At 44.1% G+C, this 72,089-nt stretch overlaps 1 protein-coding gene and 1 pseudogene across 1 annotated transcript; both read left to right on the forward strand.

Moving 5' to 3' along the window:
* The first annotated feature begins 27,383 nt into the window (after positions 1-27,383).
* LOC144375640 (olfactory receptor 2T3-like) lies at positions 27,384-28,351 on the forward strand (annotated as a pseudogene).
* Positions 28,352-35,851: 7,500 nt separating this feature from the next.
* On the forward strand, positions 35,852-36,992 carry LOC101971548 (olfactory receptor 2T29). The gene has a single exon (XM_078041265.1). It carries the CDS (start codon positions 35,951-35,953, stop codon positions 36,911-36,913), a length of 963 nt encoding a protein of 320 aa, XP_077897391.1. The 5' UTR covers positions 35,852-35,950; the 3' UTR covers positions 36,914-36,992.
* The last annotated feature ends 35,097 nt before the right edge of the window (positions 36,993-72,089 follow it).

Here is a 72,089-nt window from a genome sequence, read left to right on the forward strand (position 1 = left end):
CCCAGGAGATCCCCACAGGCCTTGGAAATTGGCCCCGCATCCACTGGTGCCAGGGACCTCCGCCGTCCCGGGCAGGTGGGGGTCATGCACAGGAGCGCAGCCCAAAGCACAGAAAATGGTGTGTCCGGCGGGATGGATCCGGGTCCTGGGTGCCCTTGCAGTTGAGGTCCCCTAACAGCGTTCCTGGGGTCGCAGGTTTCCAGCACAAGCCTGCCTGCAGGGCCGCACCAGAGGCCAAAAGCCAGCTGTTTGCCAGGAGGAGCTCTCCACCTTGCTCCAAGTCTCCAGGGTGGCGTCCTCCACAGGGACTCTTCACCCCTCAGGCCAAAGAGGGTGTCCCAGCCTGGGAGAGGAAGACCCCAGCCACACAGTTCACTCCCCAGGCGCCAGGTGGCCTTAGGGCTCAGAGGAGACTGGGCCCTGGCGGGCAAGGGGAACTCCCCCACAGGCCCAGAGGACACTGAGCCCTGGTGGGCGAGGGGCGCTCACCCGCAGGGCCCAGGGCAGACTGAGCACTGGCGAGGGAGGGGCAGCACCCACGGGCCCCAGAGGAGACCCACTGGGCACTGCTGGGCGAGGGGCGCTCACCCCTCAGGACCCAGAGGGGACTGAGCCAGGGGCGCTCAGCCTGGGGACACAGAGGACACTGGGGACCAGCGGGCGAGGGGCGCTCACCCGCGGGCCCCAGAGGCCACTGCTCCCTGGCGCGCCTGGGGGGCTAACCCCAGAGGCCCCCGGCACACCGAGGACCCGCGGGCGAGGGGCGCTCACCCGCAGGCCCCGGAGGACAAGGAAGCCTGCTGGGCCCCCCCCACCCCCCTCAAGGCAGGCGGCTCACCCACAGGACCCTGAGGACACTGGCCCCTGGCGGGCGAGGGGCGCTCACCCGCAGGACGCAGTGCAGAATGAATGCCAGGGACCCAGGGGCCCTCCCAAGCAGGACCCTGGGGAAAGGGAACAGGGCTGGGACCCCCGGCAGCTGGGGCGGAGGCCGCCACGCGTGCGTGCGCGCTCTGCCCACCAGCAGCACCCCAGAGCACACTGAGCAAGGCAGGGCGAGGGGCGCTCACCAGCAGGGCCCAGAGCGCCCTGGGTGACTGCAGGCCGCCTGGGGCGCTCACCCACAGCCAGCAGGCCAGCCCCAGCACTGCACTGCGGAAGGGAAGGGAGGGGTGCTCACCCCCAGCAACCAAGGAAGCCTGAGCCCGCCCCCCAGGGCCAGGCCGGCTCCCCTCCACACTCAGGGCCGCCCGGAGCACTGCTGGGTGAGGGGCGCTCACCCCCAGAACCCCGAGCAGCCTGAGCGCTGGGGGGCTGAGGGAGCTCACCCGCAGCAACCCTGGAGAATGAGTGCCAGTGGGCGAGGGGCGCTCACCCACAGGGCTCAGAGTCCTGGGCCCCTTTTGCGGAGATGCCCTCAGCCCCAAGTCTCCCTTACCTGGGCCAGGGCGGGACAGTGGTGCCCTTTTCAGAAACGGGTCTCCGCAGGTCCTCCATGACGGTGGGGAGTTGTCCTCTGCCAAATCTCCCCCCTTGCTCCTGCCCAGGTGGGCGTTGCTCCGGATCCAGGGCTCCCACAGGGTTCTTCCCTGGGGCCCAGACAGCGCCTGGTGGCGCGTCCCAGGAGATCCCCACAGGCCTTGGAAATTGGCCCCGCATCCACTGGTGCCAGGGACCTCCGCCGTCCCGGGCAGGTGGGGGTCATGCACAGGAGCGCAGCCCAAAGCACAGAAAATGGTGTGTCCCGCGGGATGGATCCGGGTCCTGGGTGCCCTTGCAGTTGAGGTCCCCTAACAGCGTTCCTGGGGTCGCAGGTTTCCAGCACAAGCCTGCCTGCAGGGCCGCACCAGAGGCCAAAAGCCAGCTGTTTGCCAGTTGGAGCTCTCCACCTTGCTCCAAGTCTCCAGGGTGGCGTCCTCCACAGGGACTCTTCACCCCTCAGGCCAAAGAGGGTGTCCCAGCCTGGGAGAGGAAGACCCCAGCCACACAGTTCACTCCCCAGGCGCCAGGTGGCCTTAGGGCTCAGAGGAGACTGGGCCCTGGCGGGCAAGGGGAACTCCCCCACAGGCCCAGAGGACACTGAGCCCTGGCGGGCGAGGGGCGCTCACCCGCAGGGCCCAGGGCAGACTGAGCACTGGCGAGGGAGGGGCAGCACCCACGGGCCCCTGAGGAGACCCACTGGGCACTGCTGGGCGAGGGGCGCTCACCCCTCAGGACCCAGAGGGGACTGAGCCAGGGGCGCTCAGCCTGGGGACACAGAGGACACTGGGGACCAGCGGGCGAGGGGCGCTCACCCGCGGGCCCCAGAGGCCACTGCTCCCTGGCGCGCCTGGGGGGCTAACCCCAGAGGCCCCTGGCACACCGAGGACCCGCGGGCGAGGGGCGCTCACCCGCAGGCCCCGGAGGACAAGGAAGCCTGCTGGGCCCCCCCCACCCCCCTCAAGGCAGGCGGCTCACCCACAGGACTCTGAGGACACTGGCCCCTGGCGGGCGAGGGGCGCTCACCCGCAGGACGCAGTGCAGAATGAATGCCAGGGACCCAGGGGCCCTCCCAAGCAGGACCCTGGGGAAAGGGAACAGGGCTGGGACCCCCGGCAGCTGGGGCGGAGGCCGCCACGCGTGCATGCGCGCTCTGCCCACCAGCAGCACCCCAGAGCACACTGAGCAAGGCAGGGCGAGGGGCGCTCACCAGCAGGGCCCAGAGCGCCCTGGGTGACTGCAGGCCGCCTGGGGTGCTCACCCACAGCCAGCAGGCCAGCCCCAGCACTGCACTGCGGAAGGGAAGGGAGGGGTGCTCACCCCCAGCAACCAAGGAAGCCTGAGCCCGCCCCCCAGGGCCAGGCCGGCTCCCCTCCACACTCAGGGCCGCCCGGAGCACTGCTGGGTGAGGGGCGCTCACCCCCAGAACCCCGAGCAGCCTGAGCGCTGGGGGGCTGAGGGAGCTCACCCGCAGCAACCCTGGAGAATGAGTGCCAGTGGGCGAGGGGCGCTCACCCACAGGGCTCAGAGTCCTGGGCCCCTTTTGCGGAGATGCCCTCAGCCCCAAGTCTCCCTTACCTGGGCCAGGGCGGGACAGTGGTGCCCTTTTCAGAAACGGGTCTCCGCAGGTCCTCCATGACGGTGGGGAGTTGTCCTCTGCCAAATCTCCCCCCCTTGCTCCTGCCCAGGTGGGCGTTGCTCCGGATCCAGGGCTCCCACAGGGTTCTTCCCTGGGGCCCAGACAGCGCCTGGTGGCGCGTCCCAGGAGATCCCCACAGGCCTTGGAAATTGGCCCCGCATCCACTGGTGCCAGGGACCTCCGCCGTCCCGGGCAGGTGGGGGTCATGCACAGGAGCGCAGCCCAAAGCACAGAAAATGGTGTGTCCCGCGGGATGGATCCGGGTCCTGGGTGCCCTTGCAGTTGAGGTCCCCTAACAGCGTTCCTGGGGTCGCAGGTTTCCAGCACAAGCCTGCCTGCAGGGCCGCACCAGAGGCCAAAAGCCAGCTGTTTGCCAGGAGGAGCTCTCCACCTTGCTCCAAGTCTCCAGGGTGGCGTCCTCCACAGGGACTCTTCACCCCTCAGGCCAAAGAGGGTGTCCCAGCCTGGGAGAGGAAGACCCCAGCCACACAGTTCACTCCCCAGGCGCCAGGTGGCCTTAGGGCTCAGAGGAGACTGGGCCCTGGCGGGCAAGGGGAACTCCCCCACAGGCCCAGAGGACACTGAGCCCTGGCGGGCGAGGGGCGCTCACCCGCAGGGCCCAGGGCAGACTGAGCACTGGCGAGGGAGGGGCAGCACCCACGGGCCCCAGAGGAGACCCACTGGGCACTGCTGGGCGAGGGGCGCTCACCCCTCAGGACCCAGAGGGGACTGAGCCAGGGGCGCTCAGCCTGGGGACACAGAGGACACTGGGGACCAGCGGGCGAGGGGCGCTCACCCGCGGGCCCCAGAGGCCACTGCTCCCTGGCGCGCCTGGGGGGCTAACCCCAGAGGCCCCTGGCACACCGAGGACCCGCGGGCGAGGGGCGCTCACCCGCAGGCCCCGGAGGACAAGGAAGCCTGCTGGCCCCCCCTTGTCCCCGCCCCACAAGGCAGGCTCCTCACCTGCAGGCCCTGGAGGACAAGGAAGCCTGCTGGGCCTCCCCACCTCCCTCAAGTCAGGCAGCTCACCCACAGGACCCTGAGGACACTGTCCACTGGCGGGCGAGGTGCGCTCACCTGCAGGACGCAGTGCAGAATGAATGCCAGGTACCCAGGGGCCCTCCCAAGCAGGACCCTTGGGAAAGGGAACAGGGCTGGGACCCCTGGCAGCTGGGGCGGAGGCCGCCACGTGTGCGCGCTCTGCGCACCAGCAGCACCCCAGAGCACACTGAGCAAGGCAGGGCGAGTGGCGCTCACCAGCAGGGCCCAGAGCGCCCTGGGTGACTGCAGGCCGCCTGGGGCGCTCACCACAGCCAGCAGGCTAGCCCCAGCACTGCGGAAGGGAGGGGTGCTCACCCCCAGATAGTAAGGAAGCCTGAGCGGGTCCCCCAGTGCCAGTTCCGCTCCCCTCCACACTCAGAGCTGTCAGGAGCACTGCTGGGTGAGGAGTGGTGACTCCCAGAACCCCTAGACCCCAGCGTGAGCACTGGGGTGCTCAGGGTCCTCACCAGCAGGAACCCTGGTGAAAGAGTGATTGTGGGTAGGAGAGCTCACTCACAGGGCTCAGAGTTGCAGACCTGTTTTGCAGAGCATCCCTCAGCCCCATGTCTGTCCTTCCTGGGCCAGGGTTGGAGAGGAGGAAATAGCACTTGTGATGGGAATGCACCTCCATGTGTCAGAAGGATCCTGAGCACTGCTTGGCAAAGATCTGTATCACTCAGATCCCAGGGATATTGATTACTCCTGTGCTTAAGGCACTATTTGCAAGACCCTGAGTACTGCTGGGGAAGTTCCTTTGTCAGCAGTTAATAATATCTTATTCCTCATTTGAATTCAGCACTCACTGTTCTCAGATGTCTCCTGTTCTGGTGTGACATTGGCCCAGATCTCCTCGTTTCTTGGGTTCTTCTCTGTTCATGGAAACAGGGCCCGTGTCCTGTGCCTCACTGTGTCCTCTCCCTGGTGGTCTGAGAAGTGTCTCCAGGTAGTCTGTTGGAGCTCCGCCCACCCTCTCTCCTTTGTATCCAGGATGTTATTGATGTCATAATGGGTGGGGGAGGGGCAGGCACAGCTCATTGGAGAGGTGTCAGTGCCCTCAAGGCTGACTGTCCTCTAGTTTGACGTTTCATTGGACCTAATAACCTCTGCTTTACTGGTTCAAGTCAGAGACCTGAACAGCCCTGGCCAAATTCAGTTTCTGATACTTGTCCCTTGAATTGAATGATTCCATTGGGGGTGCTGTCCTGGGCATCAGGGGTTTGGGGTCACAGTGTAACTGTGGAGTTTGAGAGCCCCAGTTTCTTATCTAGTTTCTGCTAGTGCCAGGGGCATCTCTGCCTGCTGCTTTCTAAATAGGGACCCCACACCTGGTCTCTAAACCTTGTTTCCTCTGTGCTCAGCCCCGGGAAGCCTGGGTGTCCCCTTTCTCTTCTCCCCTTCTCCAGCCCTCCCCAGGCACATGCAAACTGCCATGCTGTAAGTAATCTAGAAAATGTAAGTATCTAGAAAAAAAACTTTAATTAGAAAGCAATCTCATATGGAAACATAGTTTACTGAACTTTGAGCAATGAAGTTTTAAGATATTTAAGGATCATTTTTGTCATCCATTTTAAAATATCTGGAAGTTAATAATTTGTATAAGGACAACTCTTTCAATACTTAAGCTTTAAAATAGCCACCTTCTATTTTAGGTAGCAGTCAGTTTGAAGGAAACATATTTTGCTTTGTGGTTGATGGGCTAACGAAGGCTATTCTAATAGAGGCAGCAGCTCTGGCCCTTCCTGCTTGTTGAGAACCCTTTTCTATGTGGCCCAATGCCACAGGGACAGCAGGGACTTCTCTGCAAAATGTCAACTGCTGCTCTATTTCTATCACTCTTTTGCTTACATTAGATTCTTAAAAATGTACTTTTAAAAATCCGTTTGGTGTTTCACTAACGTCTTGCAGGATTCAAAAATAAAAATCTTAAGCTAGGCCAGGTGCCATCCGCCTGTGATCCCAGCAACTCGGGAGGCTGAGGCAGGAGGATTATGAATTTAAGGACAACCTCAGCAACTTAGTGAGACCCTGTATCAAAATAAAAATGAAAAGGATTGGGGATGCAGCTCAATCTCCAGGACCAACAAAAAACAAAACTCTGGAGCTTTTCATACCCACATCTGTTGTGTGCTGTTGCTGGTGACGGTGAGTGACCAGCATTTGCACCTGCACATGGCACTGGTCTATCTGGAGTGTGCACATGGTAGGCATTAGAGGGTTTGCAACTGAACTGTCCCCTCAAAGTCCTGTGTTGAAGTCTTGGTCCTCAGGGCAGCAGTGTTCAGAGTGGGGCTTGGGGGAAATGATCAGATCAAGACAACTCTGACCTCGCTGATGGATCAGTCCTTTACTGGGTCATCTTGGAGGAGAATACTGGAAGGTGGGGAGGAAGGATGAGGGGCATAGGGAGAGGAAGGGTGTTCTCATCCCCAGGCCCTCCCTCTCCCTCTCCTTCCCAGCCCCCAAGAAGCCAGCAGCTCTCCTCTGCCAGGAGCTTCCCCTCATGATGTTCTACCTGGGGCCCAGAGTCAATAGAGCCAGTGACCATGGTCTGAAATTCTGGAACCATGAGCCAAAATAACCCTTCCTCTTGTAAGTCGATTTCTCTGGTGTTGTGTCACAGGGACAAAACTCTGAGTCATAGTATCTGCATTGCCTTACAGGACCATGGACAGCTCCTGTAATGTAACTTGATGATGGGTTCCAGGTAGGTTCAGCCTAAGAACCACACCTTCTAACTCTCTCTGTCACCCAAGTTAGACCCAAAGGGCCTTTCCACACTGACTTCCCCTCTGATATGGGACCATATCAGACTAAGGATGAGGCAAATCCACCTCGGCATTGAGGGACAAAACCACCTGGTGGAAGATCAGCAAAGTCTTCAGGGAAAGCCCCTTAAGAGGAGGAAATTGTCAGAGTCAAAATGGAGTCACTGGTGTCAGCCCAGAGTCCTGAGGCATCCTGCACCAGGCACAGTCACTGGGCTTCCTAGGCACCTCTGCTCCTGGGCTCCTTCTTGCCTCCTGCTCTGCAGTTGGTGACAGTGCTCTGTGTTCAGGAAGAAACATCTGCTCTGCCCCAGGAGCCTTGATAGGGTTCCCACTCAGCCCAGCAGCAAATGGCCAGTCAGATGATGGCACTCCAGAGCCCTCAAGACTGAGGAACAGATGGGAATGGGGAGCGGGGTGGACTGTAATGGTGCCCATTTAAAGTTAGAAAATTTCTAAGACTTTTTTTTTCCCTCAGTCCCCAGCCATTTCCTGAAAACCTGTTCATCTTAAATTGGTGTTTGGGGCTACTGGAAGAGAACAAATGAATTCTACATGTTCGAGAAGGATGTGTACTTTGGGAGGAACTACATGGCCTTAATGCTTGCTGACCTCCTCCCCCAATTGAATGTTGAAATTTGTGGAGCACTGGAGAGAGGATTCAGTCAGGGGGGGCAGAGGCTCTATGGGTGGCATTAGTGCTCTCCTGAAAGAGGCCCAAGGAGCACAGCTTCTGCCATGTGAGAGCACAGCCAGAGGTGATGTCTGCCAACCAGAAAGTGGCCCTCTCCAGACACCAAGTCTTCCAGTGCCATGATCTTGGACTATGAGCCTGCGGAACTGAGCATGAATGTCGGCTGCGTGTTAGTCAGACTTGGATCACTGCACAAAATGCCCAGTGCAGCTAACTTTATGAAAAGAAGAGGCCAATTAGCTCAGTTTTGAAGGTGGAAAACCATAGCACCTGCCTCAGCTCAGTTCTTCTGAAGGCCTCATGATGATGGCGATGGGGACCTCAACAGCAGGGGTATGTTGGAGCAAGCATCACATCTCAAGTGGGGGGCAGGCAGGCTCTGGCCACTGACCCAGGGACTTCCCTAGCGTTACACCTGGGAACCTTGTTTAGAGCAACTTATTCTTTTATGTCTCCAGATTCCTAAAGCTGTCCACATGTCATCCCTCTCCAGGGCTCTAACTCTAGTCCTGTGGGCCAGCTCTGCTATTCTGTGCCTGTCACATCTGGCTCCCTGGGGATTGCTTCCTGACAAGCAACCAAGAAAGAGCCTTCTGTCACCCCAGGGATTCCTCACCCCCAATCCCATTCTCACCTTCTTCCTCCTGGCACCCCAGGAGCACCCCTAGCACAAGACCACACTTTGGTGTAACTGGTCTGGCAATTCTGCCAGCAGGTAGGGACTGCACACAGCCCCCGAGTGTGCATCCCAGGGGCTGCTGCTTTCAGTCCAGAACCCCGAAACACAGGTCCAGGCAGCCTCTGGCCTCCAGCCTAGGGTAACCCCAGGTTCTGGTGAAGCTGGGCCTGCCCAGAGGCCTGGGCTTCCTATCTCAAGTGTCCTGCGCCCTCAGGGGTCCTGCAGCCACTTGTGGAGCTCAATATCCTCTTTGTTCTGGCAGCACTGCCACCAACTCAGCTCCAGAAGATTTTTCCCCTTTATTTATTTTTATTTAATCAATTTAGTTTTAGTTCTGAGGATTGAACCCAGGGGCACTGACTGCTGGGTTACAGACCTATTTTTATTTTATTTTAAGACAGGGTCTTGAAGTTGCCCAGGCTACTCTAAAACTTGTGATCCTCCTCCTCAGCCATCCAAGGTGCAGGGATTACAGGCCAGTGCCACTCAACGACTGATGGATTTTTAAAGGATCCTCAGCATCTTGTCCTGACCAGTAGTGTAAGGGTTTGTCAAAAATGACAGAAGGGCAGGGGTCTGGGGGTAGGAAGGACAGTAGAATGAATCGACATTATTACCCTATGTACATATATGACTATAATACCTGTGGGATTCTACATCATGTGCAAACAGAAGAATGTGAAATCAGACTCCATTTATGTATGATACATCAAAGTACATTCTGTCATGCATAACTAATTAGAAAAAAATAAAAATTATATTTTTAAAATAAAAAAACAGGACGTTCTCTTAAAATTCTCTTATTTTCCATTTCAACTTAATAATAAATAAATAAATAGTAGTAAAGATAAACCCACAACTTGCCTTGGCGTCGCCCACCTGGCCTGGGAGGTTTCCTTCCTGAGCCCTCTGTCCTCTGGCCTGCGAGGTTTCCTTCTCGACGGTTGGGGGCGCGCGCGAGGTTTCCTTCGGAACCTTTAGGGGGCGCTAGGCAGCGGGCACGCGGCGACCCACCTTCCTGCTCCCCTCTGGACGCCGCAGAGGGCTTTCTGGCGCCCGCTCAGGCTTCACAATGAGACTGGGGTGCAAAAGGTCCGGCGCCACCCACAAGGGATGAAGACAGGGCGGCTTGCAGCTCCCTGCCCCAGGCTTCGGACCCTGACCAGCAGGGCGCTAGCTTGAGGGAATGCCTCTGCTCTTGAGCCTCTTCCTCCTGGCCACGCTTCTGATCCCAGCCACCAGGGAGGCTGAGGCAGAAAGATCTCAAGTTCTGGCCAGCCTGTGCAACCAATCGAGACCCTCTCTCAAAATAAAAAAGGCTGGGGATGCGACTCAATAGTTGGACAGCCCTGTAAGATGGACGCTCTCCAAGCCTGTGGCACACCCGGCCAGCCCATTTCCATCCAGGAACCAGCCTCATCCAGGGCCAATGTGGGTGGTAAATGGGGTTTGAGTTTGCCAGCCCCCATGCCTGCACCAGCCAGAGGAACAGGAACTGTCCCCGCCAGGAGGCGCTGGTGATTGCTATGGTAACATTGGGAGTGACCCCAGTAACTGTCCCAAAAGGGGTCACCTTTGCTCAAGCAGAAGTTCAGAAACTTGGAAAGTGGGGGGCAATGCCTGCGAGGACAACCACCCAGCCAGTGGGCCAGTCTCACTAAGTCGCACTACCCTTCAAAGGGACAATGAGACTGTGCAGGGGTTGACAGGCAGGGAGGATGAGTGTGAAGGTGGGAGAAACATAAAGTCCTGAGGCCCATTTTCAGAATTGAGTATTTAGCTAGCCTGGTGTAAGAGCCAGTTGCAACCATTTTAACTACAGCCCTTCCCTTTTTCCACAGTTTTAAACTGAGCCAATCACATAGATGGTAGGCCCTGAGGGCTTCTTATCAGAGCAAGGGGCAGTGCTGCCTTAGGGATAAAAAGAGGCAGCCTGCCCACCTCAGGGTGCTTTCTCACTGAACTGTTGCACAGCACATCCTTCTGCAGAAGTAATGTTTGCCTTGCTGAGTAACTTGAGCAGTGCCTGATTTCTTGCAGCACAGGGTATTTCCAACAAGGGGCTCACCAGCCTGAAGGCCCAATGCAGTTGCAAGGCAGGCACTGCAGGGAGACTGGACATGGGGTGGAGACACTGTGACTGAGGGAACCTGGAACCTTTCCAGCTCAGACTCTTGCCCCTCTGGCTGCAGGTGCATCTGAATGTCAGCTGCCTGACCCTCACCATCACCATGCACTCAGCACCCAGGACTGAGTAGGGAATCAGAGCTAGGTTTTTATTATTGTTTATTCGTTGTCTGGGTCTAATCTTGAGACTCCAGTGTGGTCTTTGAGCAGCAGTTAAGTTCAGTCCCCAACCACTTTCCTCCTCCTGTTAACACGAAGCTCTGCCCTAATAGCCCCAGGGCCCAGTACAGGACAACTAGGGGCAGTCCTATGCCCCTTTGTCCACCCAAATTGTTCAAATTAACCAATCAACAGAGAGCAGGAAAAACCTAGCTACCCCTACCCTGTGAGCCATTGTCAGCCCCCATAGCTCCAGAGGGCTGTCATCCAGCCCCAGGGACACCCCCTGTGGCCCTACCTGGCAGCTTCCTCTTGGTTAGAGCTCTGCCTTCCATCTCCCCAGGGTCACTGTGGGAGTCCACATTGAAAGACCCTTTAAACCTTCTGTAACAGGGCTCTGGGCAGCCTCTGGCCCCAGCCCCAGGAGGATGAGGCAGGGTGATCCTCAGGAAGATGCCCTGAGTGTGAGAAATAGAATGTCTGGTGGCTCTTTTTCACAGTTTGGTATTCAGCCCTTATTGGATCCAATCGCAGCCCTTTCCTTTTGCCCACCCTAATTCTAAAATTAGCCAATCATGTAGATTACATCCCGGACTCCTCTGAAGGGAGTGAAGGGTGGGTACAAGTAAGAACAATGGAAAAAACCCATATGGACAAATCTTCTTTTCCTTTAAAGAGTTCTGAGCAAGCAAATGAACAGTGGCAACACGGTGTAAGAATATGTAGTTAGTCTTTTTCAGTCACAGGAAGCACACCTGGAGGCTAAGGGTAGACATTAATGAACACCATCAAGGCCTAATTCAAATGTAAAAGATCTGAGGCTCCCCTGTGGGCTGGACTGTCCTATGGAACAGTCCAGCCAACTCCTTTATCCCAGAGGTGGAAAACCAGAAGGTGGGGGTGAACCCAGATGGAAGTTGTAGGAGGACCTGTGGGGGTGAACCTGGATGGAAAGGAAGACAGTGGCTTTGATTCTGAGTGTTTAACATAGCTTTTGCTCCATGTTCTACCCAGAACCATGTATAAACTCCTAAGTTGGCACACCAAAATGGGTTTTTCTGCTATCAGGCCTCCTCCCACATAGCGGGATCTGTCCCTTCTCCCTTAAGTAAATCCTGATCCTTTTACTCTTCCCTTTTATCATTGTCTGTTGATCTTATTCTTCACAATTCAGGAGACAAGAACCAAGAGGAAAATGGCAAAGTCCTCCATGAGGCCACTGGAAGCCACAATCTTGCTGAGCACTGGCCCCACCAACCGATTGCCATGGAATCCTGTGATGGACACTTGGGCCTTGCCTTATATGTCAGTCTCAGGGGCATTTCTTGTCTGCCACATGATGTCCTGTGGACACAGGATCATTGCCATCACCATAACTGCCATTCGCCAGCAGGATGGGTGGCACCAGCTCTGTTCACCTCTATCCTGAGGTTCTGGCTCTGCAAAGGCATAATCTCCCTGGAATTGATGAACAAAACACAGAGACACACATCAGGCAAACACACACCTCCTTACACATCATACAACCCAATACACACGTCACACACCCACTCAACATACAGTACTACAACTCACATGCCACAAAGCACACCATCCTGTCCAAACTGTGCTGTACAAACAACACACAACATGCACAGCACCCAACTATCCACACACAAACACAGCACACACACATCATGCACACCACACACACACACTGCACACACACCACATACATAAACATAATACTACACACCTACACCATTCTTTGAACATTATTAAAGCTTTTTTTGGCTCACTATATGATCAATGTTTGGAAAGGTCTGTGCATGTGTGTCTCTGTGTCCTGCAGCTGCACATCAGGTTCCGGGGCCATGTGGTGTGACCATGGGGGGCCTTGGGTCCTAGAGGAGGGGCTCATGCGCCTCTGGGGCTCACCCTCCTGGGCCCTGCTGAGCCCCTCCCATCCCAGCTGCTTCTGGTGATACACAGGTAGCTCTCATGCTACCTATCAGCCAAGGACACCCCTGGGCACCCGCAGGACCGAAGCCACACCACACAACTCTGTATCCCCATGCTCTAGAGCTGTGGGCTCCCTCCACCCATCACCCAAGTGGCCTTTCCTTCTGCTGGTCCAGACTCCAGGGACTTCCCTCCCAAGGACTTTGCCTGGTGTCCTTCACATTTCTCCAATGCTTATGTCTCCCCCCTGAATGCAGAACTGGTGAGGGGAATATTGACCATGGGGTGGGCCTCCAGGGTGAGCTCAGAGGCCCTCCTCTCTGGACTCTCTCTCCAACTCTAACTGTGCCTCAGTGACCTTCCCCAAAGCCCAGGAGCTGCTTGGGGTGGTCTGGGCAAATGGGGGATCCATGTCCTTAGAGGGACATGCTTTGGGGGCCTGTTATAGGGGGAGAAGGGATGAAAGGCAGGGAGTTCAGGAGGGGACTAAGGAGACCCTGGAAGCTGGGACATCGCAGGCCTAGGCTGCACATAGCCACACCTGCTGTGCAGGGGACATGGACAGCACCTCAGTGAGGGGCCCAGGGTCTATAGACTGGGGACCCTTGGGAGCCCTAGAAGTGGAGCAGGCACTGGGGAGGAACTTTTGTACTTCTGGACCCAAGAATCTGGAGTCCCTGCTGACTGATTGGGGCGTTCCCCAGTGTCAGAGAAGACAATATAAAACAGAAAAATGAACTGAATCACAATTTGGCCAAAATGGAGCATGAAGCTGATCTGCCTCTGCCTGTCCTTCCATCTGCAGGAAGGAAGCCAGGAGACAGAGGGAGAATCTGACCTTCCTCTTCTGTCCTACAGAAGCACTGCCATCCACAGGAACAAAGCTGGGAGATGCAGTTGTGTAGGCCCAGGGGACCCTGCTGGGGACATGACCAGTTCCCTCCAGCCCTACATTCCTTCCTGGGTTAGGGCTTTGGCCTGGCCAAAGCTTCCATCCTGGGCATGGGATAGTTGACTGCAGGGAGCTGGGATGTTGGTAGGAAATGGCAGGGATTGAGAAAAGGGCAATATGGAATTTCTTTGAAATGTTCTGATTTTTATTGGGCCTTGTCTCAGTCTCTCTGTCTTGTCCATCCTGCAGTCTTGAGGGATGTGGAGCTCCCTGTCTTCTGGCCCTTTATTGAGATCCCCTCAAGGGCACCCTGAGCTTGTGAGTGAAAAGCACCAACCTGCAAAGATGCTCACTGCTTCCACCTAGTGGAAAACTTGGGAAACCTGCTCTGAAGCCTTGGCAATGCCTGCTTTGGGTAGGGTTGGCACCTGCCCATCTTCATTCTGACAATTCCCCTGTCTCCGAATAACATTTTCTGATTGTCCATCAAGTAGTCTGGGCCCGTGTCGCTGGAACAGACTTGTCCTGTCCTTTGGTCTGATCTGGTCCCTCATTAGAGGAGAAGTGACAGACTGTTAAGAGTCAGTGTCAAAAGACCCTTTCTGAGCCAAATCTGAGCAACAAAACAGGCTTAAAAAGAGTGGTTCCCAGGTGAAGCTTTTACCTGAAGTCATGAAGAACTTGCTTGGGGTCCATCAAGAGCAGCACCAGGAGGGCTTGCAGTGGAGAAGGGGCCCTGGTCAGCATCTGCCCCCTTGCCCAGCCCCAGATTCCAGGTTCCCCGGATGCAGTCACTGTCATGTCCAAGTTACCAGGACCCCCTTTCACCTGATGGGCCTCCACTTCTCTCCAGAGCTCTGGGGCTGTCCACCATGAAGGTCAGTGGGGACATCTGTGAGGATGTGGGGCTCAAAACAGGTGCTCAGATCTACCTTATTCCCCACCCTCCTGATGCTGCATGCATGGAGAACTTTGCTATCTGAGCCCTGAACCTCTCCTTATTTACCCTTGGGGTACATGCACCCAAGTGTGGTCCCAAAATCCAGACCCTTCCTCCAATGGTAGAGCTAAGGGATTCCGCATCTCCTCTGCCTCATCCTCTCCCCATCAAAAGTGTGGATCCTGCAGTTCTTGCTGGGAGAGTGTCTGAGATCAGGGGCAGGTTCCTGGAGGCCCCAGCTGTGGGGTCAATGAGGCATCACAACCGTGACCAGGTGACCCTGGCTGCTAACTCACACTCAGGATCTTTGGGAAAACATTCTATCTACAATTAAATTCTATCTTTATTGTGTTACAAAACAGCACACGTCACTGTGGAAACCTTGGGGAAGGTGGAGAAGGTGAGAGCAGGAGAAGCGGTGGCCTGCATAGAGACACACAGGAGAACTCAGCCCTGGCGCCAGGCAGGCATCTCTGGGGTCTGCCAGCAGGGAGATGGAGGCCTTACACATTCCGCTCCTGAAGCTGACCTGGAAGGAACTTAGCAGATGCCTCCACTCCACCTCTGACCAGGGCTGGACGAGGCCTTCACCTTCTTTTTACTCTGCAGGGCTGAGCAAGGCCATTGTCGCAGATGGCAGTGGACATCTGTAGTCTGGATTTTCCAAAGAGCCAACACTGCCTTTGCATTTGGGGGATGACATATGTTTTTATTTATCTTTCCGTACAACCTATTCTTCCCTGCAGGGGCAGAAAGTCTCACTTTTCAGGTCTGTGTCATTCCTCAAACCATGTGGGTCAGATTCTCTTTTCTAGTTAAGGTCCCCGTCAATCTGTCCCTTTCATTCATGGACTGGGCCCATCATATCAGCCCTAGTCAGGGGCATATCTGCAGCCGCGTTCCCTGCCAAAGATTAGAATTACCCCATCCTTGACTGTCCTCTAGAAACTAAGAAGACTCCCAGAATCTTCCAGAAGGTCACTTGAGAAGAGATGTGGGAACTCACCCTGCTGTGTGCACAAGTCTTCGATTGAGTGTGGTCACCGGGTCAAAACATTCATAGAGCCTGGTGCAGTGGCCACGCCTTAATGCCAGCTACCAGGAGGCTGAGGCAGGAGGATCACATATTTGAGGCCTTTCTGGATGACTTTGTGAAATCCTGTGTTGAAATTAAAAAGAAAAAAATTCTGGCAGAGTGCCCCTGGGTTCCCTACCAGGTATCACACATCAACAAATATATATATATTAAAGATCCACACACTGATGTGCCAAGAGCCAGCATCAGGGTCCAGGATGACCCAGACTTGCCTGTGGAGGGAGCAAGTACACAGCACCACCACACCTGGCCCTGCCTCAGCACACTTGGTCCTGCTGCCTGTCCGCTGTCAGCTGAGCTCGGCTCAGGTGTGTCTAGAACAGGGTTGCCCTGGCCTTTATCTTGGCATTTGGTTTTGTCTTGACATGGCTCAGCTAAGCCCTGGACTTGGTCTAGGCTTTGGTTTTGATCTTGACAACCTTGGCCTTGTGCTTTACCCTGCTCTGTAGAAAGAGGCTTCTATATGCTCCTAGATTTGACTTAAATCTAGGTATGTCCAAGTCTCTGAATGAGCCCACTAACTCATGGTGCTCCCTCGGGGACAACTGCTTGGTAGACAGCACCTGTCATCTCACTGGAACACCCAGGCAGAACATCCACACAGGCAACAGGACAGGTCCCAGTCCCTCCTTGAGCAGCTACTGTCTGTGTCCTCCCCTGGAGGGTGCGTCTAGTAGCACACAACGTATAGGCCCAGGAGCAGATGGGCCTGGGTTCTGGTACATGCCCTGCCCCTTGTTGCTTAGGTACCACTGGCAAAGTCACATAAAACCCCTGAGCATCCTTTGCCATTTAGAAACTGAGGCAATCATGGCTCTCTTACAGACTGGAGGCAGACGATCCATGACTTCAGGTGTGTGGAGCATCCTGCCAGACTCAGGGCAGAAAAGGTGCTGTCACCATATGAAAGTTGTGCCCTCCCCAGTCTTACCAGCAGGGTGGAGCCGGGAGCTCCTCCTACCTTCACCCTCAAGTCAGCACCCTAACTGGGAGCCTCCTCCCCAGCAGCCTGCAGTTCCTTTCCCCCTATCCCCCACTTGCTCTGTGCTCACATTATCTCCCCTCCCCTCTAACTTCCACTGTCTGGCTCCCCCTTTAGCATCTAGAATACCCACAAGGAGGCTCAGTCCCACTCCTTGAGCTGGGAGCTGGTGCAGAAGCACATCAATATATCAACGTTTATCAGAAGTCTCACTGAAGATGATTACAAAATTATAAAGTTAAGCTCTCTAATTAATGAAATATATATATATTAATATACCAATTAAAATGAAAAATGGTAAAATCTAGTAGATAAAAAGTAAAACTCTAAGTTCTATTTCTGAAAGAATTTCCTGAATTCACTCAGATTTCTTTTTACATATGGCTACTTATTTTTTTTTTAGTTCAGAAGGAAAAAGAATACAATTGCATATGTAATTCGTAACCAACTATGAAAAAAACGTATAGTAACACACAAGAGTTGTGGAAAGGGAGGAGTCTATCAGGAGGTGTCATGGATCAAGAGACCTTTGGGTTTTAGGCAGGGGGATTGAGGCAGGAGCTCGGGGAGTGACAGGTGATAGTGGACATGGATAGGACAGTTTAAATTAGAAGCACCATTGAGGCGCTGGATCTAGACTAGCACACCAGTTCTTCCTTGGTGACCCAATACATTAGAGCTGAAGAGGAGCCAAGAGCATTTGCCCTTGTGCAGACGTCACCACCAGAATCCATGTAATTTCCCCAGAGCTGGTTGGTAGCTGTCATCAAGGTTGTGCTCAACTAAAACCACCACATGGAACTGAGAGCAACAGACAAATGTCCACATGAATCCTGGAAAGGACTTTCCTAAGAATGTGAGTTGAATGTGGCTCCTCTGAAAGTTGAGGATAGAACATTCCTAGAGCAGCACTGGAGAGGCGGGGAGCTTTGACAGCCACAGCCCCTCCCCAGGCACTTCCTCAGAGCCCCCGCCTCCTCTTTTTCCTCAGGTTGTAGATGAGGATGTCAAGCGTAGGGATCACTGTGGTGCCCAGCACAGCTCCTATCTGGGATTGCTCTGGTGTGTGGGCAGAGCTGGGTGTCATGTAGATGGCGGGAGGAGCAAGTGTCCAGGCTTTGTTCCTACCCTTTAGAGAGTTTATCCTGAGGACAGTGAGGAAGATGACAGTGTAGAAGGCCAGAATGAGAGGAAATAAGACCAGCAGGAACACAATGGTTGACACAAATTCCACCATCTTGGAAACTGATGGTCAAACATTATTTTCACAAGACATTCTCAGAATGGCGAGCATCTCACAGAATAATGGTCAATCTCCCTGGAGCCACAGATAAGGAAGTGCATGGGGTAGATGGCATGCACAAGCACTGCAAGAGCTCCTCCAGCCCAAGGCAAGACAACTATCTGTAGACAGACCTTGCACGATTGTTTGGGGCATATATATTTATCATTGTTATGGCTTGTTGGTATATGGTTCCATTGAGTAGTATGTAATGTCCACCTTAATCCCTTTTGACTAACTTTGGCTTGAAGTCTATTATTATTTGATACAAGGATGGAAACCCCTGCTTGCTTCCAAAGTCCATGTGAGTGGTATGATTTGTCCCAACCTTTCACCTTCAGTCTGTGTATGTCTTTTTCTATCAGAAGAGTCTCCTGGAGGCAGCATATTGTTGGGTCTTTTTTAAAAATCCAATCTGCTAATCTATGTCTTTTGATTGGTGAGTTTATGCCATTAACATTCAGGGTTATTATTGAGACATGATTTGTATTCCCAGCCATATTTGTTTAAGTTTGTTATTTAACTTGACTTGATTTCTTTCTTTGATTCTTTTTTCCTTTAGGGTACTCCCTCCCTGTGCTGATTTTTATTGTTGTTTTTTGTTTCCTCTTCATTGAATATTTTGCCAAGGATGTTTTGTGGTGTTGGTTTTCTAGCTATAAATTATATTCACTTTTGTTTATCATGGAAGGATTTTATTTCATCTTCAAATCAAAAGCTTAATTTTGCTGGATACAAGATTCTTGGTTGGCACACATTTTCTTTCAGAGCTTGAAATATGTTGTTCCAGGATCTTCTAGGTTTCAGGGTCTGTGTTGAAAAATCTGCCATTATCCTAATTGGTTTTCCCCTTTATGCAATCTGATTCCTTTCTCTTGTGGCTTTTAAAATTCTCTCCTTATTCATTATCATGTGCCTTGGTGTGGATCTGTTGTGATTTTGTACACTTGGCATCCTGTAGGCTTCTTGAATTTGGATTTCCAATTCATTCTTCATGTTTGGAAAATTTTCTGATATTCTTTCATTGAAAAAATTGTTCATTCCTTTATTTTGGATCTCTATGCCTTCCTCTATCCCCATAACTCTTAAATTTGCTCTTTTTATGTTATCCCATATTTCTTGAATGTTCGGCTTGTGGTTTCTTACCATAATCACTGTGTGGTCTATATATTTTTTTTCATTGTATGAGGCCAACTCTGTTGGTGATGCTTTTGTTTGAGCTTTTTATTTGGTTTATTATTTTTTTCATTTCAAGTATTTCTGTTTTTTTTTTTAAATTTATTTTTAGAACCTCTATCTCCCTGTTGAGGTGATCTTTTGCTTCTTGGACTTTTTATGTAGCTCCTTGTAGAAGTGATCTTTCACTGCCTGTGTTTGCTGTCTTGTATCTTCATTGAGTTCACAGAACATTTTAACCATGTACATCCTGAATTCCTTCTCTGTCATTCCCCTTGCTGTGGCTGGCAACGATTCTAATGATGTGGTGTCTTCATTTGTTTGGGGCACCTTATTCCCTTATCTCTTCCTGTTGCTTGGGTGTCTTCCTTTCCAGTTCTGTGGGTCTAGATTGTTAGTGTTTTTACCCTATAAGTTTGTAGTGCTCTTGTAGGGTTCCAAGACTTCTCCTTTGTGGGGAAGAACAATGTTAACAGATCTTAATATCAAAAATATACCACCTATGAACAATTTGTTATTATTAAGACATTTACAGTTTAGTCTCAATGTCCGGAAATGTTGGATTCAATTATTATCTAAATATAATCAGTAGTTTTGTAAAAAGGTTTACAGTTTCTGAAAGTGGACAATAAACTGGGGGTAGGGCTTAGGACAATATGCTGAGGAGGTAGGATGTGAGGATATAGAGTTAATATATCAGAGGAAGTATGAAGGAGAAACCTAGTAAAGAGGATTAGTAGCAAGAGAATAGATAGGAAGTAATTTAGGGTACGCAAGTACATGATGTAGTGGTTTTTAGCCCTAGTTCCCTCCTGACCTGCGGGAGAGATGGGGAGAGCACGCCCCAACAGGACAAGCCAAGAAAGGAGAGGGCTGACTGACCACCTGCACCCAGCACTCCCTCACCAGAGGACAATCAGACACGTCAGGGAGACCAGTCAAAGCAGGATCTCAGTTTATTGAGAAAACACATATATATGTTTATATAATGTACAGTAGCCAATCAGGATAAAGGTCAGCAGGGTGGGGAGAGTTCACGTGTATACCCATCCTATAGGTAGTAATGGGTGACAGGAGCTGTCCATGAGGGCAGAAAGGTTCTGAGCCTATCCTAGAGGTGGTCTGATTTTTCGACACAACCCATGATAATGCCTTCTGGCTGATCGCCAGGCACCATCCTAGCCATGTGAGGCCCCAGGACCAGGGAGTGGGTAGCAGCCTGCAAGTTAGGTTTCCTCTTTTCTGATGCAACATGCCCCACATGTTACTTCATGCCTTACACATGGGATGACAGTGGAGTACATAAAACAAACACACATATGTATTTACAAAATACAGATGTTAAAACAGTAAAATTTGGAGGAGGAAAGAAAAATGAAAGAATAAAAAGAAAAAGAAAAAAGGGGCATATACAACACCTCTATATTATATTATTCAGATGCCTTAGTCTTCAAAGTCATATTTCATACAAAGTTCTTGGTTTCACATATTTTGGGGATGTGAGGACCTGAGGATAGAGAGTTAGAAGAGAAAAAACCAACCAACCAACCAACCAACCAACCAACCAACCAACCAAAAAACCAAAGAAGCCAGGGTTCTGGCTGGATTTAGAGATCGGTATCTTTCTTCTCTTCTCATCCAGTAGGTGGCATTGTCTGTTGTAAGCTGGTGTCTCTGCCCTCTGGATGGTGGAGGTAACCAGAGTGGGAAGAATATTCTTGGTGCAGGCTCCTGGATGTGGGGAGTGGCACCCACCAGTCTCTGCAGAAAGATTGCACCTCTCGGGTCTCTTTTTGGAACAGCTCGATTGTATGATGTGAGCACCTGGTACTATCTCCCTCTCTTGCTTGGAGATTTCCCAGTTCCTGGTCTCTCCCTCTCCCCCAGCAGTTCCCAATTGAGGAAACTCTCACCCCGGGGCTCTGGCGGGCGGCTCTCTGGTGGCACTGCACACCTGTGTTGGGCAACTACTATGTTGGGTTACCACCGCTGGGGAAGGGGGGCAGTTGGAAATGGTACCTGGCCCCTGGAGATCCAATCTAGGCACTGCCCCCAGCCAAATGGCGAGAATGTTGAGTCAAGATGGCAGCGGCCTGCTTTCAGTGCCAGGGTGTCTGGTGAGGTGAGGGAACCTGGTGAGATGGGGAGAGCCAGTCCATGGTATTGTGCTATGGGTAGGTAGCAGCTGAGTGACTTGTGTGGGAGTGAAGTCTTGGCGATCTGCAGATGTGTTGATAGGTGATTCTCCTAAGGTGCTCACCCAGTTTTGCCTGGACTGGAACTTCGGGTTTTGGGTCTTGCTCTAATGCCAGGCTTTCTACTCGAACGCTGAGGCCTGGAGCTCTGCATGGGGTAACAGCTCTGGTGATTTCTACAGAGAGCAGATAGATAGGGGTCCTCTTAGAGATGTAGTATTCCGACTAGGCGAGATCTGAGGATCTGGCGGCGCAGGGCACAGGGTGGCTCACTCCTTTCCTGCCGCCATGTTGTTTCCACCTTCCTCCCTTTCTATTATTTGTATTCTGGATGACTGGCATTCTGACTGGAATGAGACAAAATCTCAATCTGAAGGAAAAAAATTCCATATTGCAAATGTGATAACTAACTGTTTGGGTTATTTTTAAAGAATGGAGAGGAAAAATAATTTTTTAAAAAGTTTAGCCAAACAAACATAGCCCTTTCCTTGAAGCAGAATCCAGGGTGAGAAATCCTGCAAGTGTCACAAGACAATCTGCTGCAGCCATTCCAACATCACCTGTGCTTGAGTATCAGTTCATCTCACACTCACTTCACCCTAGAGAAGGTGAAGGAAACTGAGCTGGTGGTTTCAAGTGTGACTGTTGCTCAGATAGAGAATTAGCAAAACATCTTATCTAAAGAAAAGCATTTGGCAAATCAAGTCATTTTATCTCCTAGAAATAATTCTTAAGGTTATTATTTTAAGTGTGACTAAGTGAGATGGGAGCTCCTGGGAGGGGAAAAGTTGTTCAGAAGACCATTTTGCTCACAAGGCAGGACACATAGGGGCCAGAAAAGCTGTGTCAGAGAGCTGGACCAGACCCAGAGTCCAAGGAGTGCTCCCCAAAGACATTAGGGTCACTCTCAGCCTAGGCTAACTCCTCACCCAGCAGGGACAGGATGAATTCCCCTTAAGGTGCTCTATGATGGAGGCCATCACTACCTGTAGATCAGAGACCTCACCTGGGAGTCACCCAGCTTCTTTTGTGAGGGTTGTGGTTGCTGCTTTCCCTCTGTGGGCATCTGGAGTAAAGGGTGGATCAAGGACCTACAGTGAGTATCCTCGGTTCCACATCCAGCCGGATCATTTCCCATGCTTTCCAGATTTTCCTGTAAAACAACAGGAGACAGAATTGTCAGGTGACTTCATATCCTTTAAAAAGTACTCCAGGAGTACTGCTTACAAGAATCTTGTGACAAGTTTTTACACCTTATCACAACATATTTTTGCACATCATGTTTGAAACAGATCCACTTTTATGATGTATGGTTGGTTCTTGTCATATGTTGTGTTTATGTTCAATACAGTCATTGAGCACACTGAATTAGTTAATGAAGAGTCATCACCCCAAGGCAAACACAGGCTTAAGTGCCTGGCTGCCTCTGGTCACGGCATCTCCATCTGTTTCCTGTGTTCCCCTTTATGGACTTACACATTTGATATACTCATGATGACAGAGCACCGTGACCTCACTGAGTCAGTTAGCACTAAACTTGTTGAGCTCAGCACCACACCTGAGGGAGGCTGAGCTAGCTCACACTAGGTCCACAAGCTGCACACAGTTTCCTTGTTTCCAGTCACATGAGACAAACTCAGGCCTATGCCTGGAGACCACTTTGAACAGAAAACTTATCCACTAACAAATCTCAGAAACATGAAAAGAATCACACAGGAGCACCACAGGAAACACTTCTTTATAGCATGACAGCTGATTGGGAAGGCAGAGTACAATTTCCTACACAGCTGGGGACATGCACATCTGGTGACAAAGTTTCTACAGCGCAGTGCATGTCTGTGGACAGCCACAGAAATGTTGTGATCTCAAGGTGACAAATTCTGATGAATAGGCAAAGTCAAAAAAAAAAAGAGGATGGAACAAGTATAATTGATCAATCACTTCAGCTCTCCGTTTTCATTAAGACATTTTCTCAAACAAAATCCATGTACAAATAATGCTATATTTTAAAACAATTTTCTTCGTACATCCAAAATTGAATTACAATCCTTTTAAAATTCTGGAAGCATGTAACTTCACTTTATTTGGGCATTTTTGAATATGAAATCCACCCCAATTATCTTAGTAAGTAGATAATGCTTAAAATTTTACTCTTGTGAAATTATGCCACTTCCAGATTTCTTATATTTTTGTTTGTTTGTATATTTGCCAATCTTTTAATTTGTATACATTTTCTATTAATTTTGTGTGTTCTATAAAGTAGCATGCTTGTGGATTCTGTTTCTTAATTTTTAAAAATATATGTATTCAGGAATTATGATTATACTTCATTCCCCCGTGCTTCCCCTTTCCCTCTTTCCCTCCTCCAATCCCCATCCTCTATGGTACTGGTCTCCCTTCTGCTTTCATTTTTCCCACTTTTTCTCTCTAACTTCAACATATGAGAGAAAATATGCAATTCTGGACTTTCTGAGTCTAGCTTATTCCCTTAGCATCAAAGGATCAAAAACCTAGGAATTGTTCTCCTGTCCATCTACTTCCTTGTTGCTGGGTAGAACTCAAGTGTGTGTGTTTGTGTGTGTGTGTGTGTGTGTATATATATATATATATATATATTCACACAATTTCTTTATCCATTCATCTTTTGGCAAGCATCTGAGCTGGTTCCATAACTTATTGTGAATTGTGCTGCTATACACAGGGCTATGCATATATTGCTGCAGTATGCTGACTTTAATTCTTTAGAATAAGTACCAAGGAGTGGTATAGCTGGGTCAGACCACTGCTCATTTCCATGATGGTTGTACTAGTTAATGTACAATCCTACCAACAGTGTAGAAGTGATCATTTTTTTCACATCCCTATTAGCATTTATATTATTTGTATTCTTGATGATTGCCATTGTAACTGGAATGAGATGAAATCTCAATGTAGTTTTGATCTGCAATACTCTGACTACTAAAAATAGTGCTTCATATATTTGCTTGACATTTGTATTTCTTCTTTTGACAAGTGTCTGTTTAGTTCATTTGCCAAGTTATTGATCTGATTATCTGTATTTTGGTGTTAAATTGTTTGAGCTCTTTATATATATTGGATATTAGTCCCCTATATGTAGTTGGCAAATATTTCTTCCCCTCTGTAGGTTCTTGCTTCTCTCTTGATTCCTTTATAGTGCAGAAGCTTTTCTAATTTGATGCCATCCCATTTTAAACTCTTGGCATTATTTCCTGAACTTTAGGGGTGCTGTTGAGGAAGTTGGTATCTGAGTTAGTATACAGAGTGTTGCTTCTATGTTTTCTCCTGGCAGTTGCAGAGTTTCTGGTCTAATTCCTAGGTCTTTGATCCACTTTGAGTTGACTTTTGTGCCTGCTGAGAGACAGAGATCTAGTTTCATTCTTCCACCCTTGCATCTCCAGTTTCCCCAGCACTGTTTACTAAGAAGCCTGTCTCTTCTCCCAGACATGCCTTTGGCATTGAGGTCTCCACAGTTCAGCAAGCTCACCTTGCCATGCCACTACTGCTCTGCTGCTCCTCTATGCTGTTGGGCACTTGCCATTTCCTGCAACTTAGGCTCAGGCTTAGTTTTCATCTTTGAAATGCAAGCCCAGTGTCAGTACCTCACCATGCTGGGAAGTGCACACATCCCGCCCACTGTGGGCACCAAGAGCGGCCTCCCACCCCTCTCCATTTGAAGTTAGGTAACAAGGAGACAGATCTTGAAGGGAGGACTCTAATCCCAGAGGCTGGAGGGCGATGGGGAAGGAGGTTCACCCCATCCAGAAAGAAGGCTTAGACCAAGTTTGGATGTGGGAATAGAATGTGTCTTGAGATTCACAAACACAGAGTACCCAGGCTGCTTGACTGGATTCTGAGAAAGGACAGTGATGTTAGCGTCTCCCCTGAGATCACACAGTCAGAAGCAAGGAGGGCAGCTGGGCTGCAGCTGTGGCCCGATGCCCTTTGCAGTTGTGGTCTACACCTGTCCCTGGTCTTCTCCATACAGCCGGGTATCTGTGTGGTTGGCCACTCACGCAGAATCAGAAGGGACGATTTGGAAGCTGTTTTGATTTTAACATGTCAGGCAAAAGTTCCTTTGAACTTTGGGGCTTATGGAGTGAAGTTGGACATAATTAGGAGACTGTTACAAACGGTGAATGGGTTTCATGTGACCCTACTATGGGATTACAAGTCTGCCAGGTGGCATGGAGAAGGCATGTGGAGTCCCTCCCCTTGCTTGATTAGGGTACTGAAGGGAATGCTTGATTGTTTTGAAGAGTACTTGAAGCAACTTTGGGGTGGTACACAGAAGCGGTTACAGACTAAGAAGGAGAGAAAAGATAGGACCTTTAATCCTGTCTGGGTTCCTACTCTGATTATGTTCTGAGTATATTCTGCATGATCTTGCCTTTCTTAAATTCAGATTTAGTTTATAGAGTGAGGCTTCATAAATATCAAATATGAAAACATTATTTTAAACTGGAAAAAATTGCTTTTAAAAAATGTGCCATATCCTCCTGAAAAAGATGGAGATTTGTTGTTTATTTTTCTTTTTAATATTTTTTAGTTGTAGATGGACACAATAACTTTATTTTGTTTATTTAGTTTCATGTAGAGCTGGGTTTTGAACCCAGGGCCTCACATATGCTAGGCAAGTACTCTATCACTGAACTACAACCCCAGCCCCAAGATGGAGTATTTTATAGCTTCACCTCAAAAACGGCAAATATGTGCAACTCCCATGTTTCTTGTGAGTGGAAAGTTACAAAAACAAATCAAAAGCACAACAGCAACAAAAGTCAGAAAGATGAACCTCTGGAGAAGCTTAGGATTGCAGGTGCCTGGTCATAGTGCAGGCCAAGCATGGGGTAGATGGATAGATGACAAGTGGTGGCTGCAGGTTCCTCGGTTCCCCCAGGGAGCTGGTCCACGCTTGCTCAGCAGGTGAAGGTCACACAGCAGGTGCTCACCTCAGCTCCCTCAGGTGAAGAAGCTGCTTGCTGATGTAACTCCCTACTTGAATCCTAAATGTACCCAGTTGCCTGGCTTTAGGATAGGGACAGCTTCACTGGATTGCTGTGGTGTAGATTCACTCACTGGAGAGCTGAGGAGTGAAGCACAGGCTTGCCCTGCCCAAGTTTTCTGAACTCTGCATTGGGAACGTGACCAGGGAACACTGTGGATGCTGATCCTTGCTTCTGTCTCCTGCATGATTCCCACTTGAACTTTCCTAAATGCTCACTTTTTCTGCCTGCCCACCGTTCACTGTGTTTTGCTTTGTGTGTACCTGCATCTTGGCTGCTGTGTGACTTTTATCTGTGTGCTGCTCTGCCCTGGCATTGCAGCAGCCCTGGGCTGACTAGCCTGGGCCAGTCATGGAACTCCCACCCCTCAGTGGTCTGCAGCCTGACATCTCCTTAACTCAGAGTGCAGGACAATTGTCCACATGCCCAGCGTGTTTTCAGCCAGTCAGCTGAACACCTGCAGGTGCACCTCAGGTGAAGCTGTTCCTGAGCAAAGCTGTGGATACCAGGGGAGGACTCTACTGGTTTTCTGAGTGGAATGCAGGGCTAGAGGGTTCCCTGGGACAGGTTGAAGCTGCAGAGATGAGTTTTAGAACAACTGCTTCCCCTGGTCCTTCAACTACATTCACTCACAGAGTCATTGCACATGGAATGTTGGGCTCTATTTTAGGGGACAAATGGCATCCTAAGAAGGAAAAAGAAGTGCTTAGTTCGTTTTCAAACTAAATAGTGGGTATTTAGGGCATCTCCAACTTTTATTTCTGCCATTTCTTATGCATATCATGTCCCTGCAGGGTGGTTAGTGGATTAAAACCCTTAGACTTCATGTGGGTTTTGAGGGTGGCCAGCCGTTTCTGCTCCCTGCCCTGCCATGATGGAGACATATGAGGAGAGAATACTGAAGGAGACTACAAGTTTTCAGAAGGTTTGGGGTATGATTTTAGCTCCATTTATATTATTAATGTTGACAGATGCCTCCCTGTAACTTCCAGCACTGAGTCCTGGATGAGCCAGCAGGTCCCAAGATTCAGGAGCAGCTTCATCCAGCTTGCTTAATCCAGTTACTTGGGGCTGCACACAGCTTCAGTTCCCTAAGATTTAAACTTAGGATTCCACCTCAGTTTAACCCAGTGTTTGGAGAAATAGCTCAAGGTACATGTCTTACCCAAGCACACTAGGACAGTCACGCAGGTGTGATGGAGGTAAAGTCACAGCCCTCATTGTTCTTAGGTGAAACTAGCTGATAGATATGCATGCAGGGAAGGAAATTTCATGGAATCAAACTTGAGCACCAGTTTCATCCTTGTGGGGCTCTTTGGGGACACCCCAAATGCCACGCTCCTTTATATTATGACCTTCATCATTTTCTTGATGGCCCTAGTTGGGAACGCCCTCCTCATTCTTCTCATCCACTCAGAGCCCCGCCTCTGGACCCCCATGTACTCCTTCATCAGCCAGCTGTCTCTCATGGATCTCATGTACATCTCTGTGACCGTGCCCAAGATGCTGGTGGGACAGGTCACAGGAGACCATATCATCTCCTCCACAGGCTGTGGGATCCAGATGTTCTTCTACCTGACCCTGGCAGGAGCTGAATGTTTTCTTCTGTCGGCCATGGCTACGACCGATATGCTGCCATCTGTAGACCTCTGCATTACCCACTGTTGATGAACCACAGGGTCTGCCGGCTGATGGTGTCCGGATGCTGGTTCCTGGGAACACTGGATGGCTTGCTGCTTACCCCCATCACCATGAGCTTCTCCTTCTGCAAGTCCAGAAAGATCCTGAGCTTCTTCTGTGAGATCCCTGCCCTGCTGAGGCTCTCCTGCTCTGACGTCTCCCTCTACAAGATGCTCATATACCTGTGCTGCATCCTCATGCTCCTCGTGCCCACCCTGGTCATCTCCAGCTCCTACACCCTCATCCTGCTCCTCATCCACAGGACAAGCTCAGCCAAGGGCCACAGGAAGGCGCTGGCCACCTGCTCCTCCCACATGACCGTGGTGTTGCTCTTCTTTGGTGCCACTGTCTACACCTACATGCTCCCCGGCTCCTATCACACAGTGCAGCAGGATATGATGGTGTCAGCCATCTACACCATCCTCACTCCCTTGCTGAACCCCCTCATCTACAGCCTCCGCAACAAAGACATCACGTTGACTCTGAGGAGCCTGGTTCAGTCAAGGTGGTGCCACCGAAGGGTCGTGAGAGGAAACCTAAGAGGGAGTGCCTGGGAGTGAGCCTGCTTCTCTCCTCTGTCCCTTCTCCTCTCCTGATCTCTCCTGTCTGTTGTCCTTGGGACCCAGGGCCCAATGTGGATCCCTCCCTCAGTCCCACTCCCCTGCCTGGAGCTTCTCCTCCACTCTACTTATTTATCCTGTTTATCTCAGTGTATTTTACTTCTTGAAATCCATTGAAAACTGTCACTTTAGTTGACCTAGCATCTTTTTCTAACCTCCCTCCATCCTGGGTTCACAGGTAATATCCGTGAGACCTAAGTGCCAGCCTTAGCCTTAACAGAGACTCACTGTGCAGACCTCAGACCTTGTAGAGCCCTGGAGGGGCCATTGGCTGCTCCCTCACTCTCAGCTGCTCTGTAAGACATCACTGATCTGTGATAATCATGTGCTCCCAGCAGTGTGATACCATGCCTCAATAAGTACAGAGGGACATAGTTTTCTCAATGTTAAAAGAGCTTTGATTCTTCACATCATGTACAACCACAAGAATGAGCCCTAATTAGAATAAGTTATACTCTGTATATGTATGATATGTCAGAATACACTCTACTGTCATGTATATCTAAAAAGAACAAACTTTTAAAAAGTGAGCTTTATGGTGTAAACACCAGTGGTTTTAATACTACTGAAAAAAAGTAATTAATATTAAAGTCCAGGGAGATAATAGGTTCATCTAATTTTACAGGATGTAAATAAAAGTGGCTTCATATATAATTCTTTGGAATTCACACTACTGTAGACAGTGGTGTACTGTATTTACATTGACTACAAAAACTGTCTTGGAGGATGGGAATTTAGGAAATGCATACGTCTAAGCAATTTTCTTTTGAATTTATTTATTTATTTATTTTGATACCAGGGATTGAACCCAGGAGTGCTTAACCACAAAACCACATCCTCAACCCTTTTTTATTTTAAATTATGGGAGAGGATCTCACTAAGTTATATAGAACCTTGCTTAGATTGTTCTGCTTCAGCCTAGCAAGCCAAGCTTTTTTCTTTGAAACTAGGGAAGCCAGTAAAATGATTTTGGACTGGTGACTAGTCTGTGCCCTCCCTGCCAAGTATCATGCTGCCAAGGATATGTCTGTGTGTCTACCGCACCAGATCACGGTTGCTTTCAAGACCAATACAACCTGTGTGTCGAGTGCTTCTGGAATGTAAGGAGGTGGGAAAACATACATCATCTCTGACTAAGAGGCAAGAAAGTGACAGGAGTCCTGAGGTCATCAGTCATGCCAGGTGGCACCCTGATCTCACCTTATTTACCACCAAGGAAGGGAAGCTGGGTGCTTTGGGGCCAGAGCACCATCATCAGGGCTGAAAAGCAGCCTCTGCCAGCCATGGCAGCTCCATACTATGTTTCTAGCTGACCATCACTCCTGCAGGTTTTATTAGGGGAATTTGCCTGAATTGGGTCAAAAGGGTCATCTATGAAGAAAAAGGAGATTGTCTAAAGGTAGTACAGGTGTACAGACTGATGTGATTAAACTAAATACATAAAAGGAACAAAGCTGATCAAGTGAACACCAGCACTGTAAGTCATCCTAACCCCATCAGGGCCTGGTTGGTATCATTGCACTTATTATTTTTTTGTTGGTGTCATTGGGAAGTCCTGTGCAATCTTCCATCAAGTTTATGGGATTTTACTTGGCTTTTGTTTTCTTGGTTTTTAACAAGTGCTTTGCTTATCTGTTTACCACTCTGGAGAACAATGTGCAAGGGGAAATGGAAGTCTTTGTTGAAGTTGCAGATGGACTCTGAGGTTTAGATAGAGATGTGAAAGGGGAGGCTTCCCAGCTGCCCTCTGAGTTCTAGCCACTGCCACTCAACTAATGAAGAGCCATGTGACCTCTGACAGCCTTTGGAAGCCTGTGACATTTCTCATGTCATTTTTAAGATGAGGAAGAGAAACTTCTTAATCAAATTTCCTGAGGAGGAGGTGCCCTGGGCTGCCTTGAACTTAATGTAACAATTAGTTTTTGGAATTATTACAGTTATTATTATGCCCTGGAACACCTGACCATAGGTGCCTACCCCACGCCAATCAAGTGTGTGGGCACCCACAGTGACTGTGCGTGGTTTCTGGAGATCTGCTTTCCCTGGCTTTATACTATTGTGTTTTATGCAGTTGATCCCTGTTGTAAGTACCATGGATTTATTGATTTTTATGTGTAGGATTAAATTGCCTAACTATACCATTATTTATTAATACCTTCTATTGTTGATGAATGTATATGTTGTCTTCAGTTTTTAGCAATTTCAAATAATGCTCCTATCTACATTTTTGTACTTGTGTCCTATTAGCATGATTTTTAAAAATGATTGTTATTAATAATATACTGTCCATTAAAAAAAACTGGAAGAAAGGATTTTGAAAGTTTTTACCATGAGGAAACAATTAGTTTAAGGGAATAAATTTTTGGCTGAATATGAATATTGCATAATGTATACATGTGTCCAACATTACATAGCACCCCATTAATATGCACATTTTTACATTTTTTGTAACAGTGCAAGTTAAATTGAAATTTTAAAATCATTGTTATTAAGTACATTACACTAATTCAGATAGAACACTATAGTTTATGATATGTTTTACTATTTTTTAAAAATTTATTTGGTACTGGAGGTTGAACCTAAGGACACTTAACCACTGAGCCTCATATCCAGAACTCTATATATTTTATTTCGAAACAGGATCTCACTGAGTTGTTTAGGATCTTGCTAAGTTGAGGCTGGCTTTGAACTCACAGTACTCCTGTGAGTACTCAGCCTCCCAAGCCCCTGAGATTACAGGCCTGTGCCACCATACCTGGCCTATTTATTTTATTTTTAATTAACTAATTATAATTCTATAACTTGAAGTACAATGTGGGTTTCAATATTGATTTGTTGTATATCCTAAGATTAATAAGTGAATCCTCATCCAGTGAGAATGGCTATCTTAAAAAAAAAAAAATAGAAGTAACAAGCCCTGGCAAGGGTGTGAATCACTCCCCTGTTGTAAATTACCTGAAGAAAAATATATTAGGAGTGATTTCTATATAAGCATTTTTATTTTTTATAAATGAGGGATTTGAGCACAGACTAACTCTTTCTCTTTAGGCAAGGAATGCATTGGAGTCTAAATCATTCGATACACAGTGACCACACTGGGTTAGCACAGTAACAAACACCATCTATTTCATTCTGAAGATATTTGCTGCAGGGGCTAGGCTACAAAGTAACCAGGACCTAGAGTGAGGATGGTGGAGTAGAAGTGAGTGTGTCAGCCAGGAACCCAGAGTGTTCCCTCTGCATCTGCTATCTGCTGTGTGCTCCCTGCTGAGTTGGGGAGGAGACTCTGCACTTCCAGGCCTCAGGGAGGTCACCATAGCAACCCTGGGAGCTCATGTCCTGCAGTGCTGCCAGAACTGCAAAAACTGTTTTTTGGGTGTGGGAACCAAGGGAAATCCCTGTTGCCTCCAGTTGCCACAGACTATCTTCAGAAAGGAAGAAAACATGCAGCTTCTTTCTTCCTCCCACCCTAGAGAATACTCCCTGGGCTGGGACTCACAGTCTTATAGGAAACCAGGTGGCCAAGGAGACAGGATAAGCCATCTGCAGGCTGAAGCCCTGCAGGTCAGGTGGCTGCAGCTCAGGAGGCAGCCTGACCAACAGACATTGTGGACCAAGGCTGTCACAAGACCTCCATGTCAGGGGAAATGATCAGCATTGTTCCAGAACATATACAGGAAAAATGTTAAGAAGGATTTGGCTGCAAAATGCAAGAGACTGGGCTTGCTTCTTTCTGCCTGTTTCATCCCAGCTGCTATGATGTAGTGTACACTCAATAGTTTGTAGTTTGAAGGCAAAGTATAATGTGAGTCTGGTGGTGGGGAGGGGGAAGGCAGAGGTTGGGTAATTGATTAAAAATTTTCCACTAAATCGGTCATATTTTCAGTATTCTACAATCTGCATGACCTTATTGAAAATAAAAGCAAAAACATCAAAATTCAATGCAACACTAAAGCAAACAAGATGATCACTGAATGACAGGAAACAAGGAGCACAAACAGGGATTAAGAGAGTCAGGTGGAGCTGCTAGAAGGACCACCCTCCGGGTCCCCACAGCACTGACAGGGGTGATGCTTTTGACACATCCATTGAACTCTGAGTATTAGTTTCCATATATGGGGAGATAACAATATATCACACAATTTTCTGGGAGATTAAATGAAGATACACACACTTAGGACAGTTTTTTTATACACTGAACAAGGACTAAGGCTGTGTCTTAACTGACTTAATACATTTCATCAATCAGACCTTATAGACAATGTGGGATTTGAGACGATTTAACATTGGTAAAGGTTTTGAGTTTAACAAATACAGATATAGAATATAGATATTGAACAGTATGAGAATGATCCAGAACTGTGCCAGAGAGCTCTGTTGCTTCCTTAGATCTAACTGCAATGTCCTCCATGTCCCAGAGGGATTTGTCAACAGGCAACTCCCATCCAATCTCTTGTGACTACCTACACCAGGGGTAATGTCACTCTCCTCTTCCTGGTGACTTAGCCAGGCCACACTCCCTGGCCATCTGAGTGAGGTACATCATTCTCTCAGGTGAGTAGAGATAAGCAGGTGGCACTGGGAACTCAGGGCCATTGCTGTGAGGGTCTTGCTCACCTGCTGTTGAAGTATGCTATTAGGTCCTGACAGCATTTCCTCATTTTTCTCTATCATCTGTTTTTCTAAAGAAAAGAAATGTGTTTGCATCTTAAAACTTTCGTGTAGTATGTTTTTTAATTGTAACATCTTAAGAAATAAATGTATTTTTATTTCCAATTATTTAGGGACATAAGAGTATGTATTTATTTTTAATGTTTTGGATGGCAGCAGGATGCTGAATTAATTGTCCCAAGACTGAAATTTTGCAGAGGGAGAAGGATTATCTTTACTTCAAGTGGGGGTGACTCCGGGGGGAGGGGGTGTCACAGTAATGCTGGAAGCAATTCTCCTGAGCATGTTCATGTTTCTCCAAGCACAAGGATGGTGGAGTGGACCAGATCTGGGATGTGGATGGCAGAGGGAACATGGTGCTTTCCTAGGGTGCTGAGGCAGCAGAGCACCCTAGGGTGGGACGTGGCCCTCTCTCAGGTCACTTGTGTGATGTTAGGCAGATGCCCTGAGATGCTGGATTGTCAGTCTGCAATAAGATGAGCAGGACCTCAGAGGCTCTGGAGAAGGTGAAGCACAGTCAGAAATCCCTGGATGCTGCTGGCTTGTAATGATGGCTGGGTGTTTTTCTACCAGTACTGTTAACAGTCCCCCAAGTTGAGCAGGCACCAGGTTGTTCCCATGAAACTTAAGCAATTGCCTAGAGAAGAGTAAAAGTGAGCAGGCAAGACAGGCCCCATGTGTGCTGCACACCACGTTCCCTGGTCCCCCTGGTGACCTTGGGGGTTGTTACATGAGGCTCCAAGACAGTGGCAGAGATTGTCCCAGTGTGCCTCCCTCCCCTCACTGCCTCCTCTCTCCCTCCATCTTTTCAGCAAATGCTGTCCAGGACTTCACACCGACTGATGCACTCCAGTCCTTGATTCACTTTGTCCACAGAGGTAAACGGGACAGCAACTCTGTTTCCTCCACAGCGCTCAGACTTCATCTGCCAGCAGGGTGGGATTTGACAGAGAGGAAATCTACACTCGTCTGTCATCGATCTTCTGCAGTGTACTTCAGGTTTGTTGGATATTTATATTAAGCAACAAGTTCATTTGCAGTATTGCTTATTCCACGAGCATTTCAGAACTTTGGACTATGGGTGAGCTGAATGTAACAGTTAGTTTGGGGAATTATTACAAGATAATGAAATGTTCTTGAAACTTGTCATTGTTTTCCTGAAATGCCCCCATGCTAAAGTCTCCCCAGAATGAGGAGAGGTTAGTTTCTTCATGTTGGTAAGGGCATCAAAATATAATACACACCATGTAGAAATTGAAAATTTGAGAAGGTTTAATCTCTTTAATAAAAAAAAATGTGGAAGAAGCCATTATTGATTTCCTCGAGAAAGGCCAGGTATATTTTATGTCCACCGCTGTTCCTAACTTTATTTTGTCACTATTTAAAAATCCCACCTCGAATCTCGTTTAGGTATTTTCCCTGCTTGGACTGATAGTGACCTTCTGAAGTGCAGGCCAGGTTTACAAGCCCTTGATCTTCATCCAGCATCTACACGGAGGCAGCTGAGCATCAAGACAGAGTGGACAACAGTGAGCTGCCCCTGAGGCTTCCCCATTGTTCTGCTAACTCTCTATTTCTCAGTTTCCATGATAATTGATTGTGGCAGTCGATAAAGCATATGATGTTGGAAAACAGTCAAAGCTTTTCTGATGAATAACCTCTAAGTTCTATCCTTGTCCACGTGAGATTAAGTGTAAGAGGCAGAGCTTTAAGATGAACTTGGAAGAGTCTAGGCTATGCTGAAAAGAGATGAGTTTTTCCAGGAACCTGTGCTTAGCCAGAGCCTCACAACAAATGTCTCAGATAGTTGTTTTTATGTTCATGTGAGTATATTCATAAAAATGTATAAAGTTTATATAAGGTTATACAATATAAGTTTTCATATGACATACAGAAATTTTCAAATCCATTTTTTAATAAGCTGTATGCTTCATTTATTTGTGGATCATTTCCTTTCCTATTTTGAATACTAAATTCTTAAAGGTACAAGTAGGTACTAAAATCGGGAAACTGAATTAGTGTCTCTCACAATACTATAATGTTAACAGCCACCTTCAGGATAGCTTCATCAGAACAATTAGTATACACATTAATATTTTAACAGGATTGTGCCTTTGTTCTTTTTCAAGTGGTAGTATTCTAAGAATTTTCACTGCTTTAATCTTCACCAAACGCAAAGCCAAATATTATTCTTGTGCTCCTTTTAGGCAGAGTAGACAGAGGATCAGAGGATCCAGGGAAGCTGGACCCATGTTGGATCCAGCTAGAGTCTGGACCCCTCACCACACGCCCTTTGGAGGTCTAAGAACCTCAGGGTCCTGCCCAAGGGAAGTAAGGCTTACTTCATACAGCCAAGGGACCCTGAAGTGTGGCCCAATCCTGTGAGAAGAGGAGCCTCGAATGTTTGAAATAGATTTCCCCCAAATCATGTTTCCATTACTTTCTAAATATCTCTTATATGAAATATGCCTCTAACAGTTTTTAATGTAGTAGTTGGATCCTTAAACTGGGTGGTTTGGACATACTTTGCCCTTCAGTAACAAGAACCCTTGGAATAATGACCTCACTTTCTGTCTTACACTATTTGGGGCACAAATTTCTAATACTTGTTGATAACCATCACTACCATTCAGAAGTTCTTGACCCTGAACTGTGGCAATCTCGTGAGTTACCAATCCCTTTAATACTTGTTGTTTTACAATTTGTTGAATCATAGGTCATTTCACCTCCTGGGATCTGCAGCCCCTGGAACATCCTCTGGTTGGCACAATCAGGCTGGTGCCCACACGTGTGCCTGCTCACTAGGCATTCATTTCAGCCTTCTCCACGACATTACCCAAGCTTTTTTGGTGGTCCAGGTGGAACCTCATGGACATCACCACCTGGATGAACAATCACACAGGGTGGACAGATTTCATTCTGGTGGGACTCTTCAGTCAATCCCAACATCCATCTCTGCTTTGTGTGGCCATCTTTGTGGTTTTCTTGATGGCCTTGTCCGGAAATGCTCTCCTAATCCTCCTGATACACTCCAATGTCCAGCTCCACACTCCCATGTACTTCTTCATCAGCCAGCTGTCCCTCGTGGACATGATGTACATCTCCATCACTGTGCCCAAGGTGCTCCTGGACCAGATGCTGGATGTGAGTACCATCTCCGTCCCTGAATGTGGGATACAGATGTTCCTCTATGTGACACTAGGAGGCTCAGAACATTTCCTTCTGGCAGCTATGGCCTATGACCGCTACATGGCCATCTGCCATCCGCTTCGTTACCCTATGCTCATGAACCACAGGGTGTGTCTCCTCCTGGTATCTGGCTGCTGGTTCCTAGGATCAGTGGATGGCTTCATGCTGACTTCTATCACCATGACCTTCCCATTCTGCAAATCCCGGAAGATCCATCACTTCTTCTGTGAAGTGCCTGCCGTGATGAAGCTCTCCTGCTCAGACACCTCGCTCTATGAGACACTCATGTACCTGTGCTGTGTCCTCATGCTCCTCATCCCTGTGACAGTCATTTCAGTATCTTATTCCTGCATCCTCCTCACCATCCACAGGATGAACTCTGCAGAGGGCAGGAGGAAGGCCCTGGCCACCTGCTCCTCACACATGATGGTGGTCATGCTCTTCTATGGTGCTGCTGTCTACAACTATATGCTTCCCAGCTCCTACCACACCCCGCAGAAGGACATGGTGGTGTCCGTCTTTTACACCATACTCACACCTGTGCTGAACCCCTTAATCTACAGTTTTAGGAACAAAGATGTTACTGGGGCTCTGAGAAAAATGTTGAGTGTGGGAACTTTTTTCCGGGAAACAATAAAATAGGGAATTTTGGTAACCATGGTTTCTTCTCCTTCTCTCCACATCAGATGATCAAGAATTTCCTTGCCTCAACCTTCTCTGGACTCCTAGGTCATGGTGTCTCATTCATAAGCATCCTTTCAGGGATCAACTTCCTCTGTCCACTCCTTGTGCATTCAAAGTCCTTATGCGACTCCATGTTATATTTCTAAGTGGACAACCCCTTTCTGTTTCATATTATTAGGAAACACATAGTGGATATTTAGAGGAAGTGGTCATGATGTGCTCTACTTATAAGGTGGAGAGAGATAAGGGAAGCGATGAAGCAAAAGGGGATTCTGTGTTGACATGGATGAGTCTAGATAAAGGCTGTGTGGGAAATAATTCTAAAATTCATTTATGCCAATTTTCAAAAATAATCTCATTTGTCTGTTTTTGCTTTTGTTGCTTGTGCTTTCAAGGTTCTACCCAAAAACTTATTGCATAGAATAATGTCATGAAGCATTTTTTTCCTGTTTTTTTAAACCTTTCATAGATTCAGATCTTGATTTATATCTTCAATCATTTAAAGATTTATATCTTCAATCATTTTGAGTACTGTGAGAGATAGGGGTCTAGTTTCATTATTTTGTACATGCGCAACTCTAATTTCCCAGCACCCTTTACTGAAGACACATTCCTTTGCCCAATGTGTATTATTGGTGACATTGCTAAAAAATAATTTGGTTGTAAGCTCATGGGTTTATCTCTATGGATTTGCAGTATCTTTTGAAGTCAGGTAATGTGGATGCCTCCAATTTTGCTCCTTTTACTCAGGATTATGTTTGGTATTCAGGATCCTCTGTGGTTCCATACTAATTTTAGGATATTTTTTCTATTTCTATGAAAGATTTTGAGTATTTTGATGGGGATTGCTTTGAACAGTAGGATATTTTAACAACATTCATTATTTCGATCTATGAACATGGAATAATGTTCATTTATTTTTGCAATTTCCTTTATTGATATTTTATACTTTTCGATCTAGAGATTTTTAATCTCCTTGATTAAATTTATTTCTAGACATATTTTCTTTTTGGTAGCCATTAACTTACGAAAGTTATTAGCTTTTAAAAGCCACTACATTAACCATACATGACTTCTTTATTTATTTTTCAGATAGTTTGCTATTACTCTGTAGAGATGAGACTGGTTTTATATGTTGATTTTGAATCCTATTATTTCATGAATTGGTTCATTATTTCTAACAATTTTTGATGGAGTTTTTTTGGTTTTTTTCCCTGTATAAAATGATGTCTTCTGTGTACAGGGACAACCTATCTCCTTCTCTCCAATTTGGATGCTTCTTATTTCTTTCTACTATCTAATTGCTCTGGATAGATCTTACAGTCGTGTATTAAGGGAAAGTCATCCTGGTCTTCTTCTATATCTTAGAGTAAAGCCTTCAAATTTCCCTATTTGGTATGATGTTAATTGAAGGTTTTTCACATATGGCCATTATTGTGTAGAAATATGTACTTTCTACTCCTAATTTGTAAGCTTTTTTTTTTTAAATCATGAATCGATGTTGAGCTTGTCAAGTGATTTTTTTATGCCTTTGAGATAATTATATAGCTTTTATCCTTTATTTTAATGTGATATATCACATTCATTGTGAATATGTGTTGAACATAATAGTAAATAATACGCCCTGGTTTGGATCCCATTTGATCTTAGTGTACAATATTTTAAATATGTTTTGCTAGTATTTTGTTAAGGATTTTTGCATCTCTGCAATTTTGCATTTCTATAATTTTATTTCTGTTTTTGTGTGTCCATTCCTGGATTCAATATTAGAATAATAAAACATTTATATTATGTTCAAATTTTACGACTTTTTGTGTCTCTGTGGTTGTTTTTCTGTCCAGTATTAAGTAAGAAAGATGCTGAAGTTCAATTTCCCAGCTCCACAAGCTAAGTTGTGACCTTTACAAACTGGCTTCCTGCCCTGGTATTCTACTTGAAAATGGGCCAGGTGCATTATTTAGAGAAATAAAAACAAAAAAATTTAAATAAGAATCATAAACATTTTATTTTAGTAAGAAAGAATTCCCAGATGACCCTAAATACAAAATAATAGTAACCACATAATATCATTGACCTGAACTTATTGTTTCCTTATGTATGAAGAATTATGGGTATCATTCCAAAAATAAAAAAATCCAATGGATAACCTGCAAGCTCTTGTCCAAATGCCAAAGGTTCCCATCGCACCGCATTCTGAGTCAGGTGAAGGTACGTTGTCACGTGAAACTCCAGGACACCAGAAATAAACCAAGGAGAAAGGGAATTCCTCACACAACTCTGTGCTGGGTCAGTCTGGGGGCGTGGTGGTGGGTGCTGCAGCAGAGGAGCAAGTTCAGACCAAGGGCTTCCTCTGCTGATGTCCAGCCCCCCCGCCCCCCAGGGGCTTGCAGAGCAGATCCCTGCTCAGCACTTGGCTTCTGGCTCCCCCTGCAGCACATAGTCACCCTCTGCTTCCCATATCCATCCTCAGTAATGATAACCAGCCTTGTCCTCTTTATCAAAACACATTGTTGGAGAAAATCAGACACTTAGTTGTATTTGTTCATCTATTTACTTACTTTCTCCAAGGACTTGTGAGCTCTATGAATGCAAGAATTTCATCTCTTGTTTGCAGTATGTCCATGGATCACAGCAAAGCACCTGGCTCGTGAGAGTCAGTTGCTACTCAACAGTGACACAATTGTTCTCAGTGTTCCACAAGTTTTTATACTATTTGGCCCCATTTGAAGCTTAATTTCCAAATGAACAACTCCAATTTCCTTTCACCTAACAGAAGTTTTCTCTCTTGTGCTTCTCATGTTCTTGATTTCTTTTGAAGCTTTCTTCCTTTCTGGGAAGACAAAAAATAAATAAATAAATAATAAAAAATCAGTATTCTGGTTCTGTCTGCTAAGTCCAGGGTCCCAATTAATATTATTCAACCAATGTCTCTGCCAAACCTTTTTCACCTCCCCAAAAATCAAATGTTTAAATAATACCAAATTTCACAAACATCTCCTCTGAATCCATCTCTCCCCTGCCCCATCCCTCTCAGTACTGTGTAGGTGTTCTGTGTTTGGGATTGGGGTCTCTACTAAACTTCATGATCATGGCATGCTTGGTGGCTAGGATGTTTCGGTGCAAAGGTACGGAAAGGCCTGGCTCCTGGGAAACTCCCATATAAAAGACGTGGGATGCCTGGCCACTGTAGCAATGTTCTTCAGGAGGGTTTCAACCTTGATCTTAGATGCGTAACTCCTGGGCATAAAGGAAATTGCTTGCTTGATAACTACAATGTTTCACCAACCTCCTGTGCTCCTGGATCTGCCCACATAATAGTAACTTTAGACAATGGACTTTCTTGAGAACTGCACAAATCTCCTAACATTGCATATTGTAACTGTGGAATGTAACTGCAGAATAAGCAACCTTACTGCTATACTCAGTAATAATGTTGTTACGGTACTACTGACCTAATGTAACCTATTGACATAAATAAAGCTTGGCAGCTTGGCCCCTGAGCCACTCTGCCACTTTCCTGCCTCTGCACTTTGTCTCAGTGTCCCCTTTATTATTTATTCTTTACAGTACTGGGAATTGAACTCAGGGACACTTAATTACTGAACCACATTCCCAGCCCTTTTTTTTTTAAATTTAGAGACAGGGACATAATGAATTGCTTAGGATTCACTAAGTTGCTGAAGCTGGCTTTGAACTCTAGATCCTCCTAACCTCAGTCTCCTGAGCTGCTGGGATTATAGGCATGTGCCACCAAGCCTGGCCCATCTCTATTTTTCAGTGAAGATAGTTTCTTTTTTTATTATTAGTTGTTCAAAACATTACAAAGCTCTTGACATATCAAATTTCATACATTTGATTCAAGTGGGTTATGAACTCCCATTTTTACCCCGTATACAGATTGCAGAATCACATCGGTTACACATCCACATTTTTACATAGTGTCATACTAGTGTCTGTTGTATTCTGTTGCCTTTCCTATCCTCTACTATCCCCCCTCCCCTCCCCTCCCTCCCATCTTCTCTCTCTGCCCCATCTACTGTAATTCATTTCTCTCCCTTGTTTTTCCCCCTTTCCCCTCACTTCCTCTCATATGTAATTTTGTATAACATTGAGGGTCTCCTTCCATTTCCATGCATTTCCCTTCTCTTTCCCTTTCCCTCCCACCTCTCGACCCTGTTTAATGTAAATCTTCTTCTCATGCTCTTCCTCCCTACTCTGTTCTTAGTTACTCTCCTTATATCAAAGAAGACATTTGGCATTTGTTTTTTAGGGATTGGCTACCTTCACTTAGCATAATCTGCTCTAATGTCATCCATTTCCCTGCAAATGCCATGATTTTGTCATTTTTTAGTGCTGAGTAATACTCCATTGTGTATAAATGCCACATTTTTTTAATCCATTCATCTATTGAAGGGCATCTAGGTTTGTCCCACAGTCTAGCTATTGTGAATTGTGCTGCTATGAACATCGATGTAGCAGTATCCCTGTAGTATGCTCTTTTAAGGTCTTTAGGGAATAGTCCAAGAAGGGGAATAGCTGGGTCAAATGGTGGTTCCATTCCCAGCTTTCCAAGGAACCTCTATAATGCTTTCCAAATTGGCCACACCAATTTGCAGTCCCACCAGCAATGTACAAGTGTACCCTTTTCCCCACATCCTCGCCAGCACTTGTTGTTGTTTGACTTTATAAAGGCTGACAGTCTTACTGGAGTGAGATGGTATCTTAGGGTGGTTTTGATTTGCATTTCTCTGACTACTAGAGATGGTGAGCATTTTTTCATGCACTTGTTGATTGATTATATGTCCTCCTCTGAGAAGTGTCTGTTCAGGTCCTTGGCCCATTTGTTGATTGGGTTATTTGTTTTCTTATTGTTTAATTTTTTGAGTTCTTTGTATACTCTGGATATTAGGGCTCTATCTGAAGTATGAGGAGTAAAGATTTGTTCCCAGGATGTAGGCTCCCTATTTACCTCTCTTATTGTTTCTCTTGCTGAGAAAAACTTTTTAGTTTGAGTAAGTCCCATTTGTTGATTCTTGTTGTTAACTCTTGTGCTATGGGTGTCCTATTAAGGAATTTGGAGCCCGACCCCACAATATGTAGATTGGAGCCAACTTTTTCTTCTGTTTTGATATCAAGCTCCTTGATCCATTTTGAGTTAACTTTTGTGCATGGTGAGAGAAAGGGATTCAGATTTATTTTGTTACATATGGATTTCCAGTTTTCCCAGCACCATTTGTTGAAGATGCTATCCTTTCTCCATTGCATGCTTTTAGCCCCTTTGTCAAATGTAAGATAGTTGTAATTTTGTGGATCGGTCTCTGTGTCCTCTATTCTGTACCATTGGTCCACCCACCTATTTTGGTACCAGTACCATGCTGTTTTTGTTACTATTGCTCTGTTGGTATCGCTATACCACCTGATTTACTCTTCCTGCTTAGAATTGCTTCTGCTATTCTGGGTCTTTTATTTTTGCATATGAATTTCATGATTGCTTTATCTATTTCTACAAGCAATGCCTTTGGGATTTTGATTGGCATTGCATTAAACCTATAGAGAACTTTTGGTAATATTGCCATTTTGATGATGTTAGTTCTGCCTATCCATGAACAGGGTATATTTTTCCATCTTCTAAGATCTTCTTCTATTTCTCTCTTTAGGGTTCTGTAGTTTTCATTGTATAAATCTTTCATCTCTTTTGTTAAGTTGATTCCCAAGTATTTTATTTTATTTTTTGAGGACATTGTGAATGGGGTGGTTGTCCTCATTTCCATTTCAGAAGATTTGTTGCTGATATACAGGAATGCCTTTGATTTATGCGTGTTGATTTTATATCCTGCCACTTTGCTGAATTCATTTATTAGCTCTAGTAGTTTCTTTGTAGATCTTTTTGGGTCTTCTAGTTATAGGATCATGTCATCCACAAATCTTGATAATTTAAGTTCTTCTTTCCCTATCTTTATGCCTGTAATTTCTTTCATCTGTCTAATTGCTCTGGCCAGTATTTTGAGAACTATATTGAATAGAAGTGGCGAGAGAGGGCATCCCTGGCTTGTTCCAGATTTTAGAGGGAATGCCTTCAATTTTTCTCCATTTAGAATGATGCTAGCCTGAGGCTTAGCATAGATAACTTTTACAATGTTGAGGTAAGTTCCTGTTATCCCTAGTTTTTCTAGTGTTTTGAACATAAAGGGATGCTGTACTTTGTCGAATGCTTTTTTTCTGCATCTATCGAGGTGATCATATGGTTCTTATCTTTAAGTCTATTGATGTGGTGAATAACATTTATTGATTTCTGTATATTGAACCAGACTTGCATCCCAGGGATGAATCCTACTTGATCATGGTGCACATTTTTTTAATATGTTTTTGTATCTGATTCGCCAGAATTTTATTGAGGATTTTTGCATCAAGGTTCATTAGAGATATTGGTCTGTAGTTTTCTTTCTTTCAAGTGTCTTAGTCTGGTTTTGGGATCAGGGTGATGTTGGCCTCATAGAATGAATTTGGAAGAGCTCCCTCTTTTTCTATTTCCTGAAATAACTTGAAAAGTATTGGTATTAATTCTTCTTTAAAGGTTTTGTAAAACTCCACTGTATACCCATCTGATCCTGGGCTTTTCTGGGTTGGTAGTCTTTTGATGGCTTCTTCTATTTCCTCCATTGTTATTGGTCTGTTTAAATTGTGTGTATCCTCCTGACTCAATCTGGGCAAATCATATGACTTAGGAAATTTATCGATTTCTTCACTATCTTCTATTTTATTGGAATATAGGGTTTCAAAATAATTTCTAATTGTCTTCTGTATTTCTGTAGCATCTATTGTGATATTGCCTTTTTCATCCCATATGTTAGTAATTTGAGTTCTCTCTCTTCTTCTCTTCGTTAGCATGGCTAAGGGTCTGTTGATCTTATTTATTTTTTTCAAAGAATCAACTTTTAGTTTTGTCAATTTTTTCAATAGTTTCTTTTGTTTCAATTTTGTTGATTTCCATTCTGAATTTAATTATTTCTTGCCTTCTGCTACATTTGCTGTTCTTTTGCTCTTCCTTTTCTAGGGTTTTGAGATAAAATGTGAGCTCCTTTATTTGTTGGTTTTTTTCTTTTTTTGAGGAATGAACTCCAGGCAATGAATTTCCCTCTTAAAACTGCTTTTTTTGTGTCCCATAGATTCCAATATGTTGTGTCTATATTTTCATTTATCTCTAAGAATTTTTTGATTTCCTCCTTTATGTCTTCTATAACCCATTGATCATTCAGTAACATATTTCTCATTTTCCAGGTGATGCAGGATTTTTCTTTCCTTCTTTTATCATTGATTTCCAGTTTCATTCCATTCTGATCAGATAAGATGCATGGTATTATCTCCACACCTTTATATTTACTAAAGGTTGCCCTATGGCATAATATATGGTCTATCTTTGAGAAGGATTCATGTGCTGCTGAGAAAAATGTATATCCACTTGATGATGGTTGGTATATTCTATATATGTCAGTTATTAATTGTGTTATTGAGTTCTATAGTTTCTTTATTCAACTTTTGTTTGGAGGATCTGTCCACTGGTGAGAGAGGTGTGTTGAAGTCACCCATAATTATTGTGTTGTGGTCTATTTGATTCTTGAACTTGAGGAGAGTTTGTTTTATGAATGTTGCAGCACCATTATTTGGTGTATACATATTGATAATTGTTATGTCTTGTTGGTGAATGGTTCCCTTTAACAGTATATAGTGTCCTTCTTTATCCCTTTTGATTAACTTAGGTTTGAAGTTGATTTTATTCGATATGAATATGGCCACTCCTGCTTGCTTCTGAGGACCATGTGAGTGGTATGATTTTTCCCAACCTTTCATCTTCAGCCTGTGAATGTCTTTTCCTATCATATGAGTCTCCAGAAGGCAGCATATCGTTGGATCCATTTTTTAATCCAAGTTACTAGCCTATGTCGCTTAATTGGTGAATTTAAGCCATTAATGTTTAGGGTTACTATTGATATATGGTTTGTACTTCCAGTCATGTTTGTTTGTTTATTTATTTATTTATTTAAATTTGGCTTGTTTTTCCTCTTTGATTATTTTCCCCTCTTTACTGAGTTACCTCCCACTGTTGGTTTTGGGTGCTGTTTTTCATTTCCTCTTCTTGTAGTGTTTTGCTCAAAATGCTTTGCAGTACTGGTTTTCTGGCTGTGAATTCTTTTAACTTTTGTTTTCCGTGAAATATTTTAATTTCCTTGTCAAACCTGAAGCTTAATTTTGCTGGATACAATATTCTTGGTTGGAATCCACTATTTTTCAGTGTTTGAAATACGTTGTTCCAGGATCTTCTCGCTTTCAACGTCTGTGATGAAAATTCAGCCATTAACCTAATTGGTTTACCCTGAATGTAATCTGCCTCCTTTCTCTTGTAGCTTTTAATATTCTCTCCTTGTTCTGTATGTTGGATATCTTCATAATAATGTGTCTTGGAGTTGGTCTATTATGGTTTTGTATGTTTGGGGTCCTGTAGGCTTCCAGGATTTGGCAATCCGTTCCATCTTTCATGTCTGGAGAGTTTTCTAAAATTATTTCATTCAACAGTTTCTCATTCTTTTGATTTGGACCTCTATCCTTCCTCTATCCCAATGACGCTTAAGTTTGGTTTTTTTATGACATCCCATATCTCTTGGATGTTTTGCTCATGGTTTCTTACCAGCCTTTCTGCGTTGACTATACTCTTTTCGAATTGATATACTTTGTCTTCATTATCTGATGTTCTGACTTCTACTTGATCTAGTCTACTTGTAATATTCTCATTTGAGTTTTTGATTTGGTTTATGGTTTCCTGCATTTCTAGGATTACTGTTTGATTTTTTTTAAAATCTCTATCTCCTGGTAGCATTGATTTTTGATTCTTGAATCTGTTTATGTAATTCATTTTCAATGTATTCTTTCATTGTTTGGACTTGCTGTCTAATAACTTCTTTAAGATTTCATTCCATCTGAGTCAGGTGTGCCTTGAGTTCTTTATCTGTCCATTTTTTTGATGCCTCTAGGTTCTCCTGTAAATTTAAGTTATCCTGCATTGTTTGTAATCCTTTTTTCCCTTGTTTTTTCGTGGTGTTCTCGTTACTTTCCAACTCTGTTTGACTGCTGTGTTTCTGTTTTCTCCTATAAATTTGTTTTGGTTTTGTATATCTTTGTGGTCTCTCTTTTGGGGTGGGAGACTATGTCTAGATATGTTGGGCTTTATTGTAATTTAAAGCAGATTCATTCATTTCATAAAAGGCTTACGGATTCTGTAGGCATATAGAGATCTGTTGTTTGGTCTTAGGACTTTATGTTTAGGTTGGGTGCTATGATGGTATGAAGGTTAGTATGTCTTGGCTACTTTGGAAGATTGCTCTACTGAAGGGGAATATTAACAGGTGAATGGATCAGGGTATTTGGTAGTAGCTAGGGACTTAGGAGCACTATAGACAGCCTTGGAACATTCACCTATTTGCGTTTAGAAAATTACACGTAATGAAAATCGTAATGCTTGGGATGAAAGTTAGGGAGAAGGGGAAGGTAGAAGTCCTTAAAGAGAAAGAGGGAGAGAAAAATAGGTAGAATATAGGTGAATGAAAAGAACAATTAAAATTGAAAAGGGAAAAGAAAAAAATAAACGATAAATGCAGTCTTAGAGTTCTATTTTCTTCTCTTCCAGTAGGTGGAGCTGTGCCCTCCAAGCCGAGCTTCTGCCCTCTATATGCTGGAAAAAATCCCTGTAAGGCGGCTCCTCTTCCCCTACTGGGCAGCTCTCCAAACCTGATAGCCCAGGGCCGTTTCTCGTCTCCAGCCCCTCCCCCCCTTTCTCCTGCCAGCCAGCCAGGCCCCACTCACCCGGTGCGATCTCCACAGATCTAGTTACACTTGCAGCCCCCTGAGTGCCCTGTTCTCCCAAACGACTGAGCACTCTCTCTGTTTGCCATTCACTCAGACCCCAAGGTTGTGGAGCAGGTAATCTGGGAACCATCAGCTTATTTTGCCTAGACCCCTTGGTGGCCACGCACCCAGGAGCTGGCGGCTAAGGCCTTGGGTGTCGCTGCTGGTGGTAGGGGGAGTTGGGGGTTGGGAGTCCCCTTTGCTTCCCTCGGCCCCTACAGTCACGCCCACGGAGCTCTGGGGAGAGATTTTTGAGGTTTCCCAGGTGTATGTATCTGGTGGGGATAGAAGTCACACATCTGCTGAAGCCGATTCCACTGGGAAGGGATCCCATCCGCCAAACTCTGGTGACGACAGCTCTCTGCTATGGCGGCCTCCGGACTGCTTGCAGGATGTCCAATGGGAGGGGTGGGTCTGGCCTGTCTCTGGTCTGTCCAGGTCTCAGTTCTTGGTCTGCTGTTTCATGGAGGCTTGGTTAGCAACCACTTCGAAGGGTCCAACTCTTCGTTTCTCTATGCAGCTCATGGTCTCCAGCAATGCTGAAACGCCTCCATCTTCGGCTGGTCGCCAGACAGCTGGCCAGCACCTCCGCATGCAGGGTGGCTGAGATTCACCCATACCAGGGCAAGCTGTCACCTCCAATAAGCCCAAACTCCCCGCCTAGGTCTCACTTCAGCGGAATTTTGATGGGAGTTTCTCAGCAGGCAGAATCCAAACGTTCTGATGTGTCTTTCTGTCCTCGTGGCTGAGGAGGTAATGGAAGCGCTGCCTCCCCACCTGCCGCCATGTTGAGTCCATCAAGATAGTTTCTTGATATTTATTCTTTATGCCTAGTTGGTTTTTGAGGATTACAATGATGGACGTATATGGGATAAAATCAGGCAGCAGTGATTGTGATTTCAGTCCCACCAATTCTATGAAAGTCAGTGCTTTGTGCTGAAAGGCTGCAGGGCTACTATACCAGCATCCTCTTTCTTCTGGAACAGAATCCTTTGAGGCTGTGGTTGTTGTGGTCATTCATCAGGTAAGAACACTGATGGGGTTGCTAATCCTGTTTCCTTAATTTAAATCACTGAAGGCAAAGGAAGCAATGCCCAACCCAGTTTGCACTCTTTAAACATTGATATGTCTTCTATGCCAAGGTACTTCTTTGGTCACTCAGAAAATGATATACAGTCCAAAGTCCCACTTCCTGAAGATTATACTGAGGGCAGTTGACTATTGGTTCTGGGATAATCTCCATCCCATGCATTGCTATTTATATTAACAAATAATTCAAAATATCTGTTTCTTTTGGAGGAAAACATGTAGATAAATGAAAGACAAAACATTTTTTCAACTTTTAATTCCATGTATATAAACATGCCTGAGTGTACAATCTGGAAGGAGCATGTAAGTATTCTAAGGAGACCATTCAACTGGGAATGCTGGGGCTGCAGATTTTACAGGGCAATTGCAAGAGGTACTGCAAAACGCCTTTGATTTAAACAACAGATATTTATAGGAAAGCCATTGCATCCTGTTGTCCAAACTAACAATGCTTGTCCTCTCCAAGTAAATGACAGTAGAGTCTTTCTTCAAAATTTGTATACAAAAACTTGTTTATCATTCTGTTGGAACCATGATGACAAAAACAACAGGGAGGACTGACCAGAGCTTCCCAGTGGGCTTCATTCTGCTGGGGATCTCTGAGTGGCCCCAGTTGGAAAGGACTTTCTTCTGGGTTGTGATCCTCTTATTCACCTTGACCATCCTTGGCATCTCCAGCATCCTCCTGCTGTCCTGTGTGGACCCCCATCTCCACATCCCCATGTACTTCTTTCTTAGCAATCTTTCTTTCTTTGGTCTCTGCTTCACCTCAACCTCTCTGCCCCAGGTATTGATAGTCCAATCTTCCACCACCTTCCTGTAGCCTTTCTGCCCCCATCCCCTCCTGGATGACTTTCTGTGTGAGATGCCTTTTCTCATGCACCTGGCCTGTGGAGACACCTCTGCCAATGAGTGGCAGATGACCATCACCACTGTCATCTTCACTATGACTGATCCTGGCTTCCTAGGGCTGCATAGCTCAGGCTGTAAGGAACATGATCCTCCCACCTCCTCATAGTCTCTATGTTTTATGGGACAGTGGCCATGGTGCACATTAACCCTAAGAGCAATTTTGCTTCAAAGGATGGCAAGTTTTTCACTCTTTTTTTTTAAAACACAGTGATCACACCCCTGTTGAACCCTCTCATTTGTGGAAGACCAACCTTACACATGAAGAGTCACATTCTCTGGCTGGGTGCTGAGGTGCTCCTCAGTCACATAAATGTGGCAGAGCTTTCCCCACCCTTCTTGGGTCTGAGGGTCTTTAACAATTGTTGTTAGCTAGCTTGTCAAAGATCCTGAAAGGGTGCCCTGTTGATTCCTCCTTCTCACTTAAACATAATCAGTCATCCTCAAAACAACTGGAGGCTGCCGGAGCAGAACTCGATCCGGGCACAGTAAAGACCAACTTGGAGCTGGCATTCACTGCCACGCAGAGGGAAGCTTTCCCAGAACCCTGAAATACCAGTTGGGCCACTGTACAGCTGGCTGAAGTTGCCCATCATGGTTCCTTAGCTGAGTGCTCTTTGTCATTTTCCTAGCTCTTTGCTTTTTTGTGCTTCTGTTTAAGACTTTGGATGCATTACAGTGTTTTTACTGATGAGAACTCTTCTTTCCTTTCCCCAACATCTTGTTCTTTATGTTCCTACTTCCTCCATGAAAAAGACACGTGGCTTCATTTGACTCAAGATCTGCCTAAAACCATCAAACAAATGTGTTTGTCCTTCTCTTTGTCACTAAGATTTTGTGGTGAATTATTTATTTTCATAAGTAACTCCATTCAGACATGAAACAGCATTTTAGATGAAAATATCCCAAATGGTATTACAGACCACAATTCTGTAAAGCCTACTAAATAAAAGCCAGAATAGATTTTGACTGCTGAAATAACACATGGGCCTTTTGTAGATGCTAGCCACTTATCCAGATTTTCACAAAAACAGAGCTTAGGGAAGGACTATGGATGCAAGTGTACAAAATTCAAATATTCCATCTGAGAACCTTGCGATACACTCATTAGTTGGGTTTTCCTGTTTATCTTCAGTTCTGCTTGCTTATCTTTCTACTTTAAGTCTCTCCGCCTAATAAAACACCAGCTCAAAGAAGTGATATCCAAGTTGTGCTATCAGACAATTTCAGAGAGGTATTTTGCCAAAAATAAATTATTTGCATTCTTGGACTGGTATGTGGTCACAGCACCTAAGCAAATGTTGCTTCCTGCTCCTAGGCCAGGCAGGGGTTGTTTCCAGTGATTGCTTCTCATATTCACATAAACCCTTAAAACATCCAGGACTGATACTGGCACTTCATTTTCCACTCTCATCATAAGAGATGTGACTCAAGGAGGAGAAAATCTCAAGTCTCAGTTTAAAAACCAACAGTTCAACTTCTGGAAGGAAGTTCTGCACCCAATCTTATATCCTAAATCCTATACAATTCCAAGTTTAAATAAAGCATGCTACATTTGAAAAAAAGTGCTACATGTCACAATTTAGAGTTCTGATGCCCCCAATGTGGTAAAAGTTACACCCTGATAAGTAGACAGAGATGGACGCATGCTCACTTGACACAGCAAACTCTGGACATGACACCAGATGGAAGAACATCCTGTCTTAGGGGGAAATCTTCTACTTATATTCTGCAGAAGTCTGTGGTCTTTCATGCTATTGCACATGCTGTTGCATGTGGTCAACATGCTATTGTTGAAATCGAGGAATGAGTGATTTTTCTCACAGGAAATCGACTTCCATTGGTGCATTAGAGAAGTGACCTGTTTGCCTTTGATTTGAGCATGGTCTACTGCTGGAATGAGGTGGAAATGCACCACCAACTCTGATCCTACATCTCTTTTGTTGGTGTGTGTCTCTGTTTTTTAAAAAAATTGAACAATTATGTTTTCATAAAATCACCAAAATTAGAAGAAAATCTGTAAATTCTTACTCAGAAAGCAGAACTGAAAAATTTGAATAACTGGAGCATTTGCTCAGGAAACTCACTTATCATCCAGCGAGTTGGGGCACATGGGGAGCTCATCTGCTGTCAGCCTGCTCCTAGGAACTGGCTCATCAAGCCGTGATGCTGAGACTTGGCTCCTTGCACTCAAGAGTTCACACTCAGGGGCCTGAGGTTGTGGCTTAGTGCTAGAGCGCTCACCCAGCATATGGGAAGCCCTGGGTCTGATCCTCAGCACCACATAAAAATAAATAAATAAAATAAAGGTATTGTGTCCAACTACAACTAAAACATAAATTTTTTTTTTTAAAAAAGAGTTCATACTCAGTATCTGTGCCCCTGCCTCATGTGGTCAATTTCACCAAGTTGCAGTGATGTTATTGATGGTTCTGTTTTAAAACATTTAACTGTAGGCCCCACAAATTCACACTCTCAGTACATTTTTCCGTATCCATGTCTGTGAAGGTGATATTGTCCCTTGATGCAGAGAATTTAATAAATAAACTTGATCACATGTGACTACCTGCTAGCTTATGAGAGAAGACAGCATGTTTGTTAAGGAGTAGGAAATTGATAATGAATCAGTAAGCTGTGTCCTTATCTAATATGTAATAATGCAAGGCTATTTGCCATAAAACTAATTTTAAAGGAGGTTCAGTGATAAATGCTACGCTTTGTTTTTGATTTACGGTACATATATAGTAGAGAGAAGCATCATCGACTAGAAATAATTACATAAAGTTTCTTTTAAAAGTGAAAATCTTTTCATTAACTTTCTTACATTATCAGATTTAACCTCTGCATTAAATGAAGCAGTAAGATATAAACTGCTTAATATAACTGAGACAATTATGATACAGATATAGATGTGTACACACAAATACTTTATTCAGTTAAAATTCACATGACTAAGTTGAAACATTGTGTGCAGTCACTGAAATTGAAATTCATGGTTTATGACATGGCCCCCTTTCAATACATTAAACTGAATTTCAGCACAAAAGAATATTTCATATTTTCATTTTCTTTAATGTATTCTGAATAATTTGGTAATCCCAGAGAAGATCTCAGTTACATATAGAACCACCAGCTGAAAATAGATTACAATAATCCCTTATTTTATATGTAAAAGAAATACCTTAATATTTAGCTGCTATTATCTATTTTTAACTGATGCTCTCTTTCTTTGTCCTCAGGGAAATTTACCTTCAGGGCTTTATATTATTTGTCATTAGCTGTGGGATTCTGTAAAGTCCTTGTACCAATATTTAAATTTGCATATGTCCTTTGCCACCTTCTTTTTTAAGTATAAAACATCTTAAAACATGATTTAAGTACCCAAAATCTTTCATCAAGGCTATATGAATGCCTCTCAACAGGACTGGTGTTTGCAATTTAATTTCTAACTTCGTACATTAAACTTAATTTACCTAGCCACCACAACTCATGAAAAACTTTGAATACCACTTATTTGGATTCAGTAAGCTATCGTTGTAGAGGAAATGCATGTAAAGATAGAATTCATCTGGAGTTCTCTGAAGGTCCTTCTGCTCTGGCAGGGAGCATTGGAACTGTGAGAACCAGAAGCCATGGGATACAGTTTGTGGATGGAGTTTGTGTTCTGGTTGGATCATGTTGTAACCAGCCAAGGCTTCCTGTCTCGGCCGGCGTTGGGTTCCTCATTGGTCTCCATTACAAATATTCCCTTGCCTGCAAACTTTAAGAGATGCATTTATTCATTAAACACATATGTTTAGGCTAATGTATTGTCCTAGGTAATAAATGCATTGATGTTTTTGTCCACTATTTTCTTATTAGTGAACTGTTGAACAAAACCATTCTCCAAATTTGGAATTTGATGTATTGCCTGTGATTTGTATGAACTCTGTTTTTTTTTCTTATTTTGTTATATTAAAATTCCTAGACAGGTTGACAGTGAGTATATGTCAGTTGCAATTAATAATTAGCAAAGCACATGCCAGTGAGGACACTAAAATATTTGGAAAGAATTAACATGTGTGAAAGGATGAAAGACTGCCTCAAGGTGTTAGGGGACAAGTAGAGGCAGAGGTTTCCTGTAGGAAGTCTAGATAAAATTAACAGTTGACATGGGTGAGATGCTTAGGCCAGACAATTACACTCTGTCTTTTCATCATTATTTCAGGCATGACAGATCTCTTAAATATTACAGAAGTAGATGTATTAGAGGAAAACCATCTGAAAACTGACCTGCAACTCAGCCCCAGGGTTAGATCCTCAACTCTGGGTCACTCATGTACCTAATAAAATACCAGCAGCCACCGAGGCTGAGGAAGGCAGGTCCTCTTCCCCAGTGGACAGAAGTGGCTGTTGGGACACAGGCTATGGTAACCATGGCCCTCTGTTTACTTCATGGACAAGGAGTTTCTTCTTTTTTCAGGTTCCAGATGGAGAGAAATACTATTGAAATTATCTCTACATTTTTGGTTAGAACTTCTTTAGGATACAATTTTTGTGTATTTCCAATATAATTAAATCAACACAATTATGTATCACTGACCTTCCATATTTATTTCACACATCACTAAGTAAGATCACTGAATAAGATCAAATGATGTGAGCGCAGATTGTCTCCATGTTGATCTGTAAAGTTTTCTCCTGTGACATTACTTGATAGAGGTATTGTGAACTATTTGATGAATCATAAACATACAATCTCAAATGATTTCAGCCAATACCTTGAATTATATTTATTCAATAAAGATGCAGTTGCTAACCTTATACATTTTATGAAGGATAAATAGAAATGATGGAGTAAATAAAAAAAATATTTGATAATATCAAGCAGCCAGGACCAAATAAGGTAATATTAGAGTAGGCAATGTAACTTGTAAAGCACAGGACTTATAAAGAGCATTGTATATGATTAAGAACCTCAATCAGTGAAATTAGGATAGTGCTAAAACACATCTTTATCATTTCCTGAGAACAACTGTCTTTGCATTATTCTCCTCACAACTTCCTTTACCTGTTTGTGCCCGAGACTGTAGATGAGACGATTCAAGAAAGGAGGTGCTGTGGGGCTGGAGTTGTGGCTCAGTGGTACAGTATTTGCCTTGCATGTGTGAGGCACTGGATTCGATTCTCAGCACTGCATATATAAATGAATAAAATAAAGGTCTATCTATGTCTAAAATTTTTTTTAAAAAATGAAAGAAGGAACTGTGGTGTGAAAGGCAGAGAGAACCACGTCCTAGAGCGTGTCAGAGGTTTCTGAAGGCCTCAGGTACACACCTGTGCCAGAACTGAGGAAGACTGACACCACAAGGATATAAGGGGTGCAGGTGGAAAAGGTTTTGCCTGGATAGTTGGTGAGAATTTTCAACACAGCAGAAAATATGCAAATATGTGACATGGCAATAAATATAAAGCAACCACCACAATCCACCATAGCAGAGACAAGAAGAAAGACCTCCATGCTGATGGTGTCAGATCAAGAGAGCCTCAGCAGAGAGGGGACATCACAGAAGAACTGGTGGACTGTGTTTGACTGACAGAAGGACAGCTGAAATGTGTCTCCAGTGTGCACATCTGAGTACAAGGGACCACTGAGCAGGGAAATCAGGGTCATGGGGATACAAACCGGGGTTTCGTGATTGTGGGGTATACTGGAGGGGCTGGCAGATGGCACATTGTGGTCCCAGGCCATGATACAGAGAAACAGAAGTTCAACACATGACCAGGAAGATCTGGGTTGCACAACCAGCCACTGAAATGGCCCTATTGCCAGTGAGAGAGTTGACGCAAGCATTGGAGATAGTGATGGAAATGTAGCACATGTCCAAATGGACAGGTTCCTGAAGAAAAAGTACATGGGCGTGCACAGGTTCTGGCCAGCAGTGGTAACAGCAATGATGACAAGATTCCCTAATGAGGTGCCCAGGTAGGTTGGGGGGAATACCAGGAAATAGAGAAAACTCACTTTCCAGGCATCAGGAGGACCCAGAAGGAGAAATTCAGTTACTATGGTGGAAGTGGCCATTTACTGGAAATTCTGATTATGTGAGAAGATAAAGAGATAGGAGAGAATAAGCAAAAAAAAATGATTAATTCATATTAATTTCATATTCATGTCCACGGGATTTTCTTGTATTTTGTAGTAACTTCCCTTGTAGAAGAAAGGTCACTCTTGGTTTTCTGATGTTTAATCATTTCTAAGCAGAGTGGACCTCACAGTGTAGGTGTGGAAGTCTGAAGCCCAGGATCTGGACATGACGTGCAGGGCTTGTCCTTGGCTTCTCCATCATGACCTCTTGAGAACTCCCATGCAGAGAGCACTTCCGGGGGTTGCTCACCTTCTCTCCTGCCTGACCACCTGTGTGACAGTGCGTTCTTTAACGCTCTCTAATTTAGTTTCCTTCCTTCTCTTCCATGAATACAATTTCAACATTGTTTTGCCAGTGTATCCACATTTAAATAATTCAAATTGTCATTTTTTTTAATATTTTTATGTAGGAATCTATTCATTAAGTTGGAGGATTTATCTCCATGAACATTTAAAAAGAAAATTTACCCAAGAGGAGACAGTCTCTGAAAAACACACTTTCCCATTCCAGGGCTGCAGGTCCTATGTTGTGGTAAATTGAGGTGACCTGACTGCACCTGGACTCTCTTGCAGTTCCCCACTCTTCCTGTTCCGCCATGCCCCAAGATGTGGGTGGTGCTATCTCATGGCCACACACCCTCAGCCAGACCTGCTCCAGCCCCACTGAAACTGCCTTTTCCTCTCCAACAGATCAGTGTAAGGTCTTAAAAGCCTTCGGGTTCCAGCCCAGATGATGTTCTCCTAAACTTCTACTTTACCATTGTTTTATTCCCAAGTTTTATTCCTTGCTCAGTACCATGACATTGAGCATTCCTTTGTCTATACAATGATTTTCTTTCCTCTTGGTGACACCTTCCATTATATTCTTTTCTTCTCAATGGTGTCATAACCATTAAAAAGATATTGACTGTATATTCTAAAAGAAAGTTTTGCTCATGATTGCAACAATTCTGCAGCAGTTCAAGAGTCAACTCCATCATCATTTCCTCTGCCTTCTGCAAACCTGGTTCTTCCTCACCACCTTGCTAGGTTAACCACACTCACCCCTTAGAAAAGTGACCTTGCTGCTGAGCCTGCCTGTGTTCCTCTGGAAATATGTGTGTTCCCCAGAGTTGATGGTGGGTGGCCAGACACAAGTAGGTTGCTGTTAATTTCACAGTGAGGGTGAAGTTCAAAGAGGTCTTATTCAGTCTACTGCAATCTGTTTTTCATCCCATCTCCCATTCTTCTCTGACACAAACCTGAAGCTCATAGCGACCTCCTTGTTCATAGCATCCCCTGGAACTGGCTGCCACAGCCCCTTTCTGACTGTGATGTAATGATTTAATTTCCCCCATTACTATGTATTGGGCTTTAAAGAAATCTTAAATGAAAGCTGTCCTCCGGAAAGTGCTTTACAATCTCAAATTTTTTTCCACAGTCACAGCTGCATCACATACAATGCAGGCTGGTGGGAGGTCATGCAAGCCCAGTGTCCTGAGCACTTGCAAGGTAAGATCTCTTTAAAGCAGTAATCATACAACATCTGTTTACTGATGACACAAATATGGCCACAGGTGTTTCAGAGACTGAGGTTTTGGAAACAAGAAAAATATTGGTATTTTAAAATAATTTGATTACCATGAGAGAAAAAATAATACAATATGTAAGAAAGTAAATACATATGACAAATTCAGAAGGTGATGGGTGATGAGATAATCCATATGAAACACCTTGCAGCTTTTCAGCCTTCTCTACTAACTTCCAGGTATACAGGGTGAGATGAACAGTTATATATGTGTTTGCGATCTAGAAGCTGGCATAGAACCATAGACACATTTTGTTGGTTTCTATTTTTTGTATACTAAACCATGTACTATTTTAGTTTCTCCAAAAGAACTTAGTAATTCTCCAGTATGTAGTTTGATTTATGTATGTTTAATTGAAAAATTCTTCTCTAAATTTGACTTACTTTTTTTAGGGATCAGTCTCATAGGAATCTTCAGAAATTTGGATATGATAAAATAAAAATATGAATCACCTGTCATAGGTCATCAAAGTATTCCTGAGAGACCTACAAAATATGATTATTTTATGATCCCACATTTTTTAAAATAAGAAATAAGCTTTAGTTTGACCTTAATAATATTTACAGTGTTTAGCACTACACTCTCTTTTAAGGGCTGAAAAATGCTTATTGAAAATTTCCTCATAAAAGCCAAACGTTGGGGACATAAATTAAACAAAGTTCAGATAGCATGAGGATCACCAAAAGAAGTACAAAGAGAAGTTAGCATATTTTTAATGCCAGAAGTATGAAGAGGTATTGCTCCAAGTGCTTTCCTTATGAAGTGGGAAAGCTGGAAATTTTCCATTTTGGTACTTCTCTGGATAGTGCTTAAAATGAGGAAATGTATGGTAAACAGATTGTATGTAAAAATGCAATGTCTTTGCTTGGGTTGTAAGATACAGGAATTAATTATTTTCTAAATTACATTTTTCCATATTAGCAATTATGGCTTAGTGCTATTGATCAGCCACTGAGGAATGCTGAGGGGCACCTCATTTTATCTTGATCTTCATAATGTGCTTCCAAAGGCTGTGCAACTCTATTTTTATATTTTTACCACTGGATACACATCTTCATCCACCATACCTTTAGTATAAAATGGGAAAAATAATTGAAAAAGACAAATGTAATTTTGAGCAGTAAAAGCTGAGATTGATGAATTCAAAATGCTTCCATGAAAAAAATGTATACCATATTAAATGTTTTTATTTCCCAGAGTTACTTGAAAATATGAATGTATGTCATTTGCATAAATAAATTCTTATCCTCCTCCCTGTCATCTGTAAGCTATTTGGCATTTTGTCCTCCTATTGCCTTAATCTGAATGTATTTATTTGTCATATCTCAAATTTCTTTGCAAAAAATTCAGTGTATTTACTAAATTTGTGGTGAGAAAAATTAATTTGAAAAAAAGACTTTGAAACCCATAAGAGGAAGCATGAAGAACTCTCATATGTGGTACTTGCAAACACTGGGCAGAGGTCCAGCACACTCTGCACATTACTCTTGAAGCACATGAAATCATAGCAAATACTACAGTGTTCACAAGTCTTCACTGTGTCTGTTACTCTTTGCAGAATTAATCATTTGTTTCTGGGCTAGTTGACTGTGTGGATGAGCTTGCAATTTAGTGAGCAGAATAAAAATGAAGCTTTGGATGTATTTGGACTCTAACTGCCAAATATTCACTCCTGAGCATCGCCCGTTCTCCTTGTGGGAGCAAAACAGTGTCTCTTCTTGGCTTCTCCCATCAACTATATTTGCATCCGGGGTGAATCTGTCCAGCCAGCACAATGCCAAGCAGGATGTGGGGAGCTCAGTCACCCCTGCTTTATGTGAACCTAGTACCTTGCCAGTGAGACCAGGGCCCCTGGGACCCCACAGCTCAGTCTGCAGAGACAGAAGGAAGACTGAGCACACTGCCAAGCAAAAGCATCTCCAGAGCCCAGGAAATAGGAGCTGGCCACATGCCAGCATGGGTACTGGATGACACAGTAAAATTCCTCTACTGGGCATCACCTTAAGTCATTATTGAGAAACTAATGACACTGAGGAAAGACTGATGGCTTTCGCTGTGTGTATTTTCATCTCTGCACTCCTTTGCCTCAGTGTGAGTTAAGGATGTTTATGAGATCGGATTAACATTAAGGGAGGTAACCAACTCTCAGAAATATCTTACACTATCTGCAGTTTAGCAGCCAAAATTTCTTATCATTGAGATGAAATCCATATAACAGAAAGTTAACCTTTGTAACAGTTCATGGTTATCAATTCAATATTATTTACCACATTACAAATTTGTACAACTTCCAGCTACATCTTGTTCTCAAATATTTTTATCACTCTCAGTGAAATACCTATCATTCACTTACTTATCCTTACTTACAGTCACTGTAAGCCACTAAGTATAATCTTCATGTTTGAATTTATGTCTAGATATTTTGTATGAATAGAATCACTCAACATGTTCCTTTTTATGACGGGACTAAGCCTGATGTTTTCAAAAGTAGTCCACATTATAGCATTTACCACTTTTAGTGGATGAATAAATTTCCATTATATGTGTATACCAGCATTTTTAAAAGTCCATATATCCACCTATGGACATTTTGTTTCTTTGTTCTGTTGACACAGTGTGGGATTTGCCAGTCTCTATCTGTTAGGCTTCCTGGGATAAATTCCATATGAATACAGTATGCTCTTTTTGATGTGCTGTTGGACTTTGTTTTCTAGATTTTGATGAGAATGTTTACATCTGTCTTTGTCAATGCTTACATCCATCTTTGTTTGTAATTCTCTTTTTTTGTGGTGGTTATTGAATAGTTGTCTGAATCTAGTACTAGGGAAATCTAGTACTTGGTTTTGTGTAATGGGACTTGAAAGATCAAAGTTCATTTCAATTCCCTGGAGTAGTTTCCAGAGATTGGGTGTCACTTCTTTTTTGAATGTTTGGTAGAACAGTAGTGAAGCCGTGAGCTCCTGGGTTTTTTTTTTTAATTGGGAAACTTTTTATTACTGATTCAAATTTATTAGTCATTAATGACATCTATCTTATATTTTCTCATAATTCAGCCCTGGTATATTATATTTGCCATAGATTTGTCCCTTTCTTATAGATCTTCCAATATGTTGGCATATGGTTGTTCATAAGAGTTACTAGGAGTCTTTTGCATTTCTGTGGCATCAATTATAATTGGCGGCATCAGTATTTGATGGACAAATTTATGCATGTGATATTGAACTAACTTTTGTTCTTGTCAGCAATATGTGAGTACACTGATTTCTCTAAACTACAACAGTTTTACAAACTGACCTGAAGTATATGGCTACTGAATATCATTTTACTTTACTTTCTTTCTTTCTTTTTTAATTTACCCATGTTTAATACAACTCACATCTTCAGTTGCAAACCTTGATGGGACGTTCGTCTTTCCTCACAATTACTCAGAGACTCCCCGTATACTGGGAGTCCTCACAGTGGGTACCATTGGGAGCCGCCCCGACTCCAAAGACTAACCTCCCCAACCCCCAAGAAGAGCCATCCAATGGTGAACCCTGCTGGCTCACATGATCCTGCCATCCAATGGCAAGCCCTGCTGGCTCACATGATTCTGCCATCCAATGGTGAGCCCTGCTGGCTCACATGATCCTTACCCACCAATCAGACTAGTCCTGCTGGCTCACATGATCCTTACCCACCAATCAGACTAGCCCTGCTGGCTCACATGATCCTTACCCACCAATCAAAAAGCAACTCATGTCAACTGTCAAACCCTTCAACCATTAAACTGTCAAACCACCCCTGGTTCTATAAATATGCAGCGCTGTTTCTCAATAAACGGGCATTTTCTCCGCCAGCAAGCCTTGATTGTTCTTTCAGGTACGAAGGCAGGAAAATCCAATCTAGTATGTTTCACTTCTTCTAGGATATGATCTCCTCCACTCTCTCTCTTGCTCTTTCCATATTTTTTCTCTGCCCATGTCTCAGTCCCCAAACAGATCAGGGATGCTGCAACTCAAGCCTGGGCCCCTTTGTTCACAGTGTCTGCCCCAGCAGTGTGACAGCAGCTAATGTGACCTGGTCCAGAGGCCTGAATTCATTTATTTTTTCTTTCTTAATTTCATTCATCAATATTTGTAGTTTTAAATGCACAGATTGCTCACCTCATAGGTTAAATTCCTTCCTAAGTATTTTATTTTATACATACATTTGTCCCTTTTAGTTATACATGATGGTAGAGTATATTTGGACATATTTATTCAAAATGGAGTACATCTTATTCTAATGAGGACCCTAGTCTTGTGACGTTTATACATAGTTTTGATGCTACTGTAAATGTGATTTTTTTCTTAAATAATTTTTGATAGTTCATTATGATGAACAGAAATGCTACTGTAGATAAACTTATCAACAAAAAATTTTCTTCTCTATCTCAACCTCTTCTGTAGTTCAATGTATATCAATCTTCTGTAGCTGTTCCCCATTAATTTCTGAGAATTAGGCATATTAGAGATTCTCTTTTTACAGTTTCCCCCCTTGTATGATGAGCCTTAGTTAATAGCAGTTGCTGGGTTCTTCTGCTTTATCTCTATTCATATTCAAAACCAGCCTTATTGAACTCTTCAAAGATGCCTGCTTTACCAGGCAGAGTTCCCTACCAGAAGTCCACATCCTGGCACTGGGAGATCCAGCTCCAAACCCCAGTACCAAGTTCACTAGGCAGACCCTCTTTTCAGAGGTCTCCTCTGCAGCTTTGAGGGGTCATCTATCACCTCTTCCCCAGCATTTATCCGATGTGCTACATTTCTAATGGTAGTAGCTGTTTATCTTATAATTTCTTTATGGAACACTTTTTATTTTATTTGTGTAATTTTGCTTTCATTTGTGCTATATGGTTGTACATAAAAATCCATTTTTAACATAATTATGCATGCATGGAATTTAATCTACTCCATTACAGTCCCTGGTTTACCTTCTTTCTTCCTCCTCCTCCCTCCCTTTATTCCCCTTCTTCTATTCTACCTATCTACTTTTGAGAAACCAGCCTTTACCTCAGCGCAAAGCCTGTCCAAGGAAGGGGCATGACTCTTGTCCTTGGAAAAACCCACAGAGCACTCCTAGGCACATACCCACCCTGCTGAGTTGTTTATCTACAAATAACAGGAGAGATCTGTGGAGCCAGGTATCTCTGACTCAGTCAGGCTAGGTGAGGACCCATAGCAACTCCCAATCAGCCACCAATCAGCATGAGACAGGGAAAATACCTGGGATTCTAGATGACCCTCCCAGTAGTTTATGGTGGTTGATAACATGTTGGGAAACCATGTAGTTCAGCACATACCCCCCGCCTCGTGACTTAAACCAATCAATTCAAACAAATCCCCCTCTTGTAGTAACCAATCACCCTTACCCAACTTGCTCCCGCCAGTGAATGTGCTAATCATGTTTTAGAGTTGTTTTATGATTTTCCCGCGGTGTGTGATGATTTGCTAAGAGATGCTATGATGTATGTGAAGTCCGTACCTTCCCCAAAGAGGGTATAAAACTACTGCAAACCCTAGGCTTGGGGCCTCTCAGCGTCACCAGTTGCTGTGTGCACACAGTGGACCAAGCTAGCTCGCAATAAACACCTCTTTGCTGCTTACATCAATCTTGGTCTCTGGTAGTCTTTTGGGGGGTCCTGAATTCGTGCAAAAATTCCTGACCTTAGATGCACAAAATTCAGTCTCTCCATTTACTGTGGTTTTAGCTGTGGGCTTTGTATACCTGTCTTTTATTATGTTGAAGTAGTTTCCTTCTATTCCTACTTTAATGTATATTTTTATCTTGTTTGGTGTTGTTAAATGTTTTTCTGCATCAATTTTAATGATCATAGTTTTTGTATAATTTGATGTATTACATTGATTGATGTAGGTTGAACCATCCTTGCATCCCATTATAAATCTCACCTGCTCAGGAGTATGGATTTTTTTCAATGTGCTGTCCAATTCAATTTGCTATATTTTTTTTGTTTTGTTTTGAGGATTTTTGTATTACTAGTCACTTGGGAATATTGCTATTTAGTTTTCTTATTGTATCCTTGATTGTGGTTTCGGGGCAATGATTGACCTCTCAGCATGAGGTTGGGAGTGCTACCTTCTCTTCAGTTCTTTAAAAGAGTTTAAGAAAGATTGTTGTAAACTCTTCAAATATTTTCTAGATTATCTAGTAAGTCATCAATCTATTCTAATTTTTCAAAGGGAAGATTTGCTAATCAAAATCAGCCTTCTAAAAAAAATTGAACTCTCAATGTTTTATTTTCACATTATTTGAAAAAAAAAGGTAATAGTAAAGTAAGCAGAATTCTCTCACAGAAGCATTGGAAGTGCTGCCTATTCATGCCATGAGCAGAGTGCTGTCTCTAGCAGCACAATTAGCACAACATCTTCAGTTCCTTCTCTTCTTTATTGGCACATTACTCTTGCAACATGCTTTGGAGCACTAATTTTCTCAGTCCTTTTGTTGGTCTCTTAGTTTCCCCAAAGGTCCCTACTTGCACCAGACATCTGAGGCTTACATCAGTTGCCTCTGGGTGTTGTGTGCTAGAGGCACAAGGTTAATGTGGGAGAAATTCTCAGGAGACAGAACTCTGAAGATGAGTTCCCAGAGGTTATCCGCCATCTTTTTAGCTTAATGAACTCCATGACTGTTCTTCAAAAACTTAATTTGCTGGATTCCAAAACTTCCCCTAATTATTCCAGCCATCAATTATCTCTTTGTTTTGCTCTTGATTATGCCTCTGTCCCGTGTGGCCCTCTAAATGTGCCCAGAGGGGGCTGGGAGTGCTTACTGCTCACAGTAAGCAGGCTGTCTGCAGGATACCAGGGTGGAAATCCAAAAAAATCATTGTCAAAAAACAGCGCTGAAGATATTTTCCCTTATGTTCCTGTCCAGAAGTTTGATTGTTTTAAGCCTAACATTTATGTCACTCATCCATTTCAAGTTGATTTTACATGTGACATAAGATAAGGGCCCAGTTTCATTCTTTTTCTTGTGGAAATTCATTTTTCTCTTAGCCATGTGTATGGAAGAGACTTCCGTTTCCTCCACATGTCTTCTTGGTGCTCTTGTTGAAAATTTGTCCACCTGACCACAGAACAGTGTGCTGACTTTAATTCTTTAGGATAATACCATCCATACTGTTAAACTAAACTTGTAGCACATAAAACAGAACTAATATTTAGATTAGTTCTGTGCTCTTTACATTGTCCCATTTGTCTATGTTCTTGGTTTTATGCCAGTGCTATACCCTAGAATGCTATGGCTTTTTAAAAATATCTGAAATTAGAAAGCATAATGCCTCCAATTTTGTTTTTCTTTCTCAGCATCTCTGCAAACATTTAAGGGTTTCATGGTTTCAGACAAATGTTTGAATTTTTTTTTCTATTTTTGTAAAGAACGTTTTTGAGATTTTTTTTTATCAAGGATTGAACTCAGGGGCACTTGACCACTGAGACAGGGTCTCACTGAGTTGCTTAGCACCTCACTTTTGCTGAAGCTGCTTTGAACTTGTGATTCTCCTGCCTCAGACTCCTGAGCTGCTGGGATTACAGGCGTGTGCCACCATGCCTGGCTTGTTTCATATTTTTTATTGGAGCATTATAGTAGTACATAATGGGATTCATTGTTACATATTTGTATGTGTATATAGCAATGTAATTTGGTCAATATCACTCTCCAATTTTACCATTTCCCTCTCCTCCTTCCTCTACTGAATTTTTCCTCTATTCTACTGATCTCCCTTTGATTTTCATGAGACCCACTCCCCAACACATACCTTTTTATCTTCTTTAGCTTCCTCATCTGAGAAAAAAATATAAAACCCTTGACTTTCTGTGTTTGGCTTATTTTGCTTAATATAATTTTTTCAAGTTTCATTCATTTTCCTGTAAATGACACAACTTCATGCTTCTTTATGACTGAAAAACATTTTGTGTATATTACTATATACTCTTTATCCATTCATCCATGACAGATACCTGGGCTGGTTCCAAAGTTTGACTATTATGAATTGTGCTACTATAAACATGGATATGTCTGTATCAGTACAGTGTGCTGACTTTAATTCTTTAGAATAATTCCATCCATACTGTTAAACTAAACTTCCAGCACATAAAACTTTAAAGGAAATATTCAAAATACATTCAAAACATAGCATTGTTTGTTTTTCAATTATAATATGGAAAAAGAACACCAATGTAGATGATATTTCATATGCACAAGATAAACCCATCATCTTTCAAATTTTAAAAAATAATTTAAATTCCACACAAGAATTTTATTTGTGCACAGAGGAATATTAAAGGATGTTCATGGTGTGTGTAGTATGCAAGAGAATATAAAGAAGTTAACCTGAGATTAACCTGCGTGGAGATTGGAATCTGAGCTTTGGTTTTGCTTGCTGGTTATTTCCACAATTTCCTACAACACATCTTCTTGGATATGATGTTCAAATGTTTTTCTTTTCTAGAATTAATAGATATATGTTCAAAGGGGCTGGAAGCTGAGTTGAGATCATACCCTTCTCATTCTTCACCCTCAGTAATGCCTTCTGACATTATCCTCAGGGCGAAAAGAGATTGCTATTCCATTCAGGAGACAACAGGTATGTGGAGATCAGGCACCATCTTAAAAGCCCAGGCACACATTATATTGTGCTCTATAATGTAGCCACCTTGTATTTTTGCAGATGAATCTCCAACTTGCTGAGTTCTGTGTGTGTGTATAGTCATTTGTCTGTATATGAGTTATTGTGGGTCTCCTACTTTATTTAGAAATTTGGTAGAATGTTCTACCAATGCACATAAGTGAGTTTCTTCCCTATATACTTTTATATATTGGGTGAGATCTGGTCTCATATGGATAAAAAGGTTTCATAGCCACATTTAATGTTGAAGAAACATTTCCAATTTACTATCATGTGCAAAAACAAATTTAGTGCTTGTATCTTTAAGGGAAAGCATTTGATTAAACTCTACGACCACTGGACTGGGATAGTTAGGACTTGTTAGGACACAGACTTAGGACTTGGGATAGTTCTGGCTATCAATCATTATTTTCAGTTGCTGTTTTCTCCTATTTTTATTTGTTATTGCACCAGATGGATTTTTTCCAATAAAAATGTAGTTTACTTAAAAAAAATCTTTTGCCTGAACATTTTTGTAATTTTCGTCTATGAATTTTTTTCTCTACTCTTTGGATACACATGTTTTTTTCATTTATTTTCCTATTAGTCCTTTTAAAAAAATATGTTATTATTACTATTATTATTTTTAGTTGTAGATAGACACAATATCTTTATTTTATTTTTATGTGGTGCTGAGGATCGAACCCAGGGACTTGCACATACTAGGCAAGTGCTCTACCGCTGAGCCACAACCCCAGCCCCCATTAGTCCTTTAATCTTCATGTATTTTTGTAAAGGCAACATTTAATATAATTGAATTTTCTATAAATGTATAAAAATATTGTCATTTGAAATATTTGGTTTTTTACATTTATAAATATATTTATTTCACTGTTTGAAAATATAAACATAAATGGCAAGCAGAAGATGTAGTTGATTGGACCATATATGAATATAGAGCTTTGGCCACTCTCTCCACTAACATCACAGGGAGCCAGCCTTCTGAAGACCAGACCTGTAGCAGGGGACACCGCCACCTTTAGGGGCATGGGCACCCAGCTCATGGCCTTACCTCACTCTGATAGCTGGGACCATGGTTTCTCATAGGAGTGCTCCAGGTGTTCCTATTTTTCATGAGTTTTTATTTTCTGCTCAGGAAAATTATGTGGGAAGGACATTAGTTAAAATCACACAGAATATCCAGAGAAGAATCTGCATAAATCTATTCATTGTGATGGTGGCTTCAGTTGCAGTGTCTGGACAGCAATGACAGCTGAAGGGTGATCATCAGCATTTTCTGAGGCCCTTTGTTGGCACATGTAATACTGATGCTACTTTGCAAAGACACTGTGCTTGCCTGGTGGCATGATCTTGTCACTTGATCTTCTGAGTAAAATGAGAGGCCAAGAGTAAGCAGAAATGCCTATAAAGTCAAGTAAACTGTGCAGTCTCAGGTCACTGCTTAGAAATTTATTGGAGATTTGGACATAGCCAAGAATGCCTAGGTCAATGCCAAGTGCTTCCTTTGGTTGTGCGCCCTCTTGTGTTCACTGTTAAGATGTGCGCTATCCAATGAGGAAGGGCAGGCGCTCCTCCTGTCAGTAAAAGGGCCTTGGTTGATGCAGGCTTGTGAATATTCAGGGATACATCTTCTGGTTTTCTTCAAGTATTCCAGGTAAATAAATTCTAAATCATTTGAATTCAGGATATATATGCTCATCAACATTTACAGAACGACAGTGATGTAGAATATGTATTATGTGATGTTAACAACTGGTCTGCTTAAAGCAATAAACACCACAATGAATTAGTTGACAGATCTAATTTCTTAATTGTTTAAAATTTGTGTCAAGTGGCCACACGCAGTGGCACACGCCTATAATCCCAGTGACTCTGGAGGCTGAGGTAAGAGGATTGCAAGTTCAAAGCCAGCCTCAGCAAAAGCAAGGCATGTAGCAACTCAATGAGACCCTGTCTGTAAATAAAATACAAAATAGAGCTAGGGATGTGGCTCAGTGGCTGAGTACCCCTTAGTTTAATTCTCAGTATCCACTACCATAAAAAATTGTATCAAGTGAAAAAAAAAGAGATTTAGAACTAATGGGCATCTAAAGATGAAAAATATCTACATTACCACATTCAAGTTAACCACAAAAGTTATGACAGATTAATAAAAAAATACTTGGTATTGAACTAGGGGCACTTAACCACTGACCCATATTCCCAGTCCTTTTTTAAAAAAGTTATATTTTGAGTTAGGGGTCATTAAATTGCCCAGAATGGCCTCAAACTTGGGACACTCCTCCCTAGCTTCCTGAGTAGCTGGAATTGCACACATGCAACACAGGTCAAGCTGTGTGTATTTCTTTGTTGTCTATACTCTACAAGACAAATCTACTTAGCACAACTCAAGAAGCACATTCTTTGGCAAAGTAGACATTAATGTACATACATACATATACATGTGTGTATATATGTAAGTCTCTAAACCGTCTGCATATCTAAGCAATATTCCCTCCAAAAATCTGACAGATCCTCCACAGGGCCCCATGAGCTCCTGTTCTGCAGCCAGATAAACTCCTACTTTATCAACCTCTACTATGAATTTATTAAAATTTCTTTCACTAACTGGCATTTCCATGTTTCCCAGTTGCTCTTTTTCAAGCTCTCTCAGCGAGTGCCCCTAGGAATTCTCAATCAATGTTATCTATAAATAAAGTATCCAGTAATAGGCACCAAATATATTCCCAGGGCAAGCTCCCTAGAGAGCTCCAATCACATTACCTCATTTTCCCTGATGGTGTGGAAGTGGTAACAAGGCCCATTATTTAACGGACATGCAGAAGAACCAGCCACTCCACCCACCTCTCCAGCCATCTTCTCTCTAGGACTTGCTGACTTGCTGATGAAGAAGTTCTGCTCTGCCCTCACTTGGATGTGTCTGGATGCAAAAAGTAAGTCTTGCTCCATGCGAGATCTGATTAGTTGAGATAAAACCTAATGGACACCTAACTGCAAGTGATGTCTTTAATTTTTCTTGGCTTCCATTTATTTTAGAATGTTGCAGGGAGAGAAATCAGACAAAGGCTCAGATAAAATGGGTGGATTATTTGCATTTTACAACCAGTCAGAGTTTAAATTCCCCACCACTGCATATCAGTTATGTACAAGAACACATGTCTACTTCTAGCTGGACAGTTTTATTTATATTCCAGATGGGAATCACTGCTAATTCCTACTTCTGTGGCTGTTTAAATAGTTTTAAATCTGTTGAGGAATGTTGACAGCATCAAATGGCTCACTCCACGGAGATGAATCCTCTTTATCATCCCCCTTTATTTACTTGAAGATATCCACAAATGACATTGTTTTAGCTTTCCAATTTTGCAGGAATTGTGAGCTAATGCATACTGCCTCTGGTAAACACAACTCATATGTAGGGGACCAGCTTGCTTCATGTGCAACCCCAACTGCTATCATAGACTCAGGTCTAATTGGGGAAGCATGGGGTGAATGTGTCTCCAGAAAACCCCAACTGTGCAGAGAAAAGATATAAAGTGTTCATACTTATTGAGCAAGAATAATCCACCAGATACTCTTAGAGAATTGCCCGTGAATCCTCTTTAAGCAGGAGTTTATTTACAAGCATGTGGACACTCAAGACATCATAACCATGTAGACACTGCAAGTCTGAAGTCCTTGACTGACCAGCTGTGAGCAGGACACACATGGCCTTTCTGTGAGGTATGTGGTCAGCCTATAGTCTTTTGGGGGATAATTGAAAAAATATAAGAAAGAAACCAAAAGACCAATTGTGTCTATCCTTGTAAAGCTGAAGTGGGAAGAGAGGACAGAAGGCAGCCTAGTTCATCTAGCAGGGGGCAATGGGTGACCAGAGGAGGGTGTGGGAAGGAAAAATTCAGGCAGGACAGTGGCAGCTGGGATCCCAGGGACAACAACAGCATTGCCTCCATCTGAAGAACATGCCTCTGCTAAGGGATTGCACTAAGGAGCTTCAGTTCAGGACCACCTACCTGTCCCCTCCAACACCTAGCAACCTCCTAAAGGAAAGCACACAGATTCATGAAGATGCAGGAAGGTGAGATGCACACTGCTGGGTTGATACACCTGTTTTAAACTATTGTTTCATATGTGGTTTTCATGATTTATTTTTTGGCAATGGAAACGATGCTTTCTCTTTTGCAGTTACATACACATTCAAGCAGAAAGGCAGATAAACAGGCTATTAACCCTGGGGGACAAATGTATTCATGGGCCAGTGAGAGCAGTAGCATGCTCCCACAGGACATTTCTTTCATTGATTGGCATCCTCTAGAAAGAAGAGTATTCAAGGATACTGGGTTAAAGCTTAATTTTGTTAACAAAGACATTCTCAGGGGAATAGTGTTTTACTGTTTAGAAGGCACAAGTTTTCACGATGCAAACGTTCATTAGCACAATTTTAATTTCGAGAACTACTAATATTAGCAATCATCTGAACTTCAGTGACTCCTGGTGAGACCCACTATATTCTATTCACCTCCACCTACAATTGGTAACAAAGGTTTCGTCATCCATCCAAGCATGCATCCCACACTCAGGATTTGACATCTCTCTTCCAAAATTCCAGGGATGAACTCACCATCCAGGGTTCCTCAGGTGCTCCTGAAATGAGGGAGGACTGAGGAAGTGGTTCAGGGATGGAAAGGGGGGACATGTGGCTCCCAACCCTCCTGGATTAGCCTCAGCCCAGGCGCACACTCTCACCTATTCTTTGAACTTTGAACCAGGAGCCACAGACGCACCTGGGTGTCTCTGGCATGAGCCAGGTGAGCATCCTGTTAACTGCTGCTTCATCCCTGACCACCTGAGCATTCACACCCTTCTGGGTTTCCCCAAGAAGTTCTATGCACACCCATCCCCACACCATTCTTTGAATTATTTTTCTTTGCACTTGACAAGGGATATATGTGACAGGTTGCATCAGGAATTCTAGGAAGGAGAAGACCCCAAGGTACCTCTCCCACCCTATAGGTACTCTAGGGGTTGTACTCTGCATAACTTGCCATTCCCCAAGAAGTGCACAGAGAAGAAGAAGTCTCCATCCAATGGAACATAGCTTTGGTAGTAGCCACCCCTAAATCAATGCTCTTTAGTGTTCTCCAAGTCCATTCTATCTGCCCACTGCCTGGCCTGGAGTCAATGATTGGAGGGTCCCACTCAACTGTCCTCTTTCAGTTCTTACTAATGTTGAATACAGAGAGGAGCTGTGGGAATCAGAGATGGACTGTGTTCTTGGCTCTCCAGTTCTGCTACAGATAGGGAATGCCTCCCCTGGAGTTTGGGCAAATTGGGGAAGGCCAGGCTCAAAACAGCAGATAAGCTTCTTCTAGTGTGGTTCTGTTGAGGGTCTGCAAGATTCCTAACTGTCTTTATGCAGGAGGTTGAGCACTCCCACTGCTGGAAATACTAGAGCGAGCTCCTACAGATCCACATCTAAAAGCCAAGTGTGTGAAGGGCAAGGTCCCACGTTGCACTCAGGCTGCTCACTCCTTCATCCTCCACTGAGCACCAACTGGGCTTGGTCCTGAGCACTGACTGCAGGAAGAGAAAGACAGAGCCCCATCCTGCTCAGAAGGATCGTTCCTGAAGAGGGAAAAAATGGAAAGTAGGAAATAAATACTAAACCCAGACCTCTAAGGTGCAGGGATTTAGTATGCACACTTAGAATCAAGGCTTACATCAAGTTTATGCATGCATTCCCTGGACTTTAGCAGAGTTGTTTTATAAAAGATTCCTCAAAACTGTTTTTAGGTATTCTAACTCCAATATGTTTATTGTGATCAACTACACCTCAATGTGTTTGAGTATATGAAACAATTCTAGGACTCTTCCACATGAGGTGACAGTGGACAAAAATATACATGGATGTATTTAATCATATCACAGGAAACATTCCACTGTTGATTTTCTTACTCTCTTATTTCACTTAGCATGAAGTTCTCCAGTTCCATCCCCTTTCTCCAACTCCATCCATTTACCAACAAATGACACCATTTCATTCTTTTTTATGGCTCAGTAAACTCTGTAGCATATATAGACCACATTGTCTTTAGCCATTCACTCTTCATAGGCACCTGGGCTGATTCCAAATCTTAGCTATTGGAAGTCATGCTGTAAACATGGAGGAATGTGGCTGTGTCACTATAGTATGCTGATTTTAGCTCTTTTGGATGAATACAATGGAGTGGGACAGTGGGCTCATATAGAGGTTTCATTTCTAATCTTTGGAGATATCTAGTGTTTCAAAAGTATTATTCCATACTGCAAAATCCAGTTGTTTGAGTTACACATGGCACAATGATCAAGAATCTTCTAAAAGACAAGGCTTTTTCTGCAGGTCATAGACTGAGCTCCGAAGAATGGGCTTCTACTTTATTCTTTCTGAGAAAAGAGGTCCATCCTACCTCCTTTCAGATAACATTTGCAGTATAAAAAGAGACCCAGCCAAACTTCACAGACAGATGGAATCCTGATTGGCAGTTAACACATTCCTGATCTCTCCTGTATGTTCTACCAAAAGGTTTGCTGAAGAGTGACTGCATTTAATTCTCTGTCTTAAGCCCCTCCTCCTTCTCCTCTTCCTCCTGATCTGGTGCTCCTTCCTGCATATCTTTTGTTCCTTGTCATTGGTTTTGTTGTTGTTTTGTGTTTATATTATTACCTAGAAGTTGATCTAGAAGTTGAAGTAATCTTTCTTGCTTTTTAACATATTAAATATTTTCTGATCAATGTGTTAATTCTACTTCACAAATTTAAAAAAAATCATTAATTTAGTAAATCCTGAAACTACAAAAAAACAGTAAAATCATTCAACTTTACAAAAAATAAAATAAA

Source organism: Ictidomys tridecemlineatus, chromosome 3, assembly GCF_052094955.1.
Source record: "Ictidomys tridecemlineatus isolate mIctTri1 chromosome 3, mIctTri1.hap1, whole genome shotgun sequence".
Classification (NCBI taxonomy): Eukaryota; Metazoa; Chordata; class Mammalia; order Rodentia; family Sciuridae; genus Ictidomys; species Ictidomys tridecemlineatus.

Excerpts from the sequence above, each read along its gene's own strand:
- LOC101971548 (XM_078041265.1), top strand. The coding sequence starts at position 35,951 with ATGGACATCACCACCTGGATGAACAATCACACAGGGTGGACAGATTTC.